This window comes from Coregonus lavaretus (assembly GCF_964263955.1).
Source record: "Coregonus lavaretus genome assembly, chromosome: 14".
Lineage (NCBI taxonomy): Eukaryota > Metazoa > Chordata > Actinopteri > Salmoniformes > Salmonidae > Coregonus > Coregonus lavaretus.
Genome location: NC_140001.1, coordinates 15148484 through 15215923, shown reverse-complemented (window position 1 = coordinate 15215923; position 67440 = coordinate 15148484). Strand labels below are relative to the sequence as shown.

At 42.4% G+C, this 67440-nt stretch overlaps 4 protein-coding genes across 5 annotated transcripts; 2 read left to right on the top strand and 2 right to left on the bottom strand.

Annotated features, from left to right (window-relative positions):
• Positions 1-7597: 7597 nt before the first annotated feature.
• Positions 7598-18932, top strand: LOC311141596 (proprotein convertase subtilisin/kexin type 5-like). The gene is made up of 16 exons (XM_084176970.1): positions 7598-7769; positions 8456-8656; positions 9223-9291; positions 13356-13398; positions 13491-13636; positions 13747-13950; positions 14098-14181; positions 14454-14649; positions 14858-15072; positions 15363-15605; positions 15751-15984; positions 16181-16358; positions 16555-16772; positions 17182-17288; positions 17407-17602; positions 17869-18932. The coding sequence occupies exons 1-16, from the start codon at positions 7676-7678 to the stop codon at positions 18288-18290; spliced, it is 2850 nt and encodes a 949-aa protein (XP_084033096.1). The 5' UTR covers positions 7598-7675; the 3' UTR covers positions 18291-18932.
• A 239-nt stretch (positions 18933-19171) lies between these two features.
• LOC311141016 (zinc finger MYM-type protein 1-like) lies at positions 19172-20481 on the bottom strand. The gene is made up of 2 exons (XM_084176294.1): positions 20399-20481; positions 19172-20206 (listed from the first exon to the last, which is right to left on the bottom strand). Exons 1-2 carry the CDS (start codon positions 20435-20437, stop codon positions 19679-19681), a joined length of 567 nt encoding a protein of 188 aa, XP_084032420.1. The 5' UTR covers positions 20438-20481; the 3' UTR covers positions 19172-19678.
• An 8002-nt stretch (positions 20482-28483) lies between these two features.
• Positions 28484-36933, bottom strand: LOC311141430 (riboflavin kinase-like). Of its 2 annotated transcripts, none has more exons than XM_084176757.1 (4): positions 36454-36933; positions 32488-32639; positions 31032-31134; positions 28484-29163 (listed from the first exon to the last, which is right to left on the bottom strand). In XM_084176757.1, the coding sequence occupies exons 1-4, from the start codon at positions 36533-36535 to the stop codon at positions 29012-29014; spliced, it is 489 nt and encodes a 162-aa protein (XP_084032883.1). In that variant the 5' UTR covers positions 36536-36933; the 3' UTR covers positions 28484-29011. The 2 variants fall into 2 exon arrangements, with proteins under 2 accessions (XP_084032883.1, XP_084032882.1); XM_084176756.1 differs by having other exon boundaries at positions 31026-31134; positions 36454-36864.
• Positions 36934-55750: 18817 nt separating this feature from the next.
• On the top strand, positions 55751-56965 carry LOC311140893 (beta-1,3-galactosyl-O-glycosyl-glycoprotein beta-1,6-N-acetylglucosaminyltransferase-like; the record flags this gene model as incomplete). Its single annotated transcript, XM_084176165.1, has 1 exon — positions 55751-56965. One exon carries the CDS (start codon positions 55751-55753, stop codon positions 56963-56965), a length of 1215 nt encoding a protein of 404 aa, XP_084032291.1.
• Positions 56966-67440: the final 10475 nt, after the last annotated feature.

Sequence of the window (67440 nt, the reverse complement as noted above, 5' to 3'; positions counted from 1 at the left end):
AGGACGCAATCCAGGAGTGAGCCGCGCCGGAGATGCCCAGCTCGGAGAGGGTGGAGAGGAGGATCTGATGGTTCACTGTATCAAAGGCAGCAGACAGGTCTAGAAGGACAAGAGCAGAGGAGAGAGAGTTAGCTTTAGCAGTGCGGAGAGCCTCCGTGACACAGAGAAGAGAAGTCTCAGTTGAATGACCAGTCCTGAAACCTGACTGGTTTGGATCAAGAAGGTCATTCTGAGAGAGATAGCAAGAGAGTTGGCTAAAGACGGCACGCTCAATAGTTTTGGAAAGAAAAGAAAGAAGGGATACTGGTCTGTAGTTGTTGACATCAGTGGGATCGAGTGTTGGTTTTTTGAGAAGGGGTGCAACTCTCGCTCTCTTGAAGACGGAAGGGACATGGCCAGCGGTCAAGGATGAGTTGATCAGCGAGGTGAGGTAGGGGAGAAGGTCACCGGAGATGGTCTGGAGAAGAGAGGAGGGGATGGGGTCAAGCGGGCAGGTTGTTGGGCGGCCTGCAGTCACTAGTCGCAAGATTTTATCTGGAGAGAGAGGGGAGAAAGAAGTCAAAGCATAGGGTAGGGCAGTGTGAGCAGGACCAGCAGTGTCATTAGACTTAACAAACGAGGATCGGATGTCGTCAACCTTCTTTTCAAAGTGGTTGACAAAGTCATCCACAGAGAGGGGGGGGGGGGGGGATTCAGCAGTGAGGAGAATGTGGCAAAGAGCTTCCTAGGGTTAGAGGCAGATGCTTGGAATTTAGAGTGGTAGAAAGTGGCCTTAGCAGCAGAAACAGATGAAGAAAATGTAGAGAGGAGGGAGTGAAAAGATGCCAGGTCGGCAGGGAGTTTAGTTTTCTTCCATTTCCGCTCAGCTGCCCGGAGCTCTGTTCTGTGAGCTCGCAATGAGTCATCAAGCCACAGAGCTGGAGGGGAGGACCGAGCCGGCCGGGAGGATAGGGGACACAGGGAGTCAAAGGATGCAGAAAGGGAGGAGAGGAGGGTTGAGGAGGCAGAATCAGGAGATTGGAGGGAGAAGGATTGAGCAGAGGGAAGAGATGATAGGATGGAAGAGGAGAGAGTAGTGGGAGAGAGAGAGCGAAGGTTGCGGCGGCGCGTTACCATCTGTGTAGGGGCAGAGTGAGTAGTGTTGGAGGAGAGCGAGAGAGAAAAGGATACAAAGTAGTGGTCGGAGACATGGAGGGGAGTTGCAGTGAGATTAGTAGAAGAGCAACATCTAGTAAAGATGAAGTCAAGCGTATTGCCTGCCTTGTGAGTGGGGGGGGATGGTGAGAGGGTGAGGTCAAAAGAGGAGAGGAGTGGAAAGAAGGAGGCAGAGAGAAATTAGTCAAATGTAGACGTGGGGAGGTTGAAATCCCCCAAGACTGTGAAGGGTGAGCCATCCTCAGGAAAGGAACTTATCAAGGCGTCAAGCTCATTGATGAACTCTCCAAGGGAACCTGGAGGGCGATAGATGACAAGGATATTAAGCTTAAATGGGCTAGTGACTGTGACAGCGTGGAATTCAAATGAGGAGATAGACAGATGGGTTAGGGGAAAAATTGAGAATGACCACTTGGGAGAGATGAGGATTCCTGTGCCACCACCCCTCTGACCAGATGCTCTCGGGGTATGCGAGAACACATGGTCAGACGAGGAGAGAGCAGTAGGAGTAGCAGTGTTTTCAGTGGTAATCCATGTTTCCGTCAGTGCCAGGAAGTCGAGGGACTGGAGGGTGGCATAGGCTGGGATGAAGTCAGCCTTGTTGGCGGCAGAACGGCAGTTCCAGAGGCTGCCTGAGACCTGGAACTCCAGGTGTGTGGTGCGTGCAGGGACCACCAGGTTAGAGAGGCAGCAGCCACGCGGTGTGAGGCGTTTGTGTAGCCTGTGCGGAGAGGAGAGAACAGGGATAGGCAGAGGCATAGTTGACAGGCTGCAGCAGATGGCTACAATAATGCAGAGGAGATCGGGATGAAATGAACTAAACATCAGGGAAAGGAGAGAGCAGGCCTCCCTCACCATTTATACTGGCCCCCCGATTCCCACGGGGGGCCAGTATAAATAGATATGTATTCACTAACTGTGAGTCGCTCTGGATAAGAGCGTCTGCTAAATGACTAAAATGTAAATGTAAATGTATAAAGATCCAGTCCATTTAAAAAACTAGAGGCCTCTTACACTTCAATGTTGTGATGCGAAAATCCTGGCGAAATGCATAGCACATAGAATTAAAAAGGTTTTACCAGATATTGTTCATCCTGATCAGACAGGTTTTTTACATGGACGATATATTGGAGATAATATACGACAATTACTTGAAACAATTGAACACTATGAAACATCAAAGATACCAGGTCTGGTCTTCATAGCAGATTTTGAAAAGGTGTTTGATAAAGTACGACTAGAATTTATATATAAATGCCTGTATTACTTTAATATCGGTGCATCTCTTATACAATGGGTTAAAGTTATGTACAGCAACCCCAGATGTAAAATAGTAAATAATGGTTACTTCTCAGAAAGTATTGAGCTTTTAAGAGGAGTAAAACAAGGCTGTCCGTTGTCTCCATATCTATTAATTATGGTAATTGAAAGGCTATCTATTAAAATTATGTCCAACAAGAACATCAAGGGGTTAGAAATCCAGGGGATAAAAACAAAAGTGTCAATGTATGACGATGACTCAAGTTTTTTTCTTAAGTCCACAATCTGGATCCCTGCACAGTCTCATTGAAGATCTTGATCACTTTTCTAGCCTCTCTGGACTAAAACCTAATTATGACAAGTGTACCATATTACGTATTGGATCGTTAAAAGACAGTGTTTACACTACCTTGTAGTTTACCAATAACATGGGCAGATGATGAAGTAGACATACTTGGTATTCACATCTCAAAAAATATAAATGAACTTACCACAATCAATTTCAATAGAAAGATACGATTCTGCAACCATGGAGAGGTAAATACTTGTCTATTTATGGACAAATCACATTGATTTAACTATTTGGTCCTATCACAGTTTACTTACTCACTAATATATATATACAGTGGGGAGAACAAGTATTTGATACACTGCCGATTTTGCAGGTTTTCCTACTTACAAAGCATGTAGAGGTCTGTAATTTTTATCATAGGTACACTTCAACTGTGAGAGACGGAATCTAAAACAAAAATCCAGAAAATCACATTGTATGATTTTTAAGTAATTAATTTGCATTTTATTGCATGACATAAGTATTTGATACATCAGAAAAACAGAACTTAATATTTGGTACAGAAACCTTTGTTTGCAATTACAGAGATCATATGTTTCCTGTAGGTCTTGACCAGGTTTGCACACACTGCAGCAGGGATTTTGGCCCACTCCTCCATACCTTCTCCAGATCCTTCAGGTTTCGGGGCTGTCGCTGGGCAATACGGACTTTCAGCTCCCTCCAAATATTTTCTATTGGGTTCAGGTCTGGAGACTGGCTAGGCCACTCCAGGACCTTGAGATGCTTCTTACGGAGCCACTCCTTAGTTGCCCTGGCTGTATGTTTCGGGTTGTTGTCATGCTGGAAGACCCAGCCACGACCCATCTTCAATGCTCTTACTGAGGGAAGGAGGTTGTTGGACAAGATCTTGCGATACATGGCCCCGTCCATCCTCCCCTCAATACGGTGCAGTCGTCCTGTCCCCTTTGCAGAAAAGCATCCCCAAAGAATGATGTTTCCACCTCCATGCTTCACGGTTGGGATGGTGTTCTTGGGGTTGTACTCATCCTTCTTCTTCCTCCAAACACGGCGAGTGGAGTTTAGACCAAAAAGCTCTATTTTTGTCTCATCAGACCACATGACCTTCTCCCATTCCTCCTCTGGATCATCCAGATGGTCATTGGCAAACTTCAGACGGGCCTGGACATGCGCTGGCTTGAGCAGGGGGACCTTGCGTGCGCTGCAGGATTTTAATCCATGACGGCGTAGTGTGTTACTAATGGTTTTCTTTGAGACTGTGGTCCCAGCTCTCTTCAGGTCATTGACCAGGTCCTGCCGTGTAGTTCTGGGCTGATCCCTCACCTTCCTCATGATCATTGATGCCCCACGAGGTGAGATCTTGCATGGAGCCCCAGACCGAGGGTGATTAACCGTCATCTTGAACTTCTTCCATTTTCTAATAATTGCGCCAACAGTTGTTGCCTTCTCACCAAGCTGCTTGCCTATTGTCCTGTAGCCCATCCCAGCCTTGTGCAGGTCTACAATTTTATTCCTGATGTCCTTACACAGCTCTCTGGTCTTGGCCATTGTGGAGAGGTTGGAGTCTGTGTGATTGAGTGTGTGGACAGGTGTCTTTTATACAGGTAACGAGTTCAAACAGGTGCAGTTAATACAGGTAATGAGTGGAGAACAGGAGGGCTTCTTAAAGAAAAACTAACAGGTCTGTGAGAGCCGGAATTCTTACTGGTTGGTAGGTGATCAAATACTTATGTCATGCAATAAAATGCAAATTAATTACTTAAAAATCATACAATGTGATTTTCTGGATTTTTGTTTTAGATTCCGTCTCTCACAGTTGAAGTGTACCTATGATAAAAATTACAGACCTCTACATGCTTTGTAAGTAGGAAAACCTGCAACATCGGCAGTGTATCAAATACTTGTTCTCCCCACTGTATATAATGAATATGAGTTTGGGGGGCTAAAATTATTAAATATTAAAGCTTTAAACCTCTCACTAAAAGCTTCACTCATACATAAGTTATACTTAAACCCAAAATAGTTATCCAGTAGATTAAGAAAGGCTCATCCTTTGTTCAAAAATTGCTTTTTTGCCTTTATACAGATTACAACTTCTCATTTCCGAATAATTGAAAATGAAATTTTGTTTAAAGTATCGCCTTTTCTTAAACAAGCCATACAAAGCTGGTTACAATTTCAGTTTTATCCTCCAGAAAAGATAGAACAAATATTACAACAAATGTTATGGTTAAACTCAAATATACTGATGAATAAAAAAGCATTCTTTATGGATAAAAAAATGGGTATTATATTTATTAATAATATAATGAATAGAAACAGAGTTATGTCTCACATATGCAGCTATCGAAAATATATGTGAATGTCTGCTCAATCCAAACTTACAACCAACTGATTGCAGCATTACCACAAAAATGGAGGAGGCAAGTGGAAAAGGGAGAAGGTAGGGAACTTGTTTGCCTGCCATATATTAAAGATACAAATTGGCTGAAAGGAATTGGCATAAATAGAACAATATACCAGTTTCATTTGAGGACAAAAATGTTGACAGCTGCACCATACAGGTTGCAAAATAAATGGGAAGAGATTTTCGATGTACCGATTCCATGGCACATGGTTTATGAACTGGTACAAAAAAAACACTTGATTCAACACTTCGAGTTTTTCAATTTAAATTATTATATACAATTCTTGCCACCAACAGATTGCTATATATATGGGGCATACAACAATGTCAGCTCTGTAGATTTTGCTGCGAAGAGACAGAATCACTAGATCATTTATTCTGGTATTGCCCCTATGTAGCTTGTTTCTGGTCACAGGTCCAGGAATGGTTAAAAAATCACAACATTCACTTAAAATTAACCTTACAAATAGCAGTGTTGGGCAATTTGGAAAGCCATAGTCAGTCAATAAATAATATAATAATATTTGTAGGAAAGGTTTTCATCTTTAGCTCACAATCTGTGGATGCTATATGATTAGAAAGGTTAAAGAATTATGTAAAACATCACAGCACAATTGAAAAATATATGGCACATGGAAACCAAACGAGGGTGGTCTATGGTGATAGGTGGGATGGGCTGAGAGTGGCTTAGGGGTGGGATTAAAGAGCTTATGTTTGGTAATGTATTATTGTTATGTGACTGCTTTATATAAAAGTACCATGTATGTAAAATGTGTATGTAAAATCTATATATAAAATGTATGTATATGTAGCAGAAAAGCTGTAAAAAAAAAAAAAAAAAAAGTATTTGTCCTCCGAAGAGGTGGGTTAATAATAATAAAAAATAATAACAAAAGTCTTAACAAATATTCAAATAAATCCATTTACAAAAAAACTAGATAAAAAAAAAATACAGGTGTGGACTAACAGTGAAAATGCTTAGTTACGGGCACTAAGAGAAAGAAAATGGATGAATAATAAGAAAAGTAAAACACGTAATAATACAAGTAATAAGAGATACACAATGAGTAACGATAACTATTATGCAGTATACATTACACATCTAAGCTCATCATAAACGTTATAGCTACATGGAGTGTTATTAAAACGCTTATTATGAATGTATGAAGAGATTGGATCACAGGTGTTAGAAAGCTAACTGGACTTGTTTAATGTATAACCTGTGTTGACCTTATGCCATCGCCTTATCAAGCCCAACTAACTCCTCCACTCTGCTTCTCCTTCAATCAGAACACTACCAGTATTTATGGAACACCTTCATACTATGTATTACAATGAATACATTCATTAACCCTTTGTAATGCTATATGTTGCAATAATGTCCTAGTTGCGATGTTCTTATAGATGTGTAATGTGTGTATAGTGTACATTAATAATACACTAAATGTTAATTGTTAACATGTATTATGTTATATACTTATATTATAATTGTATATTATAAAGTCATGAAAACCAGTGCATAAGGGATGTGATGTGTGTTCTAAACCATAATCCCCCAGGTATTTTGAGGATGGGCAGTGTGTGATCCGGTGCCAGGGGGGGCGCTATGCAATGGAGAGACAGTGCCACCTGTGCCACCACACCTGCCAGGAGTGTGATGATGGAGGGCCTGACAACTGCACAAGCTGTGACAAAGGTACAATCATCAGTTAGTAGTCATAATAAAGCTCCCACAACATCAATGGGGAACATGATAACGATAGTAATAGCTTTGTTTTTACAGTGTGTGACAGAAAGTATTATCTCTGTCAACACTGTAATATTGACTCTAGCCACACAAAGGGCTTACTGAAAGACACACATGCCAGACTGCATAGAGAGCAGATGAACACCAGATTTCTATGCAGCTGGCACACTATCAATACGTGCACACAGACACACTCAATTAGTTAGAAATGTGGTTCCGTTTAAAACTAGTCTGTCTGGAATTTGAGGAGACAAAACAATAACTCCACGGCCCTGTGTCTATTTCATGTGCTTTCCAAAGCTGTTCTCTTATAATCATAGTACCTCAGAAGAGGGGTTCGGGGGTAGCCCCCCTTCCAGCATTGGGATGGAATGAATGTATATGAATGCTGTAAGTATAGAAACGGTTTATTCACTTGGAAATATATATCCAACTAGTCAGTGACAACTGTGTGGAGTTTGTAACAGCAACTATGTGAGTTTATTTGTTATTTATTTATTTTTATAATTTTTTTACCCACTTTTTCTCCCCAATTTTGATCTTGTCTCATCTCTGCAACTCCCCAACGGGCTCGGGAGGTGAAGGTCGAGGCATGTATCCTCCGAAACATGACCCGCCAAACCGTGCTTCTTAACACCCGCCCGTTTAACCCGGAAGCCAGCCGCACCAATGTGCTGGAGGAAACACTGTTCAACTGACGACCGAGGTCAGCCTGCATGCGCCCGGCCCGCCAAAAGGAGTCGCTAGAGCGTGATGAGCCAAGTAAAGCCCCCCGGCCTAACCCTCCCCTAACCCGATGACGCTGGGCCAATTGTGCGCCGCCCTATGGGACTCCCGATCATGGCCGGTGATGCAGTGCCTTAGACCGCTGCGCCACTCGGGAGGCCTATGTGAGTTTATTACAGTATTATAGACACTATGTCCAGGGATTTCCTATGATCTATGTAGAAGAACCCCTTACCTTATAATGACTGTTGTGTAGCTTGTGAGCATCATAGAGCAAAACATGTTACATGTGCGTGTTCATGAGAGACCCAGCTTTAATAGATTGCTTTTAATAGTTTGTAGCTCAAACCATTCGGACTCTACAGATGTTTTTGTAAAAAGACTGGGCCCGGGCTCCTTCAGGATTCGCCCTTGTCTCCCAAACACTGCTCTAATTCAGCCACCGTTAATCACACACAGACTAAAGGCTGGTATCTATGGATGCAGAAGAAATAGACAAATCCAATGGTACAACCCAGGAGTCTGTAGCTCACACAATTTTTAAAAGGGGTTAGAAGTCCAAAACGCGCCGGTGTTACGAAAGACTCATACATACAGTATACAGGTTTTAAAGAGGTGCGGGGGGCTGCCACACTAGGCGCCCGGAGAGCTGTTGTAGGATATACGGCTATGAAGCTGTGTTTTTCCTGTCTGAATCGTTTGAAGATAAAGGAAATGTCAAAGTTCAATGCCGCAACATTACGACCTTAGTAGGTCTTTGTATGTCTGTCTGACTCACTGTCTGTCTGTGTGTTTGTACTGGTGTTTTTGCCAATGAAACTGACTGTGTCTGTCTCTCCTCCTGGCCTAGACAAGTTCCAGACAGACAGGTACCTCTATAGAGGGGAGTGTCGTGACGTGTGTCCAGAGGGCTTCTTCCATTCCTGGAAGAGGCGGTGTGAGGCGTGCCCCGTCAACTGCACTGTGTGCACCGGCTTCGACCGCTGCCTCCACTGCAGCCCCTCCCACTACCTCCGAGACGGACTGTGTGTCCCGCTGGAGTGTGGCGAAGGTGAGACACCCCACCAAGCATACACCACTTGTTCTCCGCTCTCTCGCTCTCTCCCCCTCCTCACTTTTCATCTCCTTTTGCCCTCTGTTCTCTACCACTCTACAGTTTTTTATTTTCTTTAAAAGAATAGAATGTTTGAGAGGGAGACATGATTGAAAACCACAGAAACTGCTAAAACAAGAGAAAGGGAGAGGGGGAGGAAGGATGAAAGGAAAGTCTTATCATATATGGCAGACATGTCCAAACTGATCCCCTGCACGGGCCCTGCAGCCTGCCACAGCTCACGCCCCAGAACACCTTGCATTTATCACCTTCCCCTCAGTGCTGCTGTAAAGCCGCCACACCCCGATCTCACCTCCGTCTCCCATCCAGCGATGGTTATAGATAGCATTGGTATGAATGTAACTATGCGGCTGATAGTCCAATGAGTGTGTATGACTCCAATATCCACACTAGCATACTACTAAGTTTAAAGCAATGTATTGAGTGACTGCGGTGGTGCCAGTGTTGATAGATCCATAAGTCTTTGATGTGTGTGATGTATGTATGATGTACTTTTCCTACAGGTGAGGTGGAGGACCCAGAGTATGAGGATTGCCTGCCCTGTGAGGAGGGCTGTAAGAAATGTCTGCAGAGTAAGTATACAGCCGTCACGAAAGTCCAAGAAAATCTACCTTAGAACCCCACTACAGACTCCACTATACTGCCTCACATCCCCCCCCCCCCAACACCTTAGACTAATATTTAGAAGTTTTACAATAATACTGATCATCTTAGATCCTTTCAGACCGCCAAAACCTTCCTATGGGGAACCTGGAGTTCATTTTCGTTTCCTGCACCCTAACTGAACACCAGGTCTGCATCTTCTGCCATTTCGGGCAAAGCCCATCAGCATTATTCTGTTTTATTCAGTCAAAACTCAAACAGGCCCAAGCAAGATGTTATTAATCGTGGGCGGAATGTCTTTCCTCACCATCCCCCCTGCCCGCCTCCCCACTTTTGGTAATTATAATCCTCTGAATTAAAAGACAAGCAACAGATGAAGACTTTGAGATTATTGTTCCGGCGACGCGATGCCACCGGCTAAAATGTTGGAGATGAAGTGAGCAATCAGTGTGGCGATAAAAACCAAGTGCGTGTAGACCCCTTCAAAGACCCCTTACAGCCTGACTGAGCATGATAAGAGATAGCAGCACTTTTCACATGCAGGTTCTGATTATGTGCATTTCTCAACTGGAACTGAAACTTTTCCAAACTGTAAGGATGCTGAGAGTAGGAGGGGCAGTGAAAGAGCCCCCCTCTCGCTCTCTCTCTGCCTCTTTATCTCTCTTACTCTCTGTCGCTCTCTCTCTCTGTACTTAAATCTCCACACAATTTATCTCCCTGATGTCTGCCACTAACTCCTTCCCTCAGGCCACAGTTGTCTTCATGACAACTCCATACACCTCGTATAGCAGAGCGCACAGTACTGTAGTCTATTTCTGATCCCCAGCCCGTTCTGTAAGGGGCGAAGCCGGTGCACACAGTGCAGTTGACGGGGCACGCCTCACACCGCCTCTTCCAGGAATGGAAGAAGCCCTCTGGACACACGTCACGACACTCCCCTCTATAGCACCTGAACTGGGAGTCACATAATGGCGTCCTCTGTAGCTCAGCTGGTAGAGCACGGCGCTTGTAACGCCAAGGTAGTGGGTTCGATCCCCGGGACCACCCATACACAAAAAAATGTATGCACGCATGACTGTAAGTCGCTTTGGATAAAAGCGTCTGCTAAATGGCATATTATATTATATTATATTATGGGTCTCTTGTAAACTTCATCTCCCTTGTTCCGCAGGGGGATTGCGTAACCCCACAGAGACTTTGATTATGTAGCTTGTGTGTGTGTGTGACTTTTACTGAATGTGCCATATGACGTGTGTGTGTAATGTTTTGAAAAGCTGTGGAAGTTTTGATCTTGGCATGCTCCATTAATATTTATGTGAGGCGTTTTTTTTCCCTGATGTTCAATAGACAGGGCCCGAAGGCCTGATTTCCGGCTTTGCTCTCCTGTCTTTCTATAGCTCCCTTTCTCTCTCTCTCTCCCCCCTCCTCTATCTCTTAGTAATTGCTCTCGCAGGTAGAGGCTTGTCCCCACAGTAGTGTCGTCTAATGCAGTGTTGACTTGTGGGTGCTGGGAGGCCTGGGCTGGGCTAGCCGTGTAGCTGTGTAATGCTGCGCTGGGGGAGAGTCTCCCAGGAATGCCCCATGGGGCACAGCTGAAGAATGAGCTTTTGTTGCTCCTGTCTTTCCTCCCGGGATGTTTTGGCTGCTGAGACCTGAGGGGATGACAGGGATAGGCGTTTCCTGGGCAACTCTGATGGTTGGGAGGGGAATTAGGTTGGAGGGTTTTGGTTAGTGGTTATCATTAAAAGTCTTGGTTAGTGTTAGTAAATATGAGTGTATTCACTGTTCTTATATGCCCCCACCTAGTCACTTACCTTTTAATTGCAGTCCTGAGACAGATGAACTCACTAAGTTAGGGAACACTGTTTGGGTCTTTGCATGTCAAACAAGATATAAGCTTAAGGGTGGGTGGGGCCCACGGCAGCACCCGCTGCTCGTTGAGAGGGGGTTGGGACCACGGCAGCACCCGCTGCTCGTTGAGAAGAGTAAGAACAATACGTGCTTTCACGTCAGTCTCCAAAAGTCTCAATTAACACCAGAAAAAGTCGCTAGATTTGTCACTAGTCGCTTTTTTGAAAATGTGTCGCTAGAGGGGTCTGAAACCTCGCTAAATATAGCGAGAAAGTCGCAAAGTTTGCAACACTGCAGCTAGCTTCAGTGAGGCTTGACCGGACCGGGTTATGTGTTGTGGGGGTAGCCACAATAAGGATTAGCCACAATAGTGGAATTTTCGGTTTGCCTTCAAAATAAAAGTCCCTCTTTAAAAGTGACGCAAATGGACTATTGGCGTAATCATGCCATATTTAGACTAGATAATGTTAAACAAGGTTGGAATGTGGAGCAATGAAATGGGGTATCAGTCTACTCGGTGACACCCACAGAACACAACCGTGAAGAGTTTATGCAAATATGAGCATCGTAGCTCTTATTGCAGGCCTTTGGCTGTGGGAAATCACCTCCCCAGTCATACTCCCATTGTGCATATTTTTTTGACATTCAAATTGCACTGTACAGCTTTACCTACGGATTTGGGATCAATGAAATGGGGTATCAGTCTACTCAGTACCCAAGTGCTTTTTTCCCCAAAGTCCTCAGAATTATCAGACTCCAAAACATCCACGTTGTATTGTTTTTCCTCTGGAATAGTGTTCAATACACATAATAGGGTTGACTGGTACAATAAATGTGGCTAATTTCACAGTGGTTTCAGAGTCCCGCAGTAAGAGCTACTACGCTAATGTTCTGTGTGTGTCACTGAGTAGACTGATACACCATGTCATTGATCCACAATCCATAGCTAAGGCTGTACAGTGAAATAAGTATGCCTCCAATACAATTCTAAAGTCTAATACATCCACAGTGTGATTTAAACAGATTTCTGTCAAATAAAATTGTTTTTGTATTTTGTTGAATTTATATAACAACATTCCAAACTCGTTTAGAATGATCTATTCCATTATGGCACTATTTGTATTATTTTGGATCACTTTCAATTAGATACTTTTATTTTGAAGGCGAACCGCAAATTTCACATAGGTGGGTCTGACCATCATTAATCAAATAAGAACTGTTTTATAAATTAGGGGTATTTTAGATTATGACACCTAGCTAGATAGTTAGCTAGCTAACTATAGCTACTGAAACCGATTATGTCGTTTTGCTATGTTTTTGGGGAAGAACATTGTTTGCATCCATCCATCAGCTAGCTAGCTTTTTTTATGACCAGGACTGTCCCCGAGCTTTGGGAAGTGTGTCTGCGCTCAAATGCGGCAGAGGCAGGTGCGGTAGAGACAACTTTACCAGCATCATAGCATACGTATCGGTGAATCTGTGTGACATATGGAATACGAGTGATAGTGTACTCTGTGTGTAATAACTACGTACAAAATTAATGAACGTGTTAAATTATTATGTGACGTGCGGTCATATTCAGGTGCTGATTGGTCAACAAGCTTATTTGACGTGTCAAATAGTGTTATTTGACGTGTATATTTTTTGACACGCAAAGACCCAAATGGCGTTCAATACTAAGTGGTCTCGGCTTTTATTGTGATATCTGTGGGCTGAGCTGGTTGTGATTTAGTTTGAACTTGGTGAACTCCGCATATGAAATGTGGAGAGAGTAGATTGGATTAGGCTGCATTGATATGTTCAAATGGATCCCATTCATCCCCACAGTGGGCAGATAGGTGTAAGAGTGGCGACTGCCTGGTCTGTTGTGATGCTAGGCTGCCATCTGCTGGCATGAAAAGGGAGCCTTTCAAATGAGAGCTGTTGGGTGCGTCTTAAGTCTAAAGTGGCGTCCTCTCCTCGTCTCCTTGCCTTCACATTCACTAATGTGAAAAACTGTATCTTATCCACCATATTGCCTTCACCTAATGTTTTTGGCTCAGTGCAGATTATGAAGAGAAGACTGATAGAGGAATCCATGACAGGATTGAGATGCACCAGTAACTGCCAGGGTGAGGAATGAGATGGACAATGAAACTGACTTTTGGATGAATGATTGACACCAATCCTTTTCTCTATACAGAAAACCCCAAGCAATGTGTCACCTGTGCAAAGGAGTACTACCAGTAAGTTAATTCTTGTTGAATCATCTTTCAGACAGATTCACTGCAGCCTGTAGAGATATTGTGCTGTGGCTCACCTCTCTCTCTTTGTGGAGGTTGGGGCCTGATTGCCACACGAGCTGCCCAGACAGGACCTACAGTGTTATTGATACCATGACATGTGCCAAGTGTGAGGACAGCCACTGTGCCAACTGTGATCAGTCCCAGTGCTACTGGTGTGAGGACGGCTTCTACGTCTCAGGTAGGACCCTTCATTCAGTTGATATTTCAACTCTGGGTTGTGCCAGTGAGTCAGTTGGTAAAACACACACTTTATGTTGTTTGTTATTAAACAAGTGTGTGTGTCTCCAGACGGAGAGTGTGTGGCGCAGTGTAAGGAGGGGTTCTTTGTCGACGAGGCGAGTCAGGAATGCGAACCGTGTCATCCTATGTGTCGGATTTGCGGCGGGCCCAACTATGACGACTGTGACTCATGCGAGGATGACTTCACTCTGAAGGACGGAGAGTGTGTGGACGACCACTCCGCTTCCTGCCCTGACAAGCGTTTCCTCAACAGTAAGGCCTCATCTGACCTTCATACTTACTTAATTAACTAACATTTCATATAAGTTCAGGGGTCTGCAGCTGGCGGCCCGTGGGCCAAGGTTGTCCAGTGCTTCCTCGTTTCTCTTCTGTTCCAATATAGTCTGACTATTTGCTCAGGTCAGGGGGAATGTGAGCAGTGCCACTCCAGCTGTAAGACATGCACAGGCTCTGGGAAGGATCAGTGCAACACCTGTGACACAGGTAAGAGTTGAGTGCATGGTATTTAGTGTCTGAGCGCTGTGTTCTCCTCGATCCTCAGTAGGGGTTAGTTGCCTGAGTTTGCTTGTGTCATTTATCAGCTTTTTTTGTGCAATTTTTAGTCATTCTTAAGTCATCTTTACTGTAGTTTGATGGTGTGCTTAAATTGTGTACGTGAAGGTGAGGCGTGACACTCTCCGTTTAGAAAATACTAGACTTTATTGAAGAATAGTCCAAATGTGGCGTGACACCTGCATGCTTATCTGGCTCTGTAGAGCGCTTTCTGACGGCCCACCAGGCGTGTGTGGTGAAGTGCCCGTCTGGTACTTTCGGCAATGCCACGTCGGGCCACTGTGACGACTGCCTGCCAGGCTGTGTTCTGTGCCAGGATGCCCACCGGTGCCAGAGGTGCCGGACTGGACACACACACCTCTACCTGCAGGGCGACCAGTGTGTTCCCGAGTGCCAGAGGTCAGATCTACTCATTAATCTTTCCCAATTCTTCCATCCCTTACCCCTGAAACTGATCTGTGACTTTCACATATGCATACACACACAGTGCACTCTTACACACATGCTCCAACTAGAATTCTGTGGGTGTCTTGGTTTTCCCCCCAGTTGCAGTCAAGTTCAGTTCCGTAAAACTCCCTTCACCTCTCCCCACCTCTTCTCTATGCAGGGGTTACCCTAAGGGGGGCGAGTGCCAGCCCTGTGCCCCAGAGTGTGCCTCGTGCCAGGGGAACGCCACCCACTGCCTGAGCTGTGCGACCCAGTACTTGCTCCTGGAGCACTCTTGCAGAGGGCACTGTCCCAATGGGCACTACCGCAACGAGGGAGAGTGTCTACGCTGCCCACCCGACTGTCTAGAGTGTAGCCAGGATGGCCTGTGTAAGGGTAAGGCTGCTGCAGGAGCAGAGGTGGAGGGGTCAGGGTAAAAGGGTGTGCGGGGATGTCTGCCACTGTACGAAAATATCCACTTTCTTTCTAATCTCCTCCATTCAGCCATAAAAAATTATTACATTTTTACATTTTAGTCATTTAACAGACGCTTTTATCCAGAGCGACTTACAGTTAGTGAGTGCATACATTTTTTTCTTCATACTGGCGGCCATATTAAGTGTACACATAGGAGTCATTTTATATCTGTATTTAGCGCTCTCTCTCTCCCTGTGGCTCTGCACCAGAGTGTGAGGAGTACTACTTCCTACATAAGGACCAGTGTGTGGATGACTGCCCAGGGGGCTTCTTCCCGAGCGAGGAGCAGAAGGAGTGTGTGCGATGTCACACCGACTGCGCGTCGTGTGACGGGCCTGACTCGGACGACTGTGATGTGTGCAGGCACCCCGCGGCTGTGCGCTACAACGGGGAGTGCCTCTCCCAGTGTCCCTCGGACACTTACCACGACGTAGCCACCTCCGAGTGCCAGGGTACTGGAATTATACACACACAACTCATTTTACCATAATTGGATGGTCTCATGACCTATACCATATGAGACATTTATTTTGTGAAGCGATAGTGCTGTGTCTAACGGATAGGCTGTGTTTAACGGATGTGACGTCTGTCTCTCAGACTGCGACAGGTCGTGTCTCACCTGCTCAGGTCCCGAGCCCTCGTCCTGCCTCAGCTGTGGGCCCAACATGCGAAAGGACACCAGTGGCCACTGTGTCTTCTACAGCCAGTGCTCCCTGCGCTCCTACAAAGACGAGGAGGGCGACTGCCAGATCTGCCACCCACTCTGCCACCGCTGCTCAGGGCCCACCAAGGAGCACTGTCTCAGCTGCAACCCGCAGACCTTCCTGCTCAGTGAGTCACCCGTCAGAACGGAGTTACAATGAACAAAAATGTGTGTTTCTTACTGGACCAAGTCCAAGTAGTCTCTCCCTGTATCAGTCTGTTTTCTTATGTTGGGTGCCTAATGAACACGACCCAGTTGGTCTGTGGTTAGATGATATGATGTGTGTTCTTCCTCTCACCGTGTTGGTTTTTCTGTGCTCGTCAGACAACACCTGTGTGAATGAGTGTCCGGTGGGTTTCTATGGTGATGGGGACGAGCGTGTGTGCGAGCGATGTCACTTCAGCTGCATGTCGTGTGTGGGACGCCACAGTGTCCAGTGTGCAGCGTGTAAACCCAGCCTGTTCAAACAGGGACGCAGCTGTGTAGAGACCTGTGGTGACAGGTAGGAGACGCGCACACACATCAGTGAAGTCTGAAGAGCCAATCATCACTTATAAGTTACAGACAAGTTCTAGCCTGGGTGCCAGTCTGTTTCTGCTTTTTTGTGGGAAAAGGAGTTGGCAGGAGAGCAGAAACAGGCATGTTCATCGTTTGTGATGAACCATTACAAGTTCTTTACTTCTCTCCCTTTCTGTAAGTCACTTCGGCAACACCACCACCGGGACGTGCGATCGGTGTGACCCGTCGTGTGGCAAGTGCAGCGGTAGGGGCAGCGGGGACTGCCTTATCTGCCGTGACGGGTACCTTTACCTGAAGCAGTCGGGCCAATGCCTCCAGACGTGCCCCACTAACTACTTCCCCGACACCAGAGCCAAAATCTGCCGCAAGTGCCACCCCACCTGCAAGACCTGCAAAGGTAAAGGCCAAATGAAACTCGCGCTCAACCTGCACTAGTGAAGAGACACAACCTTATATTCTATCTGTACAAGTAGCACAGATCAACTCACTCTACCTGCATCACTTGAATAGCAATGTCGACTGCTGCACTGGTTTGCATGGATATCACTGATATCTAGTAAAAGCTCAGACTTGAAAGTCACTAGGATGTAGCGATGGTAATATGAGCCGAGTACCATTGACTTTGTTGTGTAGGAAGGTCATTTGATCATCCACAAAAGGTGGTGAGCATGTTGAATTTGTGGCACAGAATTCCTGTTTTTCAGTAAATGTAGCATTACAAACGGTGCCCCATATTGAATGCTGTACTACTGACTTCTTAGTAAGTATGACAATGTTGAGTTCCTCCCTCTGTTCTCTGTTTGCAGATGAGGGAGCCCTGTTCTGTAAGTCGTGCTTCGAGGGCTTCAGGTTTTTTGGAGGGATATGTGACTCGCCCTGTCTCGTAGGACTTTACGCTGCTTCAGCCAAATGGGTAACTCACTCTACGGCCTCCCTCTCCAGTTCTGGGGCTGAAAATCATGAATTACCCCAATAACTGGGAAGATTCAGTGTCCCAGTCTGATCATCTGTGCATGTATGTGTGTTCCCAGGGCTCGGATCCACAGTGTGAGAATTGTGACCCGTCCTGTCTGGCCTGTAAGGGACCTGGTCAGTGGAATTGCACTGTGTGCCCCGCCAGCCAGCTCCTGGCTGACGACGGCCGCTGCCTGTCCTGCTGCGGCAACGAGACCCGACACGACGGCAGCCCCCTCCCCTGGGAGTGCTGTGACTGCCGGGCATCGAACAGTAAGCGAAGCCCCCCAGTCGGTTTATTTGACCATGGGAAAGCGAGCTACTGCATAAATACCACAATGCAGGTTTGATGGAATTGGACCCTAGGTCTAAGCCATGCTGTATTGTGGGGTTGTATATTGCATACAATTGTGCTTTTGGCAACAATATTTATATTGCAAGTTACAACATTGTATAAATATCAAAGCACTATACATTCTGTGATGACTATTCACTGACCCCAAACCTTGACCCTTAACCTCCCACTGTGTCGTCCCCAGTGGAGTGCGTCTTTGGGGTGAACTTTGTGTTCCGGGGCATCGAGGAGCTGCCAGAGGGGCATCCCAAGCTCTTCATTCTGGCCACCGTGCTCCTGGTGTCGGCCCTGGGTGCCGCTGTCTTCCTGTTCCTCCGCACGCGCTCCAAAGCCGGCGCCGGCTTACCTCAGACGAAGGCCAATGGCTACAAGAAGCTGGGCGCCAATGGGGACTGGGCTGGGTCAGGCTTAGACCCCGCTTCCTCCTTCGGCGACTACAGCGACCGCATCGTTGAGGATGACGGGGAGGAAGAGGATGACGATAATGAAGATATTGTGTATATGGGTCAGGATGGTACAGTGTATCGGAAGTTTAAGTATGGACTCCTGGAGGAAGACGAGGAGATTGAGATGGAGTATGACGACGAGAGCTATTCCTTCAGATGAAGAGGAATGTAAACACAACCAGAAACCCTCAGGCAGACCCACCACTTTGACACAATATTTATTACCTTCTGTGGTAGTGATGTATCCCAAGATGTTTACACACACACACCTCTAAAATGTTTACTGACCTCGATAGTGAAGATCAAAATATTTGACACAGTAGTGGGGCTTAATATGAGGGTCTTTGAGGGAATTTCTTAAATAATGCATTGTGATTTTTGTCAGTCATTAAGTTTGCGTCTATGAATCACAGAATTTCCACATTTCTTTTAGACATGCAGGTTGGTTTGACATTTTAATTTGGACTTCTAAGGGTTAGTTTGTTATTTTATTTCACTATTGAAGTCCAAGCACTTTGTAATCAATATTGCGAGTCAAATGAGACAGAGGCTGATCACATCACTGAGAGATTCACCCATGCACTGCTAAAGGGACTGGAAGATAGATGTGAAAATATTTTTATGTAACTTTTTTTATTATAGAATTGGAGCTCATAAAAATACTTTATCTCCCTGAGTTTTTGCATCCCATGCATGTGAAAGAGTAGTGTTGATTTTATAATAATCAGAAAGATCATTTTCTCTCTTTGTTAAGGTGAATCAATGTTTACTTGAATAAAGTTGGAGTTACTGTGAGAATGTTTTCTGGAATTCTGCTGAGTCATTGTCATGAATGATTAATGCACACACACACACAAAATGTACTTTGAAGTATTTCAGTTGGGCCACTTCAACATAACAGGGGCTGTGTCTGAAAACTTTACTAGCTGTTAAAACCAGTGGCGGCTGGTGAAAAATATTCTCGGTGGGGCTGTGCCATACTTTTTTTCTTCCTGTAACCATCGTGATATATTTTAACACAAACTGCAGGACAGCAGTGCTCAGTGAAACATTCAGTAATTATTTAATGCCAATATTAAAAAGTTGAGGCATTCTTACACAAAAACATATTACACAAACCCAAGCCTTTCATTTGCATTTAAAGTGAACTTTTCACCATTGGTAGTAAACAGGCAACGCAACAGGCATGCTGTCAGAACAGAGTGGAAAGTGGACAATAACATGAAATTATTATAAAGTTTATAGGAAATCTTACACTGTATAAAAGGATGTATAATATAGAAATGGATATCAAGTGGATGAACTCAAACCTTTGACTGGAAGAATAGCATACAGTATTTTATGATCATACTAAATGTGACTAATTGTTAATGTGCTCCAGAACTGCAACAATTAATTGATACAAAACAACATATATACAGTAATATTAGCAAAGACACTATTAAGACTTTCTAGAGTACCATATATAACTGGATTTTTTATGCTAAGGTCAACTATATACAAAGAAACATGCGGCCAGAGCTGCTCTGTGTGTGTGTGTCTGTCATCTTATTTGTACAGGAATTTTGCCCGTCTGTCCTTCTGAGTGGCAAACCTCTCAATGACCCTTTGATTAAAGTCAGGAATGTCCCTGACAAGTTTCTTCTCCATGGAGAGCATGGCCAGAGCGTTCAGGCGATCCTGTGTCATGCTGTTTCTCAGGAAGGTCTTGATCCTTTTCAGTGTAGAGAAGCACCTTTCTGACTCAGCAGTTGTCATGGGTGTGGTGATGAGGATCTTGAGGAGGCTGGCAGTCTCTGTGAAAGTGCTCTGAAGGTTGTTCTCCATGAAGAACTGGTACAGGGGCACTGCACCACTACAAGCCTTGAACTCACTGTTCTCATAGATGAGGGACAGTTCGGTTTTGAGCTTGGCCTTGTTCAACATGGGGTACGCCTCCACGGTTGTTTCAAGCGCTGTATCGGGGAACTTCACACTGTGTTGTGGGAACAACTCTCCGTGCAATAGTGTTGCGCTGATGAGGTGCTGGGTGAAGGAGAACCTCTCTTTGGCATGACTCAGGATGGTATCACATACCTGTAAAAGATACATCATCAGCTTTAATTTGCAATTAAGCTATTTTGATGCAAGTGATCCTGACTGACACATGCCTATGTCCAACTCAAGGATATGATTACCAAGGTGCTGATTGTTCAGGGTTTTGGCTACATACTACCAGGCCTGAAAAAAGTTCTAGGGGGAAACACTGACAATTACATCACAACTTACCTCTATAGCCAACCTCTGTTGTTCTCCTGGTCCCAGCATCCTCCGTCGCTTGATGGGCTGTTGCTGCTCGTCAGATGCGCTGTCCCCACACAAAGAGGGAATTGAGGCCCTGGGTCCAAAAAATAAAGTTTAATTTGATAACTTGCAATCAGACTTCTTAACTCACTGTAATTCCCCCTCAACACACAACCAGTGACTTTTATATATATATATATATATATATATATATATATATATATATATATATATATATATATATATATATATAGACAGACAGACAGACAGACAGACAGACAGACAGACAGATAGTGTGTATATACACACAAACTATGTCTAGTAACTGCTTTTAACCTGTGATGTACATAATTAACTGATGTTATTACGTTTTAAAGCCTTTTTCTATTACATTTGTGAGAGGGATGCAACATCATTTTGTTCTGCTGTGCACTTAGCAATAAAGTTAATCTTCAATAACAACTAGGCCTCTTCTAGAAATTGACCTGGTGGACACCTGAATAATTATTACAAACTGTGTAGTACTTTCCTGCATTATTATCAACGTCTGATTGTGTCTTCTCTTTCCTTTTAAAATACTAAAACAAATATAATTGTGACGGCTCTATGATAATCACTCACTTTGATGACCAGACACATTTAGGCTTTTAAACTGTTGTAAGTGAACTATTCATCTTTCTAACAACATCTTTATCAGCCAATAGTAAATATAGTTATTTACCTGATTGTTAGCATGCTGTCTGTGAACCTCTGGACAAGTGCTTTAATGAAGACAGGGTCGATGTTCCTCTTCTGCAGCTGGCTGAAAAGCATGTCCACATTTGGCATGATCTTGTGGAACAGTGCCAGGAAAAAACAGAAAGCCTCGTCTTCGAGCATCCTCACAAAGCCCCCCGCCTCTCTGACAGTCGGGGCATCAAAGTTCCCAGAGTCTCTGATGGTCTGGAAACACGTTAGGAGGTCATCCCTGTACTCGTACACAGTGTTTACAGCGCGACTGTGGAAGTTCCACCGTGTTGTAGAGGCTCTGGGGAGTCTATGCGCAACCACTTCGTCAAGCACGGTGGTTCGCTTGGGAGACCTGGAGAAGAAAGCAGAAAATCCTGCAAGGTCGGAAAAGAAAGTGCCGATCCTGGGGATGCGTGAAGTAGCCTGCTGCATGATGAGGTTCAGCTGATGTGCATAGCAGTGGACGTAGTGCGCATTTTCGTACACATCCACTATTTTACGCTGCACTCCGCCGGTGGCTCCCCTCATCACACTTGCTCCGTCGTAAGCCTGGGCAATAAGTTTGGCCTTTTGTCCATGTGAGAGTATGGTGCTGAGCCTCTCCAGCAGCGCTGTAGCGATGGTGTCGGCGGTTGCGTTCTCGATCAAAATGAACTCGAAAAAACGCTCTTGGACGTTACTTTTAGCATCGATGTAGCGTAGCACCAACTGGCAGTGGGTGGAAACGTCAGTCGTCTCGTCAGCTTGAATGGCGATAAAATCAGCACTCTTTACTTCCTCCAGGATGTAATCCTTAAGCACTGACAGCATACAGTCCAACAGCTCGTTCTGTATCGTCTTTGACGTGCCCTTAAAAATGGTAGCTGTCTTCAGGTGCTCCTCCAGCACACTGTCGAGGGAGGCAACAAAATCCACTAAGCCCCGGAAAATGCCGGGGTTGTCCGAGGAGTCAGTCTCCTCGTGCCCACGCAAGGCCAACTCAAAAGCCCTACAGAACTTCACACAATCGATAATTTTGGATAGAATGTGCCTGTTTTTATCCACCTCCTCATTGTGTTTCCTCACCGCAATCCTGTGGCCGTCATCCAGCTGCATAGCAATGTTCACCCTTCCTAATACAGCTAGCTTTACAGAGTTGTCCATGTGTGCCCTGGTGTTCTCATGTTTCTTTACCTTCTCTGACAGGTGCTTCATATCCCTCACTCCGGTACCTGTCCATGCTGAATCTGACCCCGTCGTTTTAAAAAGCAAGCACGGAAAGCAAAATAAAGCATTAGCATCAGTGCACCCAGCTAGCCAAGCCTTCCTGGTGTACCAGCTACGGGAGAAGCCGCGCATATACTGCTTCCCTTTCTCGCTAGCCTGCTGTCTGATTGAGAGGTCAGGTTGATCTGGGCCCAGCTCTTTCACCCGAACTTTCTCTGACAAAGTTCTCCTCTCAAACGGATCTTGGAGGAGAGATTTCACCGAGTTAGGGTTGGGTCTTGGAGGAGTAACGTTTGCGCTCGCCATTGTCGTCTAGTAAAAATGGCGCCACTGGAGCCCGGTCCTTATTTTATCAGGGGCGAGCTTGGGGCGATAAAATAATCGCCCTCCTTGGATTCGATTTAAGATCGCTGATTGGCTACATTTTATGTCATACATTCATATCTTAAATTAGCAATTGGCTTAACTGCTACGTAGACCCGCCTCCTCGGGGCACTTTCTGTATCGCCCAGAGCTGACGAGGCGTTTGACAGGCAGAGGAAAGGTTGCGAATATGATTTTCTATCATATCTTACACATATTACTGTGTGCATTCCATATTTCAAACACACAAATATTGACATACTGATGTTTTTATTATTATTATTATTATTTTTATTTATTTTTTATTTTATTTTTTTAAATTATTTTATTTAAGGGGGCGGCGCCCTAGCGCCCTCTATCGGCCAGCCGCCACTGGTTAAAACCTTGCTTCCTCCTTACTTGTTTCCTCAATTCTTCTCATAGGGCCCAATTCCGATTTAGGAAACTGCGCCTTTCTTAGGCACACCTTTCCTACGCACTTCTCAGTTGTTGGTATTCAGACTTACCTTGGGGGTGAGTATAACAGGCTTTGCAGGCTTGGTTCCGTTGCGTGTTGTGTAAATGTAATTAAACCACTGAAAACCCTCCCACTTGCTGGCCAACAGATTTTCCCGTGTTATTCAATAGGGTTTTCAGTACATTTGTCGTAAGCCATCCTTTAAATACGGTGTACCTTTAAATTAAAATGTTGTCCACTGACTAGAATACATCAATAACATGTTCAGAAAACAGGAATCAACAAAATAAACATGTTTTAACACCAACTGGTAGATTGAAAAATACTCTGATCTTGTAGATTATTTAGGCAAATTTTTGGGTTAGGAAAGTATGTATGAATCATAAAAAACAGGTTTGGAGATCCTTTCCACACTAAATATATTGATGAATAAAAAATTATGTGGTTTGATTCATTCTGAAAATTGCCACGTTCGGTTCTTCAACCCATGGTAATGTTGGAAGATTAGTGTACATATAATTATAATAGGGAGAATAGTGTACAATAGTAGGCTATACCCTCGTCTATTGCCTGCACTAACCATGGAACTGTGATGACACAGCCAAGTATTGTGCAATGTGTCAGGTTCAAACTGTTACGGCTTGGTCTGCGCTCCGCTCCACAACATGTCATTTTTTAAATGTTATCAACTGTTACTAATGATCCTCAGCAACAACCATATACTTGCCTTGACCGCGTTTATAGCGGAAGCAAATTAAGGTAAACGAAACAATGTGATTAAATGGAATAATGTAGGCTATTCCATTGTTGTCCATTCATTTACTCCAATTAGGGGAGGGGTGGTAGGGTTAGGGGGAAATAAAATATATATTTAAAAAATGTAGGCTGTATACCAACTGAAGGGAACTTGCAGTAGTTTGGTAGTTGAATATGTTATTTGGCCTACTGACGGTCGATACTGATAGTGGCTAATGTTTAACATGATGGAAACAGAGAAAGTCGGGTTAGCCTATAATTAAGACATTCGAGTGCCTATCCCTGCAAGTTAAAAGGCAGTACAATTTTAATTCTGCATAATGGCACAGCATATAAACTTTAATGTGGGAAAGTTGTTGATGTGCTTTAGTTTGTTGCCATATGACTGGTTTCACGTCTCCAGCGATTATAAGGTAAAATAGATCTAAAACAAGTGTCATTTATATTTACAATTCCCTTATCCAAACGGATTACTCATTTACCTAGCTCTTTTCAATTTGTAAATTACAGTGCATGGAGAATGGTGTTATTTCTATCGAAAAAAAAGAAGTAGATGCTTTTTCCACTTGGAACCGGTAGGTTCGCAATACCTTATTCATGGTTTCCTTGCACATAAAGTTGGTGGAATTAAGTCAAGGTCAGACAGAATTCGGCGTATCTGTAACACACCTCCATTTACTCGATCTCCACCCAAAACGAATAGCATGATATTCTCATGCTTAAGTTCAAGGTCAGAATACACAGAGAGAAAAGTGCATAAAAAGGAATAACATTCCATTTATACACTCTTAACTTGGGCCGGAATCGGGCCAAGGTGCATTGGATGAGAGAATCCAGTCTCTCCCTCAGACCTCCTCTAAAGAGCTTTCAGAGGAATTGAGGATACAAGGACTAGGGAAGCAAGGATTTGATGGCTAGTAACATTTTCAGACAGAGCTTTGATACTTATTGTCCCTTGTTATTGACTAAAGGAACACAGAGTAGGCTATCGCATACATAGTGTGTTGTCTCATGGCCCTCCTTCGAGGCTACATATGTAACCAGACATTTACTTGTGTTGTGATATTTTATGCATTTGCAGGAACAATATTCAATATCAATGGATGTAGCGTAATTCCTGGAAAGAAACTACTTGCGACAACCCCATTTCCTATGAAGCAGAAATGTTCTACCCCACCATAAAATCTACAATATAATTGAAAGCTGATTGAGTTCGCGCAATGAGGGAGGGAGAGAACGAGACATTAATCTTTGTACGTTTAATAAGAAAAAGGGCTCTATTCAATCCGCATCGACGAAGTTCAGTTTTACAGTGTGATCAAAATTTAATGGCAATGTTCCCGCTTTAGCAGAACTGCATTCACGGTAAATGCTGCATGTCGGCTCAATCTGAAATTACCTTTACATCGTGGAATCTGTAACACTTCAGCTTTACAGATTGAATATTGAATAGAGCCCTAAAAATTCAGGCAGGATCATACAGCAGTGTTCTGAACATGACGAGCCCAACACACACAACGGGTCCCTGAACACAGGCCCATGGTTAACTGGCAAGAAAAATACACAGTTAAGCTTTCTCATATTTTTTTAATTCAAAACTTTATCTCAGGACATGTTACCTCGTCAACAATTAGAGTATTGCATGATCTGATTTTGTTACATACAAAATAACTGTCAAATTTGTATGGCATCACAGTTGAAATAACTAACAAAGAATAGTTTGTATTGGAGGTCTGGTAAATCCAAAAGTTAATATGAATGATTTACAAGGAGGCCTATCCAGCTAAAACACATTTAGGGAACAAATAACATTCTGCCATTACACACTTAAAGGAACAAACAAAAGCAGAATAAAAATGGAAGAACACAAGTGGAGAAGAATCAGGCGACCCTGGTTCATGACATTGTCTGATTCTACTAAGCACAGTCTCGACTGAGCTAGATGTTTTCCTTGTGGGTCATTCTACAGATTCGGTGACATTTCAGTATTGTCAGTGTCCCAAGATGTACTAGTGTTATAACTTGTTCAAACATTCAAACAACACAGACATTCCTGCCATTACTCTGGATATTTCTATGAAATCAATGAAATGTTGTAACTGTTGTTAGTTTATTAATGTGTTTTAATCTGTCTAGATTTCATCTTGATTGTTTAAACTTTAAAAGCTATGTTGACAGTAGTTTAAAATGTTAAAAAATGGCAACATGTGACCTATATAGGTTATCAATGTTAAGATGTTTGCTCAATGTTCAAACAGACTCCTGCCATTATCAGATGGATATTTTTATGAAATCAATGAAATGTTGTTACTGTTATTAGTTCATTAATGTGTTTTACTCTGTCTAGCTTTCATCTAGATTCTTTAGATTTTAAAAGCTATGTTGACAGTAGGTTTAAAAATGTTTAAAATGTTTAAAAAATGGCAACATGTTAGTGATCTCAAAAGATAAAACATATGACACGTGATGCTTTTCACTCAACCCTGTTACATGATTTTCAACCCTGTTGCGGTGCATTCATCCCTGTTACGAGATTATTTTTTTACATTTTTGTATTAAATACACAAAATATAACATCAATAGTGTTTTTATTGTGTGTATTAAATCAGGGTAAATAAGGCTATTTCAATTTTGTCAGGAATTACGCAGCATTCTTGCACATTTCTTGCGAAAATGTGGAGTTAGATTAGAAATTTCTTCATCGTAAACTGGAAAGGATGGTGCTGGTCAGTTTTTCTTGATTTTCTCTTTAATTACAATATGCCATTATTTACAAGGGACATCTAAACTGTGAGATTATGCCAGAAGCTGATCTCAAGCTTATTGGAAAAATGAATAGTTGAATAACAAAATGACTGTGACGGGGTTGAATTAAATTGGGACTTGTTTAAGAAAATAATACAGAATAATAACTTAATACTCTACATTGAGATGGGAAAAGGTATTTTCTATCAAGTACACACATTACTTTGTCACATCAAATAAAATAAAAAGCTTAAGATTTTAATGTTCATTGTTTCATCCTCCTCAATCACAAAAGGCACCGAATCTGTAGAATGTTGTTTAGTGATGAGATCATATGTATTGTTTATACAATTACCACAGAGTACACTGACCTCATGAACCGGTCACTGGCCTTCAGAGTAATGCCATTACAGACTGAAAACTGGAGCTGGGAGAAACAGAGACCAACATTAAAATGGCCCTTCTTGAATTGTGTGTTTTACTACAGTGATAGCTAGCGTTACAAGATAAAAGTATACTGGTTTAATGGAATAACTGCTTATAATTTCTTGAAACGGCTAGATGCCAAGATAATACACATAGTAACTGCCACGTTTTACCTATCCTCTCCCCTGGTGCTTGTACACAACAGACTGATGATAGGGAAAGTCAGATTAGTCACAGACAATGAAGTGCCCCGAGTTTCAATTAGCACAGATTCTGCTGTTTGTTTATGAGAAAATGTATGTATATGTTGGTCTACGACGATATGTGTGTGTGTATGTGTCCCTCTACGGTATTAAGGCACAGTACTGCCTACCAGTCAGGCGTATAGGTCTGGGGAACACAATAATTAGCCCCCTCTTCTACAACTGGTGCTCCAAGTCACTGTTCTAACCAGAAACCTTCCCTCTGGACTTTTAGGTGCTAGACACTACAGGCTTATCTCATACCATTTGCATAGCCTTCAATATGACATTGTATCAATTCACTTATGCATCTATCAATTGCTTACTACAGTACATTTTCTGCATAGTATGGATGAGGGGGAATTTAAGGTCGGCTGCAATGAAAAGGCCAGGATTTCTTTTTGAGAATATAGACTTATTTACAGATCTGGTCTATGAAAACGCAAACAGTAATATATTATAAATACCCATATTTTTTCCTTTGCCAATATTACACTCTTAAATACAGTACATCTCAAATCACATTAACTCACAATTTATTTTGAGCAACTAGGCTATTTACAGCCGTTATAAAGCACTACATATGAATGCTCTAGACACACTCTGCCCACTTTGTCCTCTGATGAAATGAAAAAGAAAACATGCCCACCGCATCCATCTGTAGAGAATCAGAGGCCTGGACTTAGTCCTCTTGTACCATATCAGTGCTCATCTCAGTGGAATTAGGGTCCAAACACGGTTAAGTCAGTAAAAACTACATTGTTGAAACTTTCAACAGACACTTAAGTGGTGCCATTTGGTTTTTTCTCCCTGACAAAACGTGTTAAATAAAATGTCCCTCATTGGTGGGGAGGGAAAATCCTGGATTTGACCAATGAGGAACTACACAAATTAAGGACATCGGAAAACTGAAGCTGCATTCAGACTTTTTCTCTAACCAACCGTGTAGCTCGGAATTTGAGGGGGTAGGGACGGGGAATAGATACTCTTATTCACAGATTTGGTCTACGAAAACACAAACAGTAATATATTATAAACACTAGCCATACTGTATGTCAAATAAAATAAAGCACATGAATTCAGCGCTGAGTATAATGCCATTATTTAGCCTAGATCACATGCAAGATATGTTGAGGACTTCTCTGCTTCAAGGCAGACATTTTTAATAGATCTGAATATGAAAAGGATGAATAAACTGTGAGGGCAAAGCTGAGACTAAACTCCAATTCTAAACCAATACAAAATGACCATTCATTTCTATTAGCAGTGGTTTGATGGTACAGGACTTGTGACGAGAGACAACTTGTTCCCCGCATCACGCGTGAAGATCACATTCACTTCCTTGAGTTGCACATTATCTTGCATTAACTGGGTTGTGTTCATTAGGCACCAAACTTGTCCGATAAAGAAACTGGGTCTCCATTGGAAAACATTTGTAACTTTTTGGTTGTGTGCCCTAATGAACACGACCATGGTCTAAACGTAGCTTCAGGTCAGATACGACGACACCCAGATTTGATCATCAAAACAAAATCTCTACAGAGGACTGAGTAAGTGGCATATTGGCCCTTGGTGTGGTAGTGTTTACAGAGAGAAAGACAGAGCGGAGGATAATAGACAGGAGAGCCCATTAGTTGTCGAACAACAGACTGGGTTGTGTGATGTGCTCAGAGGTCAGTGGCCGTTCATGATCTTGTTGGATGTCGTCGTGGACGTGCTGGCGGTGGCTCTGAAGAAGTTGTCCTCTTTGAGTTTGAGGTGTTCTGGGAGCTCCAGGTTTCTCTTGGCCTCCTCGATATCGTGGTTGATTGCTGCTATGAGGGCGTCTGAAAACACAGAGACAGGAGTGAGAATGTGTGGCCATAGGTCTCTGAGGATTGCTGTGTCTGTACTGTAGGATGGGGGAAAGTGTGTGAGATAGATAGAGATATATATATATATATATATATATATATACACAGTGGGGAGAACAAGTATTTGATACACTGACAATTTTGCAGGTTTTCCTACTTACAAAGCATGTAGAGGTCTGTAATTTTTATCATAGGTACACTTCAACTGTGAGAGACGGAATCTAAAACAAAAATCCAGAAATTCACATTGTATGATTTTTAAGTAATTAATATGCATTTTATTGCATGACATAAGTATTTGATCACCTACCAACCAGTAAGAATTCCGGCTCTCACAGACCTGTTAGTTTTTCTTTAAGAAGCCCTCCTGTTCTCCACTCATTACCTGTATTAACTGCACCTGTTTGAACTCGTTACCTGTATAAAAGACACCTGTCCACACACTCAATCAAACAGACTCCAACCTCTCCACAATGGCCAAGACCAGAGAGCTGTGTAAGGACATCAGGGATAAAATTGTAGACCTGCACAAGGCTGGGATGGGCTACAGGACAATAGGCAAGCAGCTTGGTGAGAAGGCAACAACTGTTGGCGCAAATATTAGAAAATGGAAGAAGTTCAAGATGACGGTCAATAACACTCGGTCTGGGGCTCCATGCAAGATCTCACCTCGTGGGGCATCAATGATCATGAGGAAGGTGAGGGATCAGCCCAGAACTACACGGCAGGACCTGGTCAATGACCTGAAGAGAGCTGGGACCACAGTCTCAAAGAAAACCATTAGTAACACACTACGCCGTCATGGATTAAAATCCTGCAGCGCACGCAAGGTCCCCCTGCTCAAGCCAGAGCATGTCCCGGCCCGTCTGAAGTTTGCCAATGACCATCTGGATGATCCAGAGTAGGAATGGGAGAAGGTCATGTGGTCTGATGAGACAAAAATAGAGCTTTTTGGTCTAAACTCCACTCGCCGTGTTTGGAGGAAGAAGGATGAGTACAACCCCAAGAACACCATCCTAACCGTGAAGCATGGAGGTGGAAACATCATTCTTTGGGGATGCTTTTCTGCAAAGGGGACAGGACGACTGCACCGTATTGAGGGGAGGATGGATGGGGCCATGTATCGCGAGATCTTGGCCAACAACCTCCTTCCCTCAGTAAGAGCATTGAAGATGGGTCATGGCTGGGTCTTCCAGCATGACATCGACCTGAAACACACAGCCAGAGCAACTAAGGAGTGGCTCCGTAAGAAGCATCTCAAGGTCCTGGAGTGGCCTAGCCAGTCTCCAGACCTGAACCCAATAGAAAATCTTTGGAGGGAGCTGAAAGTCTGTATTGCCCAGCGACAGCCCCGAAACCTGAAGGATCTGGAGAAGGTCTGTATGGAGGAGTGGGCCAAAATCCCTGCTGCAGTGTGTGCAAACCTGGTCAAGACCTACAGGAAACATATGATCTCTGTAATTGCAAACAAAGGTTTCTGTACCAAATATTAAGTTCTGCTTTTCGGATGTATCAAATACTTATGTCATGCAATAAAATGCAAATTAATTACTTAAAAATCATACAATGTGATTTTCTGGATTTTTGTTTTAGATTCCGTCTCTCACAGTTGAAGTGTACCTATGATAAAAATTACAGACCTCTACATGCTTTGTAAGTAGGAAAACCTGCAAAATCGGCAGTGTATCAAATAATTGTTCTCCCCACTGTATGTATGTATGTATGTATGTATGTATGTATGTATGTATGTATGTATGTATATATATATATATATATATATATATATATATATATATATATATATATCTCTCTCACACACGTACACCAGTACTCACTCTTACCAAGCGAATCATAGCTCCTCTCTGGACGGATGTAGCCCACCATGACTACACTGAGGATCTGTCCATAGAAATCTTCTTTAAACGTGTGGATCACATGAGTCTCCTGCAATACACGTCAATCAATAAAAGTCTGAATCAATAACCATCAGCACGTGACCACTACAAGTCCCAATAAACATACATATTAAGAAAAACAAAGCAGTCAACACAATCACAAAGTCTGATTCTCTTCAGAAAACACATAATATCCACCACAAAACAAGTGAAATAAGCATGTTTACACTAGGGTTGGGCATGTATACAATCATTTTGAAATACCGGCGGTATGATAATAAATGTCAAATAAATACCTGCAATCAATGTGTGCACTGGTTGAAAGATAAAGCTACTTTGTATTCCCCAACGCAGTGAGTGTCATCTTCTGTCACTGTTCACAAACCTATATATTGAAATAGGTATTTTACTAGCCATAGTCACGGCACTACTTCCACTAAAATGTCTATGGCAGGGACGTTACTAGTTAACAGAGCCAGTCATAATTATGGCTAAACCACACTCATTTCTACAATCTCTCTTAAAATTGTATTTTAAACCTAACCATACTGCTAACCCTATGTCTAAACCCTAACCTTAAATTATGACCAAAAAGTTAGCCAACTTTGTGGCTGTGTTAACTAGTGACGACCCTATGGCAATGCTTGTGGAGATGGGTATAACGTATACCGGCATAATACCATATAAGGTAGTATGACATCATACCGGGATAATGCCGTATATATGGTAGTATGGTATATGGTAGTATGGCATAAGGAAGGTATGACAATCTGGATACTGTCCAACCCTAGTTTAGGTGATGCATAGTATGAATATTGAATAGCATGAATAAGTATATGAGTGACTATTTGTAGTCATGGCAATATGATATACATTGAAAGCTATGATCCCATATTGATGTCACTTGTTAAATCCACTTCAAAATCAGTGTAGATGAAGGGGAGGAGACAGGTTAAAGAAGGATTTTTAAGCCTTGAGAAAATTGAGACAAGGATTGTATATGTGTGCCATTCAGAGGGTGAATGGGCAAGACAAAATATTTAAGTGCCTTTGAACGGGGTATGGTAGTTGGTGCCAGGCGCACCGGTTTATGTCAAGAACTGCAATGCTGCTGGGTTTTTCACGCTCAAAAGTTTCCCGTGTGTATCAAGAATGGTCAACCACCCAAAGGACATCCAGCCAACTTGACAACTGTGGGAAGCATTGGAGTCAACATGGGCCAGCATCCCTGTGGAACGCTTTCAACACCTTGTAGAGTCCATGCCAAAACGAATTGAGGCTGTTCTGAGGGCAAAAGGGGGTACAACTCAATATTAGGAAAGTGTTCCTAATGTTTGGTATACTCAGTGTATATAGGCCAATATACTTTTATAGACTATATGGGTGGGCGAGCTGGACTTGCCATGGATTTCTTGGTGTTCTTGTAGTAGGGGTTCCAGCCGATGCTCATCACCATCTTGTGGATGTCTCCGCTGCCCACGCACGCCCAGCCATAGTAGATCCCTGTGCTGATGTCGTCAGGGAGGTCCTCCACCACTGAGTCTGGGAAGTTGGCTGATCAGAAGAGACATTAAAAGGACATTTAGGTCAATCAATCCGATGTGTCTGCAGTGAGTGTCCATTTGATCACTAACCCACTCAATAAAAAGGACAAGGTATTTCCATGTTTGGTCGACTTCACTGGCAATAGTCTTGACTTAACAGTAGTCTTATAATAATAATAATAATAATAATAATAATAATAATAATAATAATAGTAATAAGACCAAGTAGTCCCATTCCATCAAATGCATTTCTGCCTGACCTTGTAAGGATGCTTTTATCATCTTTCATGTTGGAAGCAGAATCCCTTTAGGCTTCCTTGAATGACATTGAAAACGAAACAATGTGTTCAGCCAAAACAGCTGTACTGGCTAAGGTCACGCACAAGAGAAATGGGTTAGCCTACCATCAGTGGCCCAAAAAAGCCCAGAAAACAGACTTTCAGAGAGAAGAGGTTGCCTATATTCTAATACCTACATTTTTTTTTGCCTCAATAGTGGCCAATATGAAGGGTTATTTGTGTTTTCCATTTGATGGCTTTCCCATCTGTGTGGGCCTACTGAGAATGACCTAGCATCGCTGCAACAAAGAGAGTTTTGACCAGGGGCACAACTTTCACTGGGGACAACTTTCACCGTACGCACTACCCTCTGTAGCTCTTTGCGGTCGGAGGCCGAGCAGTTGCCATACCAGGCAGTGATGCAACCAGTCAGGATGCTCTCGATGGTACAGCTGTAGAACCTTTTGAGGATCTGAGGACCCATGCCAAATATTTTCTGTCTCCTGAGGGGGAATAGGTTTTGTCGTGCCCTCTTTCACGACTGTCTTAGTGTGCTTGGACCATGTTAGTTTGTTGGTGATGTGGACACCAAGGAACTTGAAGCGCTCAACCTGATCCACTACAGCCCTGTCGATGAGAATGGGAGCGTGCTCGGTCCTCTTCTTTTTCCTGTAGTCCACAATCATCTCCTTTGTCTTGATCACGTTGAGGGAGAGGTTGTTGTCCTGGCACCACACGGCCAGGTCTCGGACCTCCTCCATATAGGCTGTCTCGTCGTTGTTGGTGATCAGGCCTACCACTGTTGTGTCATCTGCAAACTTAAATGATGGTGTTGGAGTCGTGCCTGGCCATGCAGTCATGCGTGAACAGGGAGTACAGGAGGAGACTGAGCACGCACCCCTGAGAGGCCCCCGTGTTGAGGATCAGCGTGGCGGATGTGTTGTCAGTATAGCAACTTAACGTTATTGATCTGTCAGTTTCTCTAGCCAATTCTCAACTTTTCACACTGACACAGTATAAACAGCTCTACAGGCTACACTGTCATGGTGTATAGTGGCACACAACACTATGCTCATCATGTCTTAGCAGGATCAGATGGTGACAGGTGTCCCTGCAGGGTCAGACAGCCAGGGAAGACCAGTCGATGGAGCTCAGCTGAATTTTGCAGTATATTATAACAGTCAGTGAATGGATACAAAGTTCCATCTTGAGTTGATGTGTAGGCTACAGTCTGGGATCTGGGAATAATGGTAATTTCAATTATTGAACCATTGATTATTTTCTTAGATAATATAATGTATAAATGTACACCAAGGTAATTCTTTGTCATGCCTCATCTGAGCAGGATCAGATAGTGACAGGGTCTCAGCAGGGATGGAAGACCTGGGAGACACTATTGATGATGATGATGATGATGAATGGATACAGATATGTTTGAATGCCCAGTCATATTCATATAATCTCAGACATAATTACTGCAGTTTAAGACCATCCATTGAACATACACTACTATATGCCAGTGAAACTGATTATGATGCACTCAGAAATAGAATTCCTCTGCTGGAGGTGTTAAACACAGGGGGCATATTTGCATATGTTATGATCTTGTGAAGGCTGGCTGAATTCTGGCAAAGCGTATGTTATTTTATCTCCGCATGTCTAGATTCTACCTACTCCCTGTTTTTGTTTGCTTGGAAATGTTGATACTAGAGACTTATCAGAAGAAACTGTGTAACCTAGCATGTTAATTATTTATGCATAGTCACTTTAACTCCACCCACATGTACATATTACCTCAACTAGCCAGTGCCCCCGCACATTGACTCTGCACCGGTACCCCCCTGAATATAGCCTCCCTACTGTTATTTTATTTTACTTCTGCTCTTTTTTTCTCAACACTTTTTTGTTGTTGTTTTATTTTACTTTTTTACTAAGAAATAAATGTATTGTTGGTTAAGGGCTGTAAGTAAGCATTTCACGGTAATGTCTACACCTGTTGTATTCGGCGCATGTGGCAAATAAAATTTGATTTGATTTATAGCGGCTAAGAAATGCATTGCCATTAATTGGAAGGTTGGTTATCCTCCCACAATGGATGGCAGAAAATGACAAGTTATGCATCACTAGATTTGATTTATTACAAGATTAAGGGTATACTGTGCAACTTTCATAAGGTCTGGGTGCCTTATATGGAATACTGTATGACAAAAGGGGTCTGTATTGAAAACATGAGATTTTTTCAGGTCTCCCAGTCGCAAATAGATACTTTTTTTCCAGGGCACACGAGACACTAGTCTGATTTGTGCCAGTCTCAGTGGACTAATCCATTGAGGAGGCCGCGGGATGCCATGGTCCAAGAACATGGGGGTTGTGGCTCAGATGCACAAGGCACGTCTCTGTCTAGAATGCGCGCTCTCCCGCCATTTCGTGGGTATTCATTGTTTCATAACTTAATTGTGTGCATTGTTTGCTGTGTCTATCAATTCCCCATTACATACATCACCAGTGGTAGCCTAAATTTACCGTTAATTCCCATAATTTCTAATATGTAATGTTTGGTTACGGTAATTCCTGTTAATGCATTTAATATATCATTATTACAGTAATTTACCATTCTCATTGTTGGAGTGGCCATGTGTTTTGCATAACTCACAACCTATGCTACACTTGTGAGAAACACGCGCACTTCACAGAGTAGACATTCCCTAACATAAATATGCATATATGTCCTACAACGCGGCAATAGGATCTCGCTAGCTCGTGTTTGGTCTGCCCACCTCCTTGCTTGTTCTGCCCATTATGACTGATTTGTTCCTATTTCACCTTGACTAACCGGTGCCCCTGCACATTAACTCTGTACCAGTACCCCCTGTATATAGTCTCCCTACTGTTCTTCTATTTTACTGCTGCTCTTTAATTATTTGCTATTTTTAACTTAAGTTTTTGTTATTTTCTTAAAACGGCATTGTTGGTTAAGGGCTTGTAAGTAAGCATTTCACTGTAAGGTCTACACCTATTGTATTCGGCGCATGTGGCAAATGAAATTTGATTTGGGTTTCATTGTTTCAGCGAGACATCCCACTCACTATGTTTCTGGTTCATATACAGTCAATGAACTAACTAAGGCTAACTAACGTTAGCTAGCTAGTTAGTTATGTAACATTAGGTAGCTTGGTAGGGCTTGCGACAGACATTGCAGCCAGCTAACGTTAGCGTAAAACACTAGCCTGGCTGTCTATCAAACGTTAACTTGTTGACGTTAACTAACAACTGTTGGGAATCCTTCTTCAGTCAAATCAAAGGATGCTAAATTAGTTAGATACCTACCTAAAAGTACTAACGTTAGCTAGCACGTGATGCAACGCAAACCAACGTTAGCTAATGTCGTTAGTTGCCAGCAGCAGTAGTTAAGCAGTAACGTTAGCTAACAAAACAGTGTTAACGTTATGCCGGTGAAACATAACGTTGCCGTCGAAGCATACCGTTAAGACAAACATCTTTAGGTGATAACTACCTTGCTAATGTCAACATTAGCTACGTCGTTACCTGTGGGAATCCCTAGTTCTTTGCTTCCTCGCCCGAATCCTCGAACGACTTCCCCCCGGCAGAAATACGGAAGACTCTTCATGTCTCCTTCTTTCCAACTGGAGACGACTTTCAGTTAAAGTTAGTTAGCTAAATGGTTAGCGGGCTGTGTAGCTAGTTGGCTAGCTACCTAGTCAAGCCTACACTAGTGTCTCTAAAAGACCTTGCTGTACCGTTAGATAACTCAATACACACTGCCGAGGATGACCTCGAAAGACAACTAGCAACAGAGATGACTCACTGCCAGTGCCAACAAGGACCACAGTTCGCCCTTTAATGCTGAACGCCGAAAATGACAGAACAGTTCACTTAGCTATGCTAAATTAGCTTGATATCTTTCTCTTCACCCCCCCTTGAGCTTTGGCCAAGTAGGTAGCTAGCCTATTTGAAGTTGTGAATGTGATTGAGGTCGGTTCTTCTTCTTCTGTGGATTTATATGGCGGTTGGCAAACCAACTTTAAGGTGCATCACCGCCACCAACTGGACTGGAGTGTGGACCGGGAAACCAAGACTGTTCTCAGGGCGGGTCTGCGTGTTTTTACTAGCAGAAGTGACTTATCGTAGCAGGTGCGCAGAATTTACACAGCAGGTTAGGATAATTAACGTGTCAGTTTAGGATAGCATTATTTGTAAAAAAAATTATCCAGTCGATAAACACTCCAAACAGCCTATCCGACCGCTCGGAGGCATCCGCATGGTCCTAAAGCACACCGTTGCCTCGTTCTGTATCACATTCCAATGATAAAACTGGGGGGGACTAAAATGCAATTTCAGAATTTGCGGAGGAGCGCATGCGTTTGAGCGCATGTGTGGCACTATTTACGTGTGTCCACGTGTGCTTTTGAATGCGAGCGTGTGTATATGCATGTGTACACGCAGGTGCTTGTACGCGTGTACACATGCATATACACATGCTCGCATTCAAAAGCACACGTGGACACACATATCAGCCTCAGGAAAACAGGCAATTGGATGTAACAGCATTGCCCCTCAGTGTAATTCAAACATACTTTTTTGTTTAGTTTATTTTGACTTTATTTTTGACTTTTATCTTTGACCGTCATTCTATCCCCCACCCAGCAACTCCACTCCCACTTGTCTCCAGTTCCACATCCCAACCCTCAGCCCAGCCCACCTATCTCTGCTGGCCACCCTCTTTGGATTTCTACGTGCCATATATCTTTCAACTATACTGTGATGTTTAACGTACAATTTGAATCTATCTAATCGAATAGAATCCACAGATTGCGAGTTGAAGATAATACTTTTACTAAGAGTATTAGTATATTAGTAATTGACTGACCAGATCTCCCAACAATGCTATTTCTTGGGCCAATTTTAGATTAATGTTATGCTCTTTCAGCCATTCCTGCACCTGAGACCAGAAACAGGCTACCGGAGGGCAATACCAGAACAAATGGTCTTGTCACGATTGTCGAACAGAGATGAGGACCAAGGCGCAGCGTTGCAGGTAAACATACTCTTTATTACGAGACACGATCAAAACAACAAACGATACGTGACAGTTCACGGTCTACCATAAACAGACTAGAAACAAAATCCCACAAACACGAATGAAACACAGACTGTTTAAATATGGCTCCCAATCAGAGACAGCCAGCAACACCTGACACTCGTTGCCTCTGATTGGGAGCCACTCTGGCCAACATAGAAATAGCACCCATAGACACAAAACACATTGATCTACACACCCTGGCTCAACATAACAGCGTCCCCAGAGCCAGGGCGTGACAGTACCCCCCCCTAAAGGCGCGGATTCCGACCGCGTCAACCAAATACCACAGGGGAGGGACCGGGTGGGCACTCCGCCTAGGCGGCGGATCCGGCTCCGGGCCTGATCCCCGCTCCCTCTCCAACCCCCCAAAGTACCCCTGGTCCGGTCTGGCCCCGCTGGCCGGAGCTGGACTGCACACTGATGGAGCGGATTGCTCTAGCCCCGGCGTAAAACATCTGACCAGTGCCGAACCAGGCACCAGTGGAACAAGCACGGGCCGTGCCGGACTGACGACGCCCGCCACTGGCTTGGTGTGGAGAACAGGCACGGGCCGTGCTGGACTGACAACGCACACCACTGGCTTGGTGTGAGGAGCAGGAGTGAGCCGAACCGGGCCGACGAAACGCACCACTGACTTGGTGCGGGGAGCAGGACGGGCCGAGCCGGGCTGACGAAGCGCACCACTGACTTGGTGCGGGGAGCAGGAACGGGCCGAGCCGGGCTGACGAAGCGCACCACTGACTTGGTGCGGGGAGCAGGAACGGGCCGAGCCGGGCTGACGAAGCGCACCACTGACTTGGTGCGGGGAGCAGGAACGGGCCGAGCCGGGCTGACGAAGCGCACCACTGACTTGGTGCGGGGAGCAGGAACGGGCCGAGCCGGGCTGACGAAGCGCACCACTGACTTGGTGCGGGGAGCAGGAACGGGCCGAGCCGGGCTGACGAAGCGCACCACTGACTTGGTGCGGGGAGCAGGAACGGGCCGAGCCGGGCTGACGAAGCGCACCACTGACTTGGTGCGGGGAGCAGGAACAGACCGGACCGTACTGGGGACACACACCACTGGCCCTACACCGGGATCTGGAACGGGCCGGACCGGACTGGTAACACACCCCAGTACCTCTCGCCGTGCCTCTACACCTTCCATCCCCTCTTCTACCAGTGGCCCCCGTAACCTGGCGGCCTCCACTGCCAACCAGCTGGACCGCTCTATCGCGGCCTCCTGCTGCCCCGACGTCGTGAGCCCCCCCCTAAAAAATTTCTGGGGGTCTCTCCTCCCCGTGGGCCAGGCCTCTATAGTTCTCGCCCAACTCTCGCTCTTCTGCCTCCAACTCCCGCTATTCAGCTCCTCAATTGGCTTGACCCAGTCGAAGCTCTTCCTCCATTGTTCCCAAGTCCACTCTCTCTGCTCTTCACTCGGCTTGACCCAGTCGAGGCTGCCACGGAGATCTGCTAGGGATTTTCCTGGCGATGGCTCCTCGACTCGCTGCTTGGTCCAGTTGTGGTGGAATTTTCTGTCACGATCGTCGAACAGAGGTGAGGACCAAGGCGCAGCGTTGCAGGCAAACATACTCTTTATTACGAGACACGATCAAAACAACAAACGATACGTGACAGTTCACGGTCTACCATAAACAGACTAGAAACAAAATCCCACAAACACGAATGAAACACAGACTGTTTAAATATGGCTCCCAATCAGAGACAGCCAGCAACACCTGACACTCGTTGCCTCTGATTGGGAGCCACTCTGGCCAACATAGAAATAGCACCCATAGACACAAAACACATTGATCTACACACCCTGGCTCAACATAACAGCGTCCCCAGAGCCAGGGCGTGACAGGTCTATTGATTCTGTATCCTCACAACAAAATATGCAGAGCTGCAATGATTGTATACCCCAAATATTCAACATTTTGTTGGTGACAAGAATTATGTACAATCATTTTAGCTGAAAAGCACAAAGTCTTGGATCTTGCTTCATTTTACATACACCCTGTTCTATGGAATCGATACATCAAAAATATATTCCCAGCTATTTTGCAATCTGTTCAGAGGAGACTGCGTGAATCAGACCTTCATGGTCGAATTGCTGCGAAGAAACCACTATTAAAGGACACCAATAAGAAGAAGAGACTTGCTTGGGCCAAGAAACACGAGCAATGGACATTAGACCAGTGGAAATCTGTCCTTTGGTCTGATTAGTCCAAATGTGAGATTTTTGGTTCCAACCAACGTGTCTTTGTGAGACGCAGAGTAGGTGAATGGATGATCTCCGCATGTGTGGTTCCCACCGTGAAGCATGGAGGAGGGGTGATGGTGTGGGGGTGCTTTGCTGGTGACACTGTCTGTGATTTATTTAGAATTCAAGGCACACTTAACCAGCATGGCTACCACAACATTCTGCAGCGATACGCCATCCCATCTGGTTTGCCTTTAGTGGGACTATCATTTGTTTTTCAACAGGACAATGACCCAAAACACACCCTCAGGCTGTGTAAGGGCTATTTCACCAAGAAGGAGAGTGATGGAGTGCTGCATCAGATGACCTGGCCTCCACAATCACCCGACCTCAACCCAATTGAGATGGTTTGGGATGAGTTGGACCGCAGAGTGAAGGAAAAGCAGGCAACAAGTGCTCAGCATATGTGTGAACTCCTTCAAGACTGTTGGAAAAGCATTCCAGGTAACTACCTCATGAAGCTGGTTGAGAGAATGCCAAGAGTGTGCAAAGCTGTCATCAAGGCAAAGGGTGGCTACTTTGAAGAATCTCAATTATAAAATATATTTTGATTTGTTTAACACTTTTTTGGTTACTACATGATTCCATATGTGTTATTCATAGTTCTGATGTTTTCACTATTATTCTACAATGTAGAACATAGTAAAAATTAAGAAAAACCCTTGAATGAGAAGGTGTGTCTAAACTTTTGACTGGTACTGTAAGTTGTCCAGCATGAGGTTTTGTGCCGAATACATTATGTTGTTACAGGTGTCAAGCTTATGGGCATGTGGCAGCAGTGTGTAGGAGGGAGGTTCCTAGGTGTGACAAGTGTGCAGAAGGGCATGAGACAAAGGAATGTGTAGCATTGGGGAAAGTAGTGGAAAATGTTAATTGTAGGGGTGCCCATGGGGCTGGGGATCAGAAATGTCCGGTGCGAGAGAGTCAGGTTGAGGTTTCCAGGGTTAGAGTAGTGCAGAAGTTGTCGTATGCTGAGGCAGTGAAAAAAGTAGAGGAAGATGGGTCAAGGGGGAGGGATCCTGAGAGAAGTGGTGTGAGTAGTAGATCTGTACCAGTACAGAGGGATAGGCCAACAAGTGATATATGTTTCAGTAAGATTGGATTTTTAGCATTTATAGCAATGGTTATCAACTGTACTGCAGGGATAATTGAGGATGTGGTGGCAGCTGCAGAGAGGTATTTGGGTGTGCGAGACTTCAGAAGAGTTACATGATGTGTTAAAGGTGGCGTCCCATCCTTTCAGGTTGTTGGCCTGAGGTAGGACTAAATATATTTAAATAGTGGAGTAGGGTGGTGTTATTTTTTTATTATTATTATTATTGTTATTATTTTTATTTTTTGTGAGTGTAGTGTTAGATGGTAGGGTATTTTTTTATATATATATTTTTTTTCAACAGAGTATAAGGGAGTTGTACTCATGTCTAGTAGGTGGCAGTAATGCAACATTTATTTGATGCCAACTGCCGTTAAACCTCATCGAAGAAGAAGAAAAATAAGTTAAACCTCATCAAAGAAGAAGAAGGTCGGGGGAAAATTGCGGAAGCTGATGTTCTGTTTGAATTAGATGGAGTGTCGAGTGGAGATGAGAATAATTGGATTACAGTGTCGAATGCAAGAGGAAATAAGAGGAGTAAAGTGATAGTGGGAACTAGTAAATCCAAACCTAGTTCTGATTCTTTTTTGGTTGGAATAAGGTTTTGGATCGATGTTGTTACCTGGGAGATCCGTTTGAAGTCTCTATTAAAATTGTGGATGCGTTGGATGAGGTGGCGTCGATGAGAAGTGGGGTTATTTAGTTTTTTAGTGTTTCTATGGAACAGAAGGAGCATGGTCTGCCCCTCAAGAAAATGTTGGATTGAATATGTTGTGTGTGGATCTTTGAAGCAGGGCGCCTATCAAGGGTGTTATCTCTGGGGTGGCGCTAGAAGTAAATGCAAAGGATATACGTGAAGAATTTTATCAAGTGGTTGGTGCACACCGACTGACCCGCATGGTAGATGGAGTACGGAAGCCCACTCCATCCATTCTATTGTTTTTTGATGAAGAGTCTCTCCCTTCTCACATGTATTTGGGTTATATGATATTCCCTGTGAGAGCCTTCATGCCCAAACACATGCAGTGTGATAAATGTAAATTAGTCAGTCAAGTGCAAGTGTTGGTTCAGGAAAGATTTTATTAGCTTTTTATTTTTTATTTTTTTAGAAGTCCTGCATTATGAGCTATGATGCTAATATTTGTGTAAACTCTTCACAGTTGCTTTCGCTGGCGACGGAAAAGATGGCGGAAGCGGACGCTGATCTGGATCTTCAATCTAATGGCGGTGGATTCAAGGAGATTCGTATCTTGCAGGAGTACGGTTTGTTAATGAGGAGCAGCTGATCGGATTGCCAATATTGAAGAATCCATTTGAGATATCCAAACTGGTGGAGAGAGTGCTGGGTAAAATGAAGGCTGTAAGGATCACGAGAGGCGGGCTTGTTTAATTTTTTGTACTTCTGAGGATCAGATGGAACGTGTGTTACGTCTCACCCGATTTGAGAAGTTTGACGTGTCGTCTGTGTCTCTTCGGAACAGGGCACCCCTCAAAGGGGTAATATCTGGCGTCTCGTGGGTAGTCGATGTTGCAGAGATGAAAAATATTCCTGGAGTTATTGATGCTCGTCTGATGAATCGTGTTGTGAATGAAGAAAAAGTGAAGAGTCTGTCTGTTCTTTTGTTTTTTGATATGGGAGTTTCTCCCTACTCAAGTGCAGTTCTTGGTGGAGGAGTTGCATGGAGTATTTTCACAAGCCGTACCACCCTCTCAGGGCCTAGAGCCTGAGAAGGGAGATATGGAGATTTGAAAGAAGGAAGAATTGGAAGTTTTGTTTTTGTCAATGTACTATTTTTTATTTGGGTGGATGTTCGTTTTCCCTATCATGAATGGATATCCTTTTTACCTTGTTTTTTCAACCCTGTCCAGTTGTAGTCATAAAACCCACAGAAGAAGAAGCAGAAAAAGAAGAATAGATGTTCTGGCTGAAAACAACATTTGCTAGCTATATCTGATTGATAAAGTTGATAAAAATGCCATTAAAGCTGCTGCAATATGTAACTTTAGGCGACCCGACCAAATAGATATGTCATTCTCATTGAAAGCAAGTCTAAGAAGCATTAGATTCTATGTGCGCTACTTCTATGCTTCCCGTTCATAAATTTGTTTTTGCGTCTTTTACTTTTGGTTTTGTACACCAGTTTCAAACAGCTGAAAATACAATATTTTTGGTTATGGATTAGATATTTCACAGCGGTTTAGATGGTACAATGGTTCTCTACACTATATTTGCGCGTTTTGTCACAAACTGAAATTAGGCAAACTATTAGAATTTTAGCAAACAGGATTTTGGCGGAACGGTTTGTACTAAACGCCACATTTTCCCAAAACGTTCTTGAACAGACTTTGTGAAACATTTGCTCCGTACGGTGGGTGTGCCGGGGTGTGGCTTGAAGCAAGGAGGGAAGTATTTAAAGGGCAGTGGTGCATTTTGAACCCACCACCCAACCCTGCCCTGTTTTTCAACTGGTCGTTCAGCACCGTTTTCGTTCAATTAGGGCTGACCCATATTAGTCGACTGGTCGATTGTTTGGTCGTTAGGCTGTTGGTCGACCAAGATTGTTTTAGTCGAGCAGTAACAAATATATATATTTGTGCCCATCTCATTGAACTAATCCATTGCGGAGGCCTAGACTAAAAGCCAATTAATGCTTGATTCGAAAATGTGGTCGTTGGCTCCATTTGGAGGGTGTGACGCAATTGCACAAGCTTTGGGCTGGACCCAAGTTAATAGTTGATACTATGTTTCAAGTTCGTTGCAGACAGGCCTTGTGTAGCCAATGTGATTTATAGGATATTTATTTTTAAATCAGGATATTTTCTACCTGCAGGCTGCAATGTTTTTATTTGTTGGCTTTATGTAGGCGATTTTTACATAGTTGGCAATGGCAATAGAAGTTACTTTTTAAGTTTGTATCCTTTTCATTTAGATTTGGATAGAATTTTAAATAACCACATGACAATGATTTTGAGATATGAAGACGTTATTCTAAATTAAATGAAACTGTTTCACGAAATTGTGCATACGGAAACCATAACTGGCACGCAGATCGGTAGAAATGGTAAGATAAATTGCCATTCAACATGAGAAAGGTTGCCTACTCTTCATGTAGCCTATTACCGGCAACTTCAGGAGAGTAATGGCAGAATCTGCGAAAGCCAGCAGGAGCGGGAGGAGAATAGTTGGGTCAGGTTAAGTTTGTTTTATTCTTCTAGATCTCTGGCGCCCTCTTGAGGCATCAAACCGTAAGGTTAAAGCATCAGACAAGCTCAATGCACATAGTTGATTTTATTGAAACACATAGGGTGTGTCTATATATGGAAAAAATAACTTTAAACATTCAGAGCAATCGATTGGTCGAAAGAACAGACGACTTTCGGTCAACCAAGATGACCTATACCATATGAGGCATTTATTTTGTGAAGCAATAGTGCTGTGTGTAACGGATAGGCTGTGTGTAAATAGATAGGCTGTGTCTAACGGATAGGCTGTGTCTAACGGATAGGCTGTGTGTAAATAGATAGGCTGTGTCTAACGGATAGGCTGTATCTAACGGATAGGCTGTGTGTAAATAGATAGGCTGTGTCTAACGGATAGGCTGTGTGTAAATAGATAGGCTGTGTCTAACGGATAGGCTGTGTGTAAATAGATAGGCTGTGTCTAACGGATAGGCTGTGTCTAACGGATAGGCTGTGTGTAAATAGATAGGCTGTGTCTAACGGATAGGCTGTGTCTAACGGATAGGCTGTGTGTAAATAGATAGGCTGTGTCTAACGGATAGGCTGTGTGTAAATAGATAGGCTGTGTCTAACGGAAAGGCTGTGTGTAAATAGATAGGCTGTGTCTAACGGATAGGCTGTATCTAACAGAGCAAAGTACAGAGAGATCCTTGATGGAAACCTGCTCCAGAGCGCTCCGGACCTCAGACAGGGGCGACGGTTCACCTTCCAACAGGACAACGACCCTAAGCACACAGCCAAGACAACGCAGGAGTGGCTTTGGGACAAATCTCTGAATGTCCTTGAGTGGCCCAGCCAGAGCCCGGACTTGAACCCGATATTGTCAAAAGCAACCCACTCGTAACACAGCCATCTGGTGTAGGCAGGCAGTCAATGGCTCAGTGTTCCAAAATTGTACACCTGTTTCTACGTCAAGCAAGGACAATGTTCCATTTGTTATTTTTGTGTGTTTTTATGGTGCACAGCAGCATATAATAGATTTCATCTAATTTTCCCCATAAAAAAGGTGACATACAGTACCAGTCAAAAGTTTGGACACACCTACTCAAGGGTTTTTCTTTATTTTTACTATTTTCTACATTGTAGAATAATAGTGAAGACATCAAAACTATGAAATAACACATATGGAATCATGTAGTAACCAAAACAGTGTTAAACAAATCAACATATATTTTATATTTGAGATTCTTCAAATAGCCACCCTTTGCCTTGATGACAGCTTTGCACACTCTTGGCATTCTCACAACTCATCTTAAAATGATAGACTTTGTCAGTGGGCAAACGTACAAAATCAGCAGGGGATCAAATACATTTTTCCCTCACTGTAGGTGTGTCCAAACTTTTGACTGGTAGTGTATATTGATACATATCTATATGCGCTACACATTATTGTTTGGGGTTGCTAATGTGAAACATGGCCTTTAAACTTTGAACACGTTCTGTCATACTGAACGCAGCCCAGGCAAATGCAATCGATCAACGCGCCATGGCATTGATCAACCAATGGTGCGTTAGATACCACCCACATACGTTTGCTTGACACCCCCTCATTATCTTATTGGAGGAAGAAATACAGAAATAAATATATTAAGAAATAATAAAATCAAAAAGTGGGATTAATTATTTATGTGTGCATTCATCCATTTATTTATCTATATGTGTGCATGTATTTATTCATGTATTTATCTATTTATGTGTGCATTTATTTATATATTCATTTCATAGCTCAGCTGGTAGAGCACGGCGCTTGTAACGCCAAGGTAGTGGGTTCGATCCCCGGGACCACCCATACACAAAAATTTACGCACGCATGACTGTAAGTCGCTTTGGATAAAAGCGTCTGCGAAATGGCATATTATTATATATATTATATGTAATTATGTCAGGTTTGGTCCTCCATACAATTGGCATAGCCATATGATCTATGAGAATTCGATAAAAGCCCTGCCACTTGTTGCTATTGTAGTGTATGATGAATTATGACTTTGCTAATGTTTTCAAGTGGAACCTGAGAGGATGTTTATTCAGTTTCAGAGGGAGCCGTTTTAGAGTGACACCCCATAGAACAGAGGGAGTCTGTTTGTTGGAGACAGGTGATTGGACAGTAGAGGGAGCCACCCATATTTTTGTAAAGATTATAAGTATGGGCTAGAGACAAAGAACATTAGAACAGACTTATTATTTTGGGACTCTGTTCTCCGGATGCTATAGACATCTGTAAACTTATGCTGAAATCTTGTGATATGAATAAAACTTATGATCAAAGCTCAGTATAAGCGGACTCCTTTGTTACAGCATAATTAGCCACATTAGCTCGACACTACACTATATAAAACTGAGTGATGCATGGGGCTGGAGAAATGTAATAAAAAATAATTTGTTGGGTTCTTATATTTGTCCTATTTCAGACATGTACAATTGTAATTTGGAAATGTGTTTTATTGCATATCCCAACTCCCCCTGAGACATTCTCGGAAAGTGGGGTCACGGCCAGGGTCACCATTGTCCAGTGCCGTCCAGTGCCGCCAGGGTTAAGTTCCTTGCTCAATGGCACATCAACAGATTTCCCCCCGACTCAGGGATTCGAACTAGCAACCTTTTGGTTACTGGACCAATGCTCTAACCGCTAGGCTATCTGCCGTATATTTGAGAATATAGGCCTATTATCAAATATACAGATGCGGTCAAACTATCGGCACCCGCACAATGGAGTGCAAAGGAGCAGAATGTTAAGTTTTCTATTTTCAAAACTGGTTGAATGGCTATTTCTACCCTGTAGTTACCTGAAACTTACCACAGGTGAGATAAATTACACTGTAAGAGAGAACATGCCTCTCACAAAACATTTAATTTTTTATAATTTAGTCCAGGCCATTTTTTGACTTTGAAGTGAAAAATGTCCATTTCAGTTTTGATTTTTCTGCTTGGTCCTGTGAAGTTGTAAATTAAACAAAAACACGCGTGAACCCAAAGTTTAATCAATTTCTACTTATTTTAGAAGAAACACTGAATTGTGCAAGGTTGCCAATATACTGTATTTGACCGCAACTGTAGGTGTAGATGACCTAGGGATGTAAGGATTAACAGTTCATGACAACTGTGAAATAAAGTGCTGCCTGTCATTTTATTTGACACATTTCTTCATAGTTGAACATGTTGTGAAATACTGTATATGCATAACTAGTTTAACAACTTTATACATGGTCAGGTATGTGCTTGATTCACAAAATAACAAAAGATAGATAGTTCTCAAGTTCTTTCTTTAGTTCGTCACAGGCCTGTAATTATAAACATGCTCAACTGGAATAGTGAGATGTTGTCAAACACTAAGCTTATACCACAATGACGTCCCAAGCTTGGAGGACTGATGTCGTTAGACACTCGCACTGAATAGAGACAGGGTGATTAAGTTAACTTCATTAGATATATCGTATCTGAAGATTATGCCTTTGTTAAATGTTTTTCATGAAGAAATGGAATGTGTTTATGTTAGTATCAAGAGGGAATGTTTTAGGTGTAACGCCATATCCAACAGACCGGAAGTGTGTGTAGACAGGGGAGACTGGTGATTGGCCAGCAGAGGGAGCATCATTGTTTATAAAAAGGGGTTAGACTACAGAAAGGGCAGAACGGCCATGGCAATCGGAGGAGCCGTTCTCCGGACACCGCGGGTCTGTACTTATGCTGTAACCTCGTGATTTTAATAAAAGCCTCTAATACGATGCAGCATAAACGGACTCTTTGTTGACAGCAATAATGGCCACCATTCACCCGATACGACATAATGGCGCCCAACGTGGGGCTGGGTTTGCGTCTCTTCCTTGTTTCAGTCAACCGCCAGGCTAACTCGCTTTGAAGCATGGCCAAAAAAAAGGGTGAGTGTTTTCTTACCGCTTCGGAGTTTGTTAGATTGGATACGACTTGTGTACACTGGAGAGATGTACCATAAGACCTTGCCTCGGGTGGCGTTGTTGCTGTTGACTGGAGTCTGCTAAGATAGATTCCATTGGTAACGGGTGACAATGGGGAAATTTAGAGCATTAAGATAGATTCCATTGGTAACGGGTGACAATGGGGAAATTTAGAGCATTAAGATAGATTCCATTGGTAACGGGTGACAATGGGGAAATTTAGAGCATTAAGATAGATTCCATTGGTAACGGGTGACAATGGGGAAATTTAGAGCATTAAGATAGATTCCATTGGTAACGGGTGACAATGGGGAAATTTAGAGAAGGCCGATATGCATTCATCTTTAGGGCACTGTACCGCTTTAAGACCCCGGGTGGGCCATTTTAGATAATGGGCCGGCAATCCGTTTACACGATAGAATGGGTGGACGGTGGGTTTTTCTTTTTAAAGAGAGCTCGGATTAATGAGGTTTATCTGATTGTGATTATGATTTGACTTTCGTCCGACGGGATGTTTGATTGGGTTTGATTTCTCGGTGTAATGCTCATTAGTCCCGGTAGCAAAAACGGTAGGATAAATATGTTAAAATTGATAGGACAGTGCAGGGTATGTTTCTGTGTAGTAGGCCGCAGTTAGCTAGAGGCTAAGGCTAATGTCAATGCTAAATGGGAGTGTGTTTCATGCTACATGGTACATCGTGGCTAAGGCTAATGCTAAATGCTAATTGTGTTGTGTGCTACATGCTAATGTATCCTTAGAGACTCCATTGCGATGGATTAAAGTCTCTTAAATTTGTCTCTGTGTGTAAGTCAGGTTATATGTTTTGTGAGCGCTGTTAAATGTTGTTTGACTATAAGGGGGAAACGGGAGTTACAGCTGGACTGTTAACCGTCTATTTGGGATTGGGGAGAGTCCACGGTGAAAAAGTATTTTTGAATGGCTGTGCGCATGCGTTTAATTTTGCGACACTACACTACAGAAAGGGGGAGTTTATGGCACGAGATTAGGACACGTTTTGGTTTACGGCACTAAACTACAACACGAGGGTATTGTAAAACTACAAACCAAAATGGTGGGTACAGGTCATAGGTCCCATTTGGCGTTACCCTGCAAGGGAAAATAGACAGACAGAGGAGAAATTTTAACACGAATATTCTAGTTGTTACATCGGCGATGGTTAAAGATGAAATTTGTTTTGTGACCTATTGAATTTATACATTAAATATATGTTGGCGAAGTATAATGAATTGAATTAAAGAATTAAAAGACGATTAAAATTAAATAAAAATGTTTTTGAGCGATCTATTTAGTTCTGAGGTTAGTCTTAGAGGGAATAATAGAACGAAGGAATATTGAATATGGTTGAAATAACTCAGTGATTGCATTGACTACTAAAATGTGATTCTGTTTCTCTGTTTTTCTGTCATATGAGTGGAGCAATACGATACGATACGACAGGAGAGAGGAGGGGCTAACGTGTGCGTCACGTGACAAGGTGTGACGAGGCAGAGTCAGACGAGAGGATCAGATCAGGCTAGTACACAAAATCATCCTAACAAAATATGTGATGTTATGACAATTTTACATAGGCTTGGCAAATGATTCATTAAAAATTGCATTTTGGAGGCTATGTGCATCACTTGGGTTAATTACAGATGTTTTGGGAATCAAGGACTGACATTGTTCTGTAAATTTAAGATAATTTGATGCTGATAGAGCAAGGGGTTATGGGAATTGGAGTATTGAAGGGTTAGAGGCTTTGTTTTTGGGATTGTTTTGAAGTTGACTAACTTCATTTACTTGCATTTGATGGGTTGTGGTAATATAGACACCACTAATGGATAAGTTGGTGACATAGGATATAGGAATAAAAATTGGTTTTAATTATTCAGGATTTTTTAATTGATTTAAAAAAAAAAAAAATGCTATTTTTTTTTTTTTTTTTTGGAGTTGTTAGGTTTATATTAATAATTAGAGGGGGGGAAGCCATTGGCTATACAGTCTAAAATAAGCTAATTCATAATAAAGGAATATAAAAGAGTAGTTACAATGGGGAGAAAGGACAGCAAGGCTAGATGAAGGTGATTACACCAATTGATATAGGGGAAAAATAGTAATCCTTTAATTAAAGGAGTGTTAGAAAGTAGTGTTAGAAAAACTAATGGCAGAAGTTAGTACACCTTTCTCACATACGGATTCAGCAAAAAGTACAGCTTAGGGATGTTTATCCTCAGCTTTCAGTGATCATCCAGCCGGGTGATTGTTACATCAGAGATGAAGACGAATAATAGATAGAGGACAAGCAGAAACGACGATGAAGATGAATCAAAACTCCAGAAGGAAGGAAATGTGATGTCTGGAAGACAAGAGGGAGGTAAGGAGGATGGAACTTAAAGAAGATGAGGATGGTGAAGATGAGTGATGATGAAGAGGTCATGCATGGGTGGATATGACTCTGTGATCAGAAGGAAGTTGGCAAGAGGAAAAAGAAGAAGGATACACAAGATTTGATCTCTGATGGAAGTTGAAGATGAAGAAAGCGATGAAGATTTGGAGATTAAAGGTGCTTTATGTTCAAGAGGATTTTATCCTACAATGACTAGCAAAGAAGAAAGGAGATATAGACCGATGCTTATCATGCCTGGATAAAGCAAATAGTTTAGAAGTAACACAGCTGAAGATACAGAAGAGGAGAAACTGCTGAGAAAAGGATCCCAAGAATTGGAGAAGAAGAAAGAACAGGACGAAGAAACTCTGAAAACTCAATCATACAACGGGTGGAGAAGATAAGTTTTGGTTATGAAGAATCAGAGTGAACCAAATCAACAATCACTGTTACAGCTTCAACTGAACAATATCAAATGCAATTGTACCAGCCAAGGGGGGTATCAGCTGAGAGCATCGATTAGAGAAGAAGAGAAAATAGCTAACAATTGAAGTAAAAACAACCGACCATTAGAAGTGATAGTGAATAGTGGAAAAACTTATCTGGGTTCAGCCTAAAGAGGTTAAATATCTCACTAATTGATAACTAATTAGGATAGGGATTTGAGGTAGTAAAACAGTTAATTACTCTTAAGGTACTAATATTAGAAGATACTGTTATTGCAGTGTTGGGAAGAGATTAATTTGAAAATTGAATTGTACAATAAGATGTACACTAGACGACTGTCTATTAGACAATCTGTCTGAAAAGTTAAAAGGGGTGACTGTTTATTCTGGGTTACATTCTTACACTAAGAGATTTCAGGCTAGGCTAAAAGGTGTTTAGTCGTTTGCCAAGTCTGTGTGTAATGAGTCAGAAGCAGGTGGGGAACTTTCCCAATCACATATTCTAAAAATTTGGTGGTAAGGGATTTTGTGAATAAATCAGGGGAAAAAGTTTTAAATGTTATGAGAGAAAAGATTGGATTAAAATAAGTTAGGAGTAGATTAGGGTTGAAGGAACTCTGAGACAGTAAGCTAAGTTTCAAAGTTAGTAGTAAGACAGAGAGAGAAGTGGTGAATGACATGTTTAGAAGTTTAGTGGGAAGATATGGTAGGAGGTTAGATCTGTTAGGGGCAGATGCATTGAGAAAGTATGTGTTGCTGATTGATAAGAGAAGATTGAGGGTGATTGAGTATCTATAGTTACAGTTTCCAGCAGGAAGATCAAGGTAATTATAGGTGTATTTGTTATAATCAAAAGTTTGAAAGTTTAGAGGTAGGACTGAGAGTGGGGAAAAGTGACACTAGTGGTGATAGATGGAAGTACAAGCAGAGACAACTTTTCTTTGGGGAAAATTAGAAGTAACAACAATAAGGACATCAACACGTGAGTCTAGTAAAACAACAGTGAGAAGCAATTTAACTCTTTCAACATTGATAGTTATTAAAGTCATAAATATATCGCATTTGATTATAAGGGTCCAGCACCAATTATAGGGGGAAAAGACTGTTATTAGGGTTAGGATGGTGACGTTTCTCCCACATAGAGAGATAATTAGGGAGAAGAAGTATTGTTATCAGGACCAGAAGTAGAAGCGGTTGCACCTAGTCAAAGGAGGTATTATGTTGCGTAATGTTACAGAGAAAGGTCAGGGAGAATATATGTATACTTATCTAGTGCAAACATTAGAAGTTGTTCAGGTTAAGAATTATTGGTTAAAAGGCTATGTAATTCGTAAAGTGATGCCTATAATGGAAGATTTGAAATCTGTTGAAGCTTCCGCAGTCACCGAAGGAGTTCAGGAGGAGTAGATTACAGTAGTCACTCCAACTGTGAATAATACACATAGGATATCGGTAGCTTTGTCACTAGAAGTAATTAGGGTTGATACAGCAATTAAGTCAACTACTTTAATGGTAACTTTGGAAGGGATTAATGATACGATGGCATTAGCAAATGTAGGGAGTATGACATCGACAACAACTTTTCTGAAATTAAATGGGGAATTTTGGACTCATGGGTTATGTTACGGATGGAGAGTGATGTCAATTATAGTACGAATAGGGTTAAAATAGGAGAACAGATAGTAGTAGAGAGAATATAGATTCATCATGGAGGACAGGATGAGGTCTTTGATTTTAATGACAGACAAGGAGAGGTATCTGATCAGTACCGCTCGTTCTTCTGTTGTGGAAATTAGAGATAGATTAACTCATTCTGTAAGATCAGTGAGGAATCTTGAGGGTCCATGTCTGTTGAGAATTCCAGCACCAAACATGTTAGACGGTCGCGCGGCCTCTATCAGGTATGGGTCAGTCTTATGCTTTGTCATGACTGTGGTATCATCAACAGTCATTGACAGATAAAATAATGTCGTTGTCAGAACAGTGGTTTAAGCCTAGGTTTAAGTGTTCTTGGTTAAATGAATTACCCTATGGGAATTATTAAATGGGAAAGGAAAATCAGGTAACAACGGAATTCAGGTGAAACATTGAGGGCTAAAAGTTGTTTTTGTTCTAATAAAACATATGAGGTAAAGGGTATGTTTATGGGAATATCAGATTGTGATGATTATATGATGACTTTGGATAAGCATGACATTAAGGGTAGTAATGAGAAATATAAGGTTACTTTTTAATATACCAGGTAGTAAGAAGAGCAGGACTTTGATGGTTAAACGATTAGCTTTTGACTGACAATGTGACTATTGGGAATTTTAGAGATATTTAGAGGGTTTGGGGTGATAAAGCATATATATTCTTACATTATGGATGGACAGGATTTGGTTACATGTCAACGTTGAAGCTTCCATATGAGGTTTCTATCATTATAAGAGGGATAGCACCGGACACAGCTAAATCTAGGGTTAAAAGGGTGACATGGCGACATGTCATAGTCTTCAAGCCTATCATTGAAGGATACGTCTAAGGGAGAAGGGGGGACTTTATTCATGGTATGGTGTAACATTTGGGAAGATCATATTGATAAATATTAGTTATACTTTGAGTCCAGATAGTTCAGATAATATCACTGGGGTTATAGATGCATTGAAGGAAATAAGGGATGCATTTGGAAGACTTGGTTGCAAAATAAGTTAGGCCCAGTAGGGGCAGTGATGGGTCAGATTTTAGTTTCAGCTTTGATAACACTGTGTGATGTTTAATTTGTTACTGACCTTTGAGAAAGTTATGATATGGAGATAGGTTGGAGAGTGATGCCTGGAGACAACACTCAGATGCCAGTGTTGACTGTTCCTGATCTGGATAAAGATGGACAAGTGGAACTGATGGATAAATATCATTTTGATTATTTGATTATTTTTCAATTTTTTTTCAATATTGGGGTGATGTTGGTATGATTTATGAATCAAAGGGGGGAATAGGTTTATGTGATTCATGCATCATTTATATATCATTGTTATATTCTTAGATGATATTGATGTTTAATTTGAAAGTGTTTGTTTTGCAAAAGATACTGTTTGGTCGTTTCTTTTTCTTCCAGAAGCATTTGGGGGAACATGTGGAGATTGAAATACTCAAACAAAGACAATATGAAGGGACAATATGACTGGAGGAGATGAAACAAGGAGGGTGTGGCTGATTCCATCATCAACAATCCATTGGAAGAGGAGACTACAGGGAGATGAAGTGTAGTGGACTACATTCCAGTGTCTGCAATGAAATATAGACATGTGTAATACATAATTGTGTAATAGCCTCAGGGATTAATTTTGTAGAATGATGTTTGATGTTATTGAATACATGTGAGGATCTTAGATGTTTTTGTTTATTTCGTGAATGCTTAGGGACAGAGGAAATTTAGGTAGGGAGAGTTCCACTTTTGGGTCCAATGGGTTGACCAGCCTTTAGAGTGGATGTTTTTGGATAGGATTTTGTTTGCAGGGGCTTACATGTGTATTTAATTGCATCATAGTTTCAAATGCATTGATAAAGATTTATGAATTCATCGGGAGTACCTAGGTGGTTGCCTGGGGCAGAGGGACCGTGAGAGAATTTTACTGTCTTGATTGTTGGATGGATATCTGAAAAGATGGCTGCCTGACAGTTTTTCGCTCTTACACTCCATAGAGATTTCTTCATATTTCATAGTAATGTATTCACACTTCATAAAGATAGTAATGTATTCACACTTCATAAAGATAGTAATGTATTCACACTTCATAAACAGTTATTGCATAGAAAGGTATTTACACTCTAGAGAAGAATGTTTTTGGTTTAATGTTAAAGATACTCAATAAGATAAATTGTTACTAGTCATAATCCTATTCTGTTTGTTTTCGAGACGTTTAGTTCGTCTCGAAGGGGGGAATATCGTATCTGAAGATTATGCCTTTGTTAAATGTTTTTCATGAAGAAATGGAATGTGTTTATGTTAGTATCAAGAGGGAATGTTTTAGGTGTAACGCCATATCCAACAGACCGGAAGTGTGTGTAGACAGGGGAGACTGGTGATTGGCCAGCAGAGGGAGCATCATTGTTTATAAAAAGGGGTTAGACTACAGAAAGGGCAGAACGGCCATGGCAATCGGAGGAGCCGTTCTCCGGACACCGCGGGTCTGTACTTATGCTGTAACCTCGTGATTTTAATAAAAGCCTCTAATACGATGCAGCATAAACGGACTCTTTGTTGACAGCAATAATGGCCACCATTCACCCGATACGACAGATATCCACCTGGAATAGTGATACTAAAAACTACCCGGTAGAAATCGTGTTATTTCATTGTCCCTTAGATGGCATTGAGGAGAGGCAGGAGACTCTCAAAGCTTCTGCTTAGTGTGACGCTGGTATTCATTGTGGGTTGGATGCTTATCAAACACGGTCCTGTTCAGGTGAGCCTGTACGACTATGGCTACAGCCGGCTGGAGTACTCGGACGCCAATCACATCCGGCAGGATGACAGTGACTGCAGTGCCATCCTGCAAGGAGACATGATGGCCATCGAGCACGCAAAGGTCCTGTCAATTACAAGCAGCTTCCTCAACAGCACGCGGATCCCGGACGAGCACTACCTGGAGCTGACCCGGGACTGTCAGAGGTTCAGGTCTACGCGCAAGTACCTGGAGTTCCACCTGAGTCGTGAGGAAGAGGACTTCCCCCTGGCCTTCTCGCTGGTCGTCCACCACAAGGTGCAGAACTTCGAGAGGCTGCTTAGGGCCATCTATGCCCCACAAAACTTTTACTGCATCCATGTGGATATGAAGGCCAAAGCATCCGTCCTTGCTGCCATCATTGCCATCACATCCTGCTTTGAAAATGTGTTCTTGGCCAGCCATCCGGTCAGTGTGGTGTACGCAAGCTGGAGCCGTGTCCAGGCTGATATCAACTGTATGAGTGATCTGTACAGGGCTAGTCCGCAATGGAAGTATTTCATCAACCTCTGTGGCCAGGACTTCCCCATCAAGACCAACCTGGAGATGGTGCGCAGCCTGCGGGCGCTGGCGGGGGGCAACAGCATGGAGTCGGAGGTCATGCCCAGCGGTAAGAAGTCGCGCTGGAAGAAAGTGCACCAGGTTGTTGATGGCGAACTTCAACGAACAGAGCAGGACAAAGCTCCTCCGCCCTTCGGTATACCCATCTTTTCAGGTGGGGCGTACATTGTGGTGAATAGGGGCTTTGTGCGTGCTGTGCTGGAGGACAGCAAGGTGCTGGCTCTCATTCAGTGGGCTAATGACACTTGGAGTCCCGATGAGTTCCTGTGGGCCACCATCCAGAGGCTTCCCGGCGTGCCCGGCTCCATGCGCCCCAGCCCCAAGTTTGACATGACGGACATGCACGCAATCACCAGGCTGGTGAAGTGGCCGTGGCATGAGGGGGAAGAGGACTCCAGCTCTGCAGTGTATCCTCCGTGCCATGGTATCTATGTTAGATCAGTGTGTGTATACGGGGCCGGAGACCTGCAGTGGATGCTGCAGCAGCACCACCTCTTTGCCAACAAGTTTGACACAGACACAGACCCCATTGCTATCAGATGTCTGGAGGAGCACCTTAGACATAAGGCCCTGGAAGAAATAAACTAACACAAATTACTTTGTGTGCTCTGAACGTTTCGAACCTGTATTTGTTATCTCTGGGAGCCAACTCAAATGGAACTTTTATGGCGCCATCTCTGTTTTATCCATTTAAATGTCATCCTAGATAGAGGTGGTTTTGTTGGGATAAATAACTTTTAAATGTCCTGGTGATTTATGTCCTAATGATTATTTACATTAAAGGGAAATCTTGACTTACCTTCATATTCTGATTGTACTTTCACTTTCAATATTAAATTAACAATGTGATTTGTAAGTATGGAGGTAGTATTAATAGTATTTTGACTGATAATAATACATTCAAGTTTATATCCTCTGTCTCTGGTACAGAGACTGTTGTGAAAAATCCAGTCCATGTTTTATATTACCAATTGATGTTATAATTCCAGTATTCCATGTTTTACTAAATAAATAGTTGAGCTACAGAGCTAGTGAACAACAATGTACAGTCGCTAGTGAAAGTCTACACACCCCTTGCATGCCTTCACATGCTGCTGCCTTAAAATTCAATCTAAAAAGGGACTAAATTGGATTGTTTTCCTATCGATCTACATAACCTACTTCACATTTTGAGTGAAATAAAAATTATAGAAAATTTTACAAGTTCTCCGAAATACAAAATGAGGACGTATTGATTGCATGTCTTCACACCTCAGAGTTAATACTTGGTGGAAGTACCTTTGGCAGTCATTACAGCTGTGAATAATTTTGAATAAGATTCTACCAACCTTGCACAACTCTTATTGCAACATACAGTATATCCATTGTTTTTGTCAAAATTGGTCAAACTCAGTCAATTTGGTTGGGAATCATTGATGTACAGCAATATTCAAACCTTGTCTCAGATTTCTTAAGCAGATTTAAGTCAGGACGGAGACTGGACAATTCAGGAACACTCAACACCTCTAGAACCATTCTGGTGTGTCTTTGGCATAAAAATGTGTTGAATTGTTCTGCGGGAAAATAAAACTCTATCCCAGGGTTAGGTTTTCAGAAGACTGAGGCGGGTTTCCCTCAAAAATTTTACCTGGGCTTTGCTCCTTTACTTTTTTATTTAGATCTCAACAAACTCAAGTCCCTGCCGGTGACAAGCATTCTCATAACATTATGCTGCCACCACAAAACTTGTATCCCTGCAATGTTTTAAGTAATGTTTAACAAACGATATCAGACCATAAGATAACATAACATAAAGAGGGACATTACAATACACTTGACCAACACTCGCAGAGAAAGGGCACATTGTAGACAGTAGGGGCGAGGGTAACAGATATTTACTTTTGCATATGTAAATGTACAGTATGTGAATGCATAGTGGCCAACTTGACTCACACACACACATGCACGGAAAAATGGACAGACATACCAAAATGAAAGTTTTAAACTTTTGAAGCTATACAGTGTTTGTTTACACAATTGCATTGTTTACAAACAATTAAGCAAAACAATCTTACATTTTGGGTTATGATGAGGCAAGACAGTTAAACTATAAGCTCATCAGGCATTTATACGTTTTATTCTTCAAGAATCAATGGCTATATATCATTAATTTAAAAGTCCAAAAAGGGTTGTACCAATCCCGGGTTTTGCCCCTTTAAATGATAGACAACGAGAAATACAACACAGGAGCTTGCCGTCACCCTGCGAGAGTGTCACATTAATGATGTATTGTTGCTACAGCAAAATAATTTAGAAGTACCTTTTTAATGCCCCACAACTGTATGTGGGGACAACCTTATGATTCTGGATAATAACATAGTAATTGACTGATTGACAGGTTTTAAACATGTTTGTTTAAATGAAATCTAATTTCTTTCAAAAACTCTCATAATCCCCATTACTTCCCAAAATATGTCCGTTCCCCTTTAAATACTTATGCGTTATCCGTTGTGTTGAACACTGCCTGGATTCTTGCTGTGCCTCTGTCTTGCGTTGACAGAGTAATAAGGTATCGTACATGGTAGAATAGCCTTTCCTCTTCACCACAGGTGTGTGCAGGCAGGAAGAGTGTGGTCTACTCTTAACCACAGGGTCATATGGCCAAACAGGTAGCAGGCACCAACAGAGTTCACTCTTTTATCCACTTTGTGGGAAAGAGAGAGGCGGGGTTGAAAGACAGTATCTTCATTAAACTATAGTATGGGCATACTGTTTTGTGAAAGTGTGAGAATGTAGACCTACGATGAGAGATTTAGAAATGTCTAGAGGGATATGTCATTGGTTATAAGAGAGCACGTCAAAGGGACCTGTGTGAGTCAGAGATTGTGGTTTAAAGGAATTCCACACATGCAAATTATTTAGTTTCTTCCTTGTTCCCATTCAGCTCTAAATCTGCCTATAGTGTTAGATAACATTAACATTAGCGCTCTTGTCTCGTGAGCCAGACTCAAAGTACATCTGGCCGAGGGGATATTATATAAGTGCTCCAACCCGAGATGGAAAAGGGATTTGACCAGAACACGGCTCAGAGCAAAACATATTATATTTTACTAAAATCCGTGCCACTCCACTTAGTATGATATGTTACTTTACGTTACATTTCAATGTAATAGCAGTTGTACAAAATACAGTACCAGCCAAAAGTTTGGACACACCTACTCATCCCAGGGTTTTTCATTATTTTTACTATTTTCTACATTGTAGAATAATAGTGAAAACACCATAACTATGAAATAACACATATGGAATCATGTAGTAACCAAAAAGTGTTACTCCTTCAGTCTGCAGTCCAACTCATCCCAAACCATCTCAATTGGGTTGAGTCGGCTGATTGTGGAGGCCAGGTCATCTGATGCAGCACTCAATCACCATCCTTCTTGGTCAAATAGCCCTTACACAGCCTGGAGGTGTGTTGGGTCATTGTCCTGTTGAAAAACAAATGATAGTCCCACTAAGCGCAAAACAGATGGGATGGCGTATCGCTGCAGAATGCTGTGGTAGCCATGCTGGTTAAGTGTGCCTTGAATTCTAAATAAATCACAGACAGTGTCACCAACAAAGCACCCGCACACCATCACAGCTCCTCCTCCATGCTTCACGTGGGAACCACACATGCGGAGATCATCCGTTCACTTACTCTGCGTCTCACAAAGACACAGCGGTTGGAACCAAAAATCTCACATTTGGACTCATCAGACCAAAGGACAGATTTCCACCGGTCTAATGTCCATTGATTGTGTTTCTTGGCCCAAGCAAGTCTCTTTAGTAGTGGTTTATTTGCTGCAATTTGACCATGAAGGCCTGATTCAGGCAGTCTCCTATGAACAGTTGATGTTGAGATGTGTCTGTGACTTGAACTCTGTGAAGCATTTATTTGGGCTGCAATCTGAGGTGCAGTTAACTCTAATGAACTTACCCTCTGCAGCAGAGGTAACTCTGGGTCTTCCTTTCCTGTGGCGGTCCTCATGAGAGCCAGTTTCATCATAGCGCTTGATGGTTTTTGCGACTGCACTTGAAGAAACTTTCAAAGTTCTTGAACATTTCCGGATTGACTGACCTTCATGTCTTAAAGTAATGATGGACTGTCATTTCTCTTTGCTTATTTGAGCTGTTCTTGCCATAATACGGACTTGGTCTTTTACCAAATAGGGCTATCTTCTGTATACCACCCCTACCTTGTCACAACCCAACTGATTAGCTACCACCCCTACCTTGTCACAACCCAACTGATGGGCTCAAACGCATTAAGAAGGAAATACATTTCCACTAATTAACTTTTAACAAGGCACACCTGTTAATTGAAATGCATTCCAGGTGACTACCTCATGAAGCTGGTTGAGAGAATGCCAAGAGTGTGCAAAGCTGTCATCAAGGCAAAGGGTGGCTACTTTGAAGAATCTCAAATATAAACTATATTTTGATTTGTTTAACACTTGTTTGGTTACTACATGATTCCATATGTGTTATTTCATTGTTTTGATGTCTTCACTATTATTCTAAAATGTTAAAAAAATTAAAAATAAAGAAAAAACATTGAATGAGTAGGTGTCCAAACTTTTGACTGGTAGTGTATATATATACAGTGGGGAGAACAAGTATTGGATGCACTGCTGATTTTGCTGGTTTTCCTACTTAAAAAGCATGTAGAGGTCTGTCATTTTTATCATAGGTACATTTAACTGCCATAAATGTTATTCATGTCATTATTAATGTTATTCATGTCATTATTAATAGGTTTTACATAATATCATTATTATTCGTACAACTTGTATTTTGAAAATTGATTTTGCTTGTATTTATGTGATAGGAACTATCTGTACATTCTATGTTGTGTTGGGACGCTTTTAGTGGTGACAAGTTCCAGACATCGCGGTAAAGTAGCGGCGGTAAAGTTTAGTACTCTGAAAGATAAGTTAAATTAACGACGTGTTTATTTACAAGTATTCTTGTTTCTAAGTGGACCCATTTCCCTCTCAGTTGTGTGCAGCCAGCGAGGTATGTTCATTATGTTAAGTATTTGTCGCGCATATTTACGTGCAAGGTATCTGTAACGTGAACGCCAACTTGTTTTTTGTGCATGTGTTGAAATATATTTAAACAGTTCGACGGTGGATTGATGACGGTGGAGAATTTAGTAGAAGAATAAATCCATCAGTAACCAGAACAGCGGCGTCGTGTATTTCCTGGAGGGAGTGATAGTCGAACTCGAGTCTGCGTGATCGTTTCCTGACCTGCTCTGCAAGATGGCTCGTCAAGACGGACTCACAGATAAGCCACTGTTCAGTGTTAAAGGACTCACACAAGTTCATCCGTTTTTTTTTTTCATGAAGACGTCCGTAAGTCAGACACTTAAGTTTGTGTTCTGAAAAGGTGACACAAGGATTGGAAAATATAAAGGACTTCAAAGGGCTGTGTGTAGCCAAGTAACATAACAGTGTGTAACAAGATATTAAGAGACATTAATGTAAGTGATTTAGCGATATTGATAATTCTTTATTTCATTGAATAAGTCATTGATTTACTTAAGAAGAGGATTTATGTTTGTGCATTTAAGAAAGCTGTTATTTTGAGTGATTCTGCAACATTTCAAAATCTTTATAATGCCTGCCTTTATTCTGAAGGGTTAATTTCAAAGACAATAACTTAACTTGGCATATTCTATTCTCTTGAGTATTTCTTTTTGTAAAATGTTTGTTGTAAACTCTACTGTTTATTTAAGACAACTGTCTTGTGTACAGGTTACTTTCAAATAAGTTAATATGTCACATAGAAGTAAAGAGAGTCAGTGTAAAGGATCACTCGTAGAGCCAGTAGAAGAGACAGAGCAGACAGATGAGTCTAGCGTTGTACAAGAAGCAGTACAGTCTGAAGAGCCTCGACGAAGTGGAAGAGCCCGTACATTAACGGAAAAGGGAAAATAATTTCAGAAAGAAAAAACAAAAGAACTACTAATTCGCTTTGACAGCATTTATGAACGCTGGAAAGTTTTAACTAAGGTGGCTAAGAAATCAGTTACAAAACAAGATCCAAGTAACATCCTACACGAACACAGCAGCACTATTCAAAGAGAGTTATCTGAACTGAATAATGTTTATGAAGAATATCGCAGGATTGACAGCCCAGCTCACGAGATGCGCCGCAAGCTGGATAAATGTATATCAGTCACCAAGATTGTTGTACACAACGCGCAATCTCAAATTCAAGGAACAAAGGAGGAACTGATTTGGCCGGATGCAAGCTCCGTATTCGCATCTACGATTTCCAGTGTGTCATCTCCAGACATTAAGTCTTCTAAGGCCACTTCCATTCGCTCTAATGTATCCTCAGTTAAACGACAAGAAGCCGCTGCTGAGTATGCAGCCACAAAGGCTGTGTTGAAGATTATGGCTGAGCAAGAGTGCCACCAAGAGAAACTCCAAAGACTTGAAGTTGAGGACAAGAAGATAGTTGCAGAGCAAGAAGTAGCTGCAGTAACTCGTCGTCTTCAAGGCGAAAGAGAAGAGACTGAACGTAAGATAGAAAAGGAGAGACAAGAAGCTTTGCTCTTAAAGAAACAGCAAGAAGAGAATGCTGCAAGGAAAAGATCTGTAGAAGACTTAAAAAGAGAGCTTGGACGTTTAGAGGAGATAAAAAGACTGAACGCGGCCAGAGCAAGGCTTCAAGTATATGACGAAAATGAGTTGTATCCAGACCAAAGGCTTACTCCACATAAGTCTGAGCCGCCTACATTTGAGCAACCAATTGATCAGGTGAATCCTGTGTATCAGCACCCACAACCACTAAGGGATGTGGCTCCAAGAAGTGTGCTTCAAAACGACACAAGAGAGCTTGTGAAAGTCCTGGCTGAGGCTATATCAGCAAATAGGCTTCCCATTCCAGAGCCTACCATTTTTAGTGGGGATCCACTCAAGTTTAACCATTGGAAGTCTTCCTTTCAGACACTGATTGAGAGAAAAAATATTCCAGCTGCAGAGAAAATCTTCTTCCTTCAGAAATATGTGGGAGGAGCAGCTAAAGAAGCAGTAGAAGGTTATTTTCTGATCGATTCAGAAGATTCATATCATGCAGCATGGGACCTGCTCAAGGAACGTTATGGTGAGCCGTTTGTGATTGCCAAGGCCTTCCGAGACAAATGACATGCTTGGCCAAAACTAGCTCCTAAGGAGAGTGCAGACTTAAGAAAATTTGTAGACTTTCTACGTAGTTGTGAATTCGCTATTGCTCACAATGAGAGTCTAAAGGTTCTTAATGATGATATTGAGAATCAAAAACTAGCTGCCAAACTACCCGACTGGTTAAGTAGCAGATGGAACCGAAGGGCCACACAATACCAACTGGAACACAGAAGGTTCCCAAGCTTTAACTATTTTGTGACATTCCTGTCGATGGAAGCTAGTTTTGCGTGCAACCCTATAACATCCTACAACGCATTACGACAAAGTGAACCTGATAAAGCAAAGATCAAGAACCAAACTGTAGGTGCCAAGATCTTCACAACTAACATCAGTGAGAGAAACATAGTCACATGTGTGTTATGTAAGAAATTAGGACACAGTTTACACAAGTGCTTCAAATTCATTGAAAGGACAGTCGCCGAACCTGTCAAGTTCATTCAGAATGAAAGACTGTGCTTCGGATGTTTAAGTCCTGGCCATCAATCCAAGAGCTGCAGTAGCCGGATGGTCTGTGACATCTGCTCAAAACGTCATCCCACATGCCTTCACGAAGATCGCTCAAAACAAGAACCAAAAGGGGAAACATCTAAAGACATAAGTTATGGCAAGGAAAGAAAGCTACTGTCAACACAAGAGGTTATCAAGGAAACCACATCCAACAGAGTTGTGCAAGATGGCAATACTACACAGACTTCAGCGATAGTACCTGTCTATGTGTCAACGCAAAGTGATTCAAGTAAGGAAGTTCTTGTCTATGCTCTGCTAGATTCACAAAGTGATTCTTCCTTCATTCTTGAGGAAGTAGCAAACATTCTAGATACGAACGCGGAACAAGTGAAGCTGAAACTATCTACAATGTCGTCAAAAAGGACAATTGTACCCTGTAAAAGACTCAAATACCTACAAATAAGAGGTCTATTCTCCTCTAAGAAGATCACAGTGCCAACAACGTACACTCGTGAATTTATCCCTGCCAATCGGACACACATTCCAACTTCAGAGACCGCTAAAGCATGGCCTCATTTGGAGCATCTTGCAGAACACATTGCACCGCCAAAGGAATGTGAAATTGGTCTGCTAATCGGATACAATTGCCCACAAGCGCTAATGCCCAGAGAAGTCGTATGTGGAGAAGAAAACGAACCCTTTGCTCAGAGAACTGATCTAGGTTGGAGCATAGTGAGTTATGGTGACCCACAAGAGCACTACAGTGATGCAATTGGAGTAAGTCACCGCATCATTGTAAGGAAAGTGATACCTGAACCCAAACCAACAATCAAGCTCAAAGGTGAAGTTCACTATGTTTGCAAGACTCAGATCAAGGAAATGATCAGTCCAAATGATGTAATTAAGGTACTAGAATCTGATTTCAGTGAAAGAGTTGAAGAAGATGCAACCGTCTCTCAGGAAGATCTCCACTTCTTGACTAAGCTGAGAGATGAAATCAAACACAAACAAGATGGTCATTATGAAATGCCCTTACCTTTCAAACAAGACAGACCAAATCTACCCAATAATAAGTCATGTTCTGTTCAGCGTCTAAGAGGCTTGGAACGAAGGCTCAAGAGAGACCAGAAATATTGCTCAGACTACATGAACTTCATGAAAGATATCATTGCTCGTGGTGATGCTGAGAAGGTTCCCGAAAAGGAACTCAACAATCATCCAGCCTGGTATATTCCCCACCACGGGGTATACCACCCTCAAAAGCCTGGGAAGATACGCGTCGTCTTCGATTGCTCAGCAAGATTCCAAGACACGTCATTGAATGACCACCTTCTTACTGGGCCAGAGCTCACAAATACCTTGGTGGGAGTTCTCTGCAGGTTTCGCAAGGGCCCAATTGCTATTATGTGTGATGTGGAGCGAATGTTCCATCAGTTCCATGTAAGACCGGAAGACCAGGACTACCTGAGGTTCTTATGGTGGGAGAATGGTGACCTGATGTCTCCGCCATCAACTTTCCGGATGAAAGTCCATCTGTTTGGGGCAGCCTCCTCACCCGGCTGTGCCAATTTTGGTCTCAAACATCTAGCCGCTAAAGGTCAGGATCAATTTAACCAAAACGCTGTTAAATTCATCCAAAGGAATTTTTATGTTGACGATGGACTGGTGAGTGTAACGTCTGATGCTGAGGCAATTCAACTCATCAAGAAAGCAAGAGGTCTTTGCAGCACAGGCAAGCTAAGACTACATAAGTTCGTCTCCAACAGCAAACATGTATTGAAATCAATACCAAAGGAAGAGTGCGCTGAAAGTGTCAAAAACCTTGATATGGCTTTGGGAGAGCCACTCATGGAAAGAGCTCTCGGAGTGCAATGGTGCGTGTCCTCTGATGACTTTCAGCTCAGAGTTACAGTCAAGGAACACCCGTTGACCAGAAGAGGAGTGCTATCAACAGTAGCTTCCATCTACGACCCATTGGGGTTCGTAGCCCCATTCATTCTCCTAGGAAAGCAGATATTGCAACAACTGTGTCGAGACAAGGCCGGTTGGGATGAACCACTCTCAGAGGAGCTCAAGACACAGTGGGAATCTTGGCTACAAGATCTACAAAACTTGTCTAATGTAAGGATCAGAAGGTGCTATATTCCAACAAACTTCATAGATGTCAAACAGTACGAGCTTCACCACTTCTCAGATGCCAGCGTCACAGGCTATGGGGAGTGTACTTATCTCAGAACAATCAACACCAATGGGGATGTCCATTGTTCGTTAGTCATGGGGAAAGCACGTGTTGCCCCCACCAAAGTGACCACAATACCACGCCTTGAGTTATCTGCAGCAGTGGTAGCAGCAAGGACAAGTGTTGTGCTCAGAAAGGAGCTCGAAATAGATGGTCTTCAAGAACATTTTTGGACAGACTCAAAGGTTGTCCTTGGATATATAAACAATGATGCAAGACGATTCCACGTCTTTGTGGCTAACAGAATCCAAAGAATCAAGTCCACTACAGATTCAAATCAATGGAGATTAGCAAGAGTAGCACAGGTGTACCCTAGCACTGATGGAAGAGTCAGAAAGGGTAAAACTGTTAATTAGTGACTCAACCTTAGATAACCAGGGAAAACGCACTACAAAGCCAGTCTATCTTGACAGGCCTGTATACAAGACAGTTTTACTGCTTGAAGCAGAATGAATGTTATGGTTATTTTGTGAGGTGAAATCCCAAAGGATGTGATTTGGTGGGAGTTTAACTGCCATAAATGTTATTCATGTCATTATTAATGTTATTCATGTCATTATTAATAGGTTTTACATAATATCATTATTATTCGTACAACTTGTATTTTGAAAATTGATTTTGCTTGTATTTATGTGATAGGAACTATCTGTACATTCTATGTTGTGTTGGGACGCTTTTAGTGGTGACAAGTTCCAGACATCGCGGTAAAGTAGCGGCGGTAAAGTTTAGTACTCTGAAAGATAAGTTAAATTAACGACGTGTTTATTTACAAGTATTCTTGTTTCTAAGTGGACCCATTTCCCTCTCAGTTGTGTGCAGCCAGCGAGGTATGTTCATTATGTTAATTATTTGTCGCGCATATTTATGTGCAAGGTTTCTGTAACGTGAACGCCAACTTGTTTTTTGTGCATGTGTTGAAATGTATTTAAACAGTTCGACGGTGGATTGATGACGGTGGAGAATTTAGTAGAATAATAAATCCATCAGTAACCAGAACAGCGGCGTCGTGTATTTCCTGGAGGGAGTGATAGTACACTTCAACTGTGAGAGACGGAATCTAAAACAAAAATCCAGAAAATCACATTGTATGATTTTTAAGTAATTAATTTGCATTTTATTGCATGACATAAGTATTTGATCACCTACCAACCAGTAAGAATTCC

Bases quoted from the DNA above. Each gene is read 5' to 3' on its own strand.
- LOC311141596 (XM_084176970.1), top strand. From the start codon at position 7,676: ATGACGCTGGGCCAATTGTGCGCCGCCCTATGGGACTCCCGATCATGG. The intron at 14,650-14,857 runs GTCAGATCTACT...TTCTCTATGCAG, and splicing joins TGTGTTCCCGAGTGCCAGAG to GGGTTACCCTAAGGGGGGCG. The intron at 16,773-17,181 runs GTAAAGGCCAAA...CTCTGTTTGCAG, and splicing joins CACCTGCAAGACCTGCAAAG to ATGAGGGAGCCCTGTTCTGT.
- LOC311141016 (XM_084176294.1), bottom strand. From the start codon at position 20,437: ATGCTGGGACCAGGAGAACAACAGAGGTTGGCTATAGAG. The intron at 20,207-20,398 runs GTAAGTTGTGAT...TATCTTTTACAG, and splicing joins AACAGAGGTTGGCTATAGAG to GTATGTGATACCATCCTGAG.
- LOC311141430 (XM_084176756.1), bottom strand. From the start codon at position 36,535: ATGAAGAGTCTTCCGTATTTCTGCCGGGGGGAAGTCGTTCGAGGATTC. The intron at 32,640-36,453 runs GTAACGACGTAG...TCTTCTGATCAG, and splicing joins AGAACTAGGGATTCCCACAG to CCAACTTCCCAGACTCAGTG. The intron at 31,135-32,487 runs GCAAGTCCAGCT...CGTGTATTGCAG, and splicing joins AGAACACCAAGAAATCCATG to GAGACTCATGTGATCCACAC.